Here is a 58,293-nt window from a genome sequence, read left to right on the forward strand (position 1 = left end):
TCTTTTCACGAGCTGTACTTTTTCCGAACATATGGTAGATTCAGTAATTTAAAAGAAATATTTATAGTGATGATTCAAAAGAACTTAATTTAAGCCTAATTGAAGTTTATTTGACTTCGCTTTGACTTTTTTTTTTCATAAGAACAATTGAGACAGTATTAAGTGATCCCACGAATTCCATTCCATTACTTAATATTATGCACACTTATCTTTAAGACACCCAATCCCAAAAGAGTCCCAAATTGGATTTTTTTTAAGTGGCTCGCGAAGTCGTGACAACCTGGAGAAACACTGTATTACGCAATATTAGATTTTTTTGTGATAATATCTTAAGAGCGTTAAGCACATTCAGGAGTGGAAAACATTCAATTTTGAAAAATAACTTCCAGCTTATATTAAGCTCACTGAAGTCGGTTCATTTTTGGCATCGAAAGTGTCTCGTATTGGAATTTAAATATTATGGCAGCCCTAATTATAGTAGGTAAAATACTCTATTTAAGAGCGTGGTAGGCAGACTGATATATCTAAGGAAAGAAACGTAAGTAGTGAAATTCCACCTGAACATAACATATTAAAAAGTTGTGGAAGTTGCCCGCACAACCAGGTTCATATTAGTAGAAAAACCAAATTAATAACGATTATGAAAATGTCATCTAGATAAGCTTTCTGTGTGTCACCAAAATGCAATTTGCTAATTTACCACAATGACATTCACCTTTTGACACCAACGCGCAACGCGATTAGGCAAAGGTTTAAGCCGAAACATCCCTTACTAAAGGCGGGAACGCGTAGAGCGCGCGGCATTTGTAACGCAAGGATGACACCGAGTACAGCAGGACTCGTCTTCGCGGTTCTACTCACTGGTAAGTTTAATAATTAATTAAATTTTTTGCGTGTGGTATTATTTCCAATATATCAGTGGCAAATATAGATTATATATATATTCAGTGCCAGAAAAAACCGCTTAAACAATTTCGTGTATTCTTTTATGGTATTTTTTTAACCCATACAGCCAGGTAATCATTTAAAATATATAATATACCTAATCAATGACTAGAAACCAAGGTGATTGAGGACATAATGATTGAAAGAGTAAAATAATTACAAGAAATATTATTAAATTAAATATGTTACTAAAATTTAATTTAATTAATGATCAACAATAAGCCAAAAATTACATCGTGTATTTAACAACCGATATTAGCTATACATAAATAACTTAATTATTATAAAATTTACTCACAAATAAAGATATTTCTAAAAATTAAGTAAAATTTTGAACACTTAATTTATATTTAGATATTATTATTTACCAATTATTAAATTAAAAAAACAATACCTACTAAAACTTATAAAATGATAATAGAAAAACTAACCGAAACTAATACATAACGATGGAAATACGAGAATATTGAAATGTTAAATTACAACTTTTATTTCACGAACAAAATAAATTTAATTTTCATAAGTAATGTTTTGTTTTCATTTTATGACCTGGTAACTAAATTCCTAATTAACATTCGCCATAACATTGTCTACTGTCTGATATAAAAAATTCTTTCACATATGAAAAGCTTCAATAACAGTAAATCGGGTTGTATTTTATTTTAAACTAGCTTTTACCCGCGACTTTGTCCGCGTGGAATAGTTACTTTGGAGAGAATTTTAGTTTTTTAGGATACTTTGCAAATAATACATATTATACAAACTGCTCTTTCCGCTACTTGTGATGCTCTTCTACAATACAGCGGATATTCCTTGTCATTGTGGACAGTCTCTTTAATAGTATTATGCGAACTTTAAATTATTTATGCGAACTTCTCGTATTTCTTACCTATGTAGGTTTCAAAAATGCTCGATCAAATATATTTGAATAACTTCTTATCAAATACCTAAATAAGGTTTCATTGTGTCATCTTCGATACTGACGTACTTCTATACAAACTTCCATCCCATTTCTCGACCCCACCATTTATTTTTTCGCAATAAAAATTAGTCTATGTCCTTTTACAAGCTAGTCTATCTCTGTACTATATTTATCAAAATCGGTTTAGTGGATTAGGCGAGAAAGCGTAACAAACAAACTTACATTCACATTATTTATATTACATTATATTAGTGAAATATATATGAAGACAATGTATAATCCAGCTATTAATTTTGTTAAGTTATTCAGGTTGAAATTTAAGCTAAGTTGAGAGCTTAATTAGACTTTGCTTAGACTTTACTTACGTAAAACTTAGCTGAGTATGAGCTTAGAGTAATCTTCTATTACGATTTGATTGTCAATTGACATCTAAAATTGTGCTGAGCATAAGCAAAGCCAAGTTCGCGTTATATTATACTTAGCTCTACTCCTCAGTCTAAGCACAAATCTGTTGAAACTTACAGTGGGGGGCTCATTTGCACCGGATGCCGGCTAGATTATGGGTAAGCAATTTCAATCATCTTGAGCGGCACTGCGTTGTAATGGGCAAGGCGTATCAATTACCATGAGATGAACGTACTGCCCGTCTCGTCTCTTATTTTCATAAAAAAAAACACTATTTTTATATTAAATGCGTTCAAATTCTAAATTTTAATTTGCAGTTAAACCCAATAATATAGTGAGAAAGGAATCACGGTCTTTGAACTTTCGCTTACACATTATCAATTTTGTTCATCGATATTTAGTTTTATCACGTTTTACTTTGTGGATATAAGTAAGAGATAAAATTCACAAGGAGATCGTACAACAGCAAATATTCTCGTATAGGTATTAGGTTCGAATCCCGGTAGGTGCAAGCATTTATATGATGAATATGGATGTTTGTTTCCGAGTCATGGATGTTTAAATGTATTTATGTATGTTTATATGAATTTATGTATGTTAAAGTAAGTATATTGTATTTAATATATCATTGGCTTGTAACCCATAACACAGGCTATACATGCTTAACTTGGGGCAAGATAATTTCTGGAAAAAGTGTGTCAATATTATATTATTATTATTATTATATTACTACGAATCAACTCCCGTAATCTACTTGAATGAATGAATGAATGAATCAATGAAGCCTTTATTGCAAGCAAACTTAAAAGATACATTTTTAACTTATACTACAACATAATATACTAAATGAATATAATTATATTTCACCTAATATATTATTGGTTAGTGACCCTGAGCTAGAGATTCCGGGTTCGAATCCCGGTAGGTGCAATCATTTATATGATGAATATGAATGTTTGTTTCCGAGTCATGGATGTTTATAAGTATATATGTATGTTTAAGTAAATCTTTTTCTTATTCGGACACTCTTTTCACGGTGGGGTGTTCGGTGGGTCGATATCCTTTCTGAGGGTAGCTCACCTGGCGATGTGCTTCCACTTCTGACGGTTAGAGGCGTTGTGAGTACACTGGACCATGGTGGACTCAGTAGCCTTAGTGATGGCGTCTATCCAAAAGGGTTGGCGATCAACCGCGTGCGCTCTTGCCTTCCACCTGGCCCTGAACTACCAGTCTCTCCATCGAGTTCTCATTTCTAGAGACGTGACCAAAGAGTTTAAGTAAATATATTCTATTAAATATATAGTTCTCCATAGTACAGGCTTTGCCTAGTTTGGGGCAAGATAATTTGTGTAAAAGTGTGTAAATATTATTATTATTAATATACACTACATCTAATGTCATTGCTCGCTTGTCCGCCGACGTAGGCCTCCTCCAGATAATTCCAATTTCCTGTCGTAAGTTGTTCTTCTCCATGTTGGTCCAGCAATCTTTTTGATCTACTCACAATCTACCATTAAATACCCTTTCGCAGAGAAAGCACTCGTATTACACACTAAATATCTTCATTGGGGGATGATGAGAATCGGTTTCGGTACATTTAGGAACCGGTTTATTCGATTCTAAGCACACGTCATACCCGCTATTTTTTAACTTCAGCTATAAATTTTATAGATATGCGAAAATATGAAAAAATAAATAAATATAGTTAAAAAAAAAGTAAAAAACACGCTTTGGTTGAAATTTAAAATTAACATTTAAATTAAATTAACCTTAGCGAAGGTAGATAAAAAAATTATATAAAATAACATAAATCTTATTTTGCAAATTGAAAAATGGAATAATTTTATCAAATTAATGTATTGTCATCGGTCTTCGATAAATCTACGAAGTTTAAATGAAATCTGGCCGTTTAAATTGGTTAAAATTGCGCCCAAATGAGTCGGCTACAAACAAACATACATACAGGTGAGGCTTATAAAAAAAATTAACAAAAAAACAACTGACTTCAAAAACAGTATTCCAAAACAAGAGATAAAATATGCACTTAAAAGTATGAAAATAGTTGCGTGTTTTTATACAATCTAATTAATTATTCTAATTACGATTATTGTGAATTTTGGAATTATTCTCCTTACGTCGTGTGTGCGACTCAAGAACATCTCACCTATAAGTATGTATGTGTAGACACCGACTCCGCAATTGCAATGGGACCACACGGGTAGCACCAGCTTTCAAATAAAAAAAGAATTATCAAAATCGGTTCATCCAGTCAAAAGTTCTGAGGTAACAAACATAAAAAAACATACCGACGAATTGAGAACCTCCTCCTTTTTTGAAGTCAGAAAAGCGTGTAATTAAACAGCTGCCTTCAAACGACAAGCTTGTGTTTATTTATATTTTCTTGTTTAAAACCAATATACTTTTAAAAACAGTAGATATATAATAAGCATAATAATATGTAATTAATGAAAACCCAGAAACTTACAGTATTTTTCTTTTTTATGATAATAAGCAAGGATTCCCGAAAAAGTCAAAAATTCTGCGACACTACAATTGCCCAGGGATTTCACTAGCTACGGCGCCCTTAAAAACAATTAAGGCGCCGTTGTGGTACCCGTAATCTAGCAGTCATTATGTGAAAAAATGCCGTCACTAGTTTATGAACTAAGTTTTACCACTATAACCCTATTAATGTTCGAGGATTTACATTTCAATTAATTTCTAAATTTTTCTTATCGTGAAATGGATAGTTTCTGTCAGGTACAATTATGCACCATTATCTCCTGATAGACATCCCAAATTCAAACTATCATGGTTTGAAATAATCTCATCAAATAAAATACCTGTTAATCTAAATATATTAAAATTACAAATTATAAGACCAGTTTAAACTATTCAATATTTTAACACCCAAGTAAGCTGCGCGGATGTAAGCAAATCCTTTATTTAATACCATTTATAATCTGAAGATATTCTAGGATTACTTAGCGTATATATATATTTGTATTATCTGAAGGAATTTGCGAGGATTGGACTTGGTTGAATAAGCCTCGTTTAAAATATAGATATGATAAGAAAACCCGTGTCAAATTCATAATTGTGGTATCTTACATTAGCAATCACTGCAATCACAACGTTTGTTATCTAATAGTATCTTCTTAATATATATAAATTACGTGACACGCTGTTTGTCCGCGATGGACTCCTAAACTAATGAACGGATTTTAACGGGATTACTTCATGGAGTGCAGTTCAGTCCAACTTGAGAGATAGGGATTTTTTTATTTCGATTTGGAACCCATAATTATTTTTATTTTCAATATTTGTTTTGTTTGGACATATTTTCTATGAGAGAATTTAGTGACGCACGTTTATACAGTTCCACTGTGAAACAATTTCATTATAACAACAGGGAGCATTTTTTACGAAATAATTATTGATGTTTTGAAATATTATTGGCAAATTCCTATAAAACAGTATTTTTATTTATTATCTACAGAACAACGTCTGTCGGGTCAGCTAGTATTACATGTATTAAAAAAAATATTTTAAACTTTTTCGAAACTAACTAATTTGAATTTTATTCTTTTCTTTCGTGTCTTGCATGCTATCCGGAGCTGTAATCAAAATTTCGAGTCTCTCATGCATTAGACATAGGCAAATTTCACATCAGACAAATTAATTTACTTACAAAGTTTAGTTTTTAATACTTGTGAAAATAATTATATAATCAAGAATGATGCTAAATTGCTCAGCGTATGCTGTAGCAAATGCTACAGCGCTGGTTTTCAGCGTAGCCCATTACGAAGCAAACTCGCGCTGTGGTTTAGAAACGTTTGAAATTATTTTATATACAAACAGCATAACACATACTTAAAACTGAAAACCTACCCAAATAACTTATACATAGAAAAAACATTGAAGAATAAAGAAAGAAAAATTTACCAATATAAAACACACAAAATAAGCAAAAGTTGAAAACAAAATATGATACACAACAATAAAATACAAACGTTGCGATAACAATATGAAATTAAAATAAAATAAAGCTGGTTCATAAAGAAGTATATGTATATATATTTTCAGTTAACCTAAGATAAGTGGGGACTATTTTGCCACCCATTTGTAAATTAGGAAATTAGCTAAACTTAAACGAGTTCGTAAGCTTTGACCAAAGCATATCATCGGAAAAGTAAATTCAGTTATTGGATTTAGAACTAATTCTACTTATAAAAGTTTATCTCAAATGTCATGTGTTGTAAATTGAATTGAGTTATTGCCACAGAACAGGTAAAAGACATTACCTGTTCTGTGGTTATTGCCGTAGAGCTACCAAACAGCTAGAAAGAGATCTTCAAGTCATAATATTCAGTCATTTGTCGTTCATTATCTTGAGAAAGTTACCAATAAATATTTTTTTAATGAAAATAAGGGACGAGACGAGCAGGACGTTCAGCCGATGGTAAATGATACGCCCTGCCCATTACAATGCAGTGCCGCTCAGGATTCTTGAAAAGCTCAAAAATTCTGAGCGGTACTTCAATTGCGCTCGTCACCTTGAGACATACGATGTTAAGTCTCATTTGCCCAGTAATTTCACGAGCTACGACGCTCTTCAGACCGAAACACAGTAATGTTACACATTACTGCTTCACGGCAGAAATAGTCGCCGTTGTGGTACCCATAATCTAGCCAGCAACTACCCTTTGCAAAGGAGCCTGGTTGGTTACATGATATATATATGTTATAGCTTCCCTTGAACTTTTCGCAGCTTCTTCAAAGACAAACTCAAATAACATTTTTTTCAAATTAGCGCTTAAATTTTAATCGTTACAACACTTTTCATTTTAATTAACTGAAACCACACAACGGTCGGATTAAAAACAGCCCGTGGGAAGAACTTACAAGGCACTCACTCGACATTCTTCGTAAACAAAAAGTATTTAACAATTGCTGTTAAAATTATAACTCAAACAGAAAACCAAAAAATATTTAGTAATTATTGCATTCAAAATATACCGTAATAGACGTGTCAATTACCATCAGCTGAACGTCCTGCTCGTCTCGTCGCTTACTGTCATAAAAGAAAATCTCTGATGGTCTATGCTTCAAGAACTCGATCGACATCAAGCGAGGTCTAGCCTACCGTGTAATCACCAGTGGGAGGCTCAATTGCACGGGATGCCGGCTAGATAATGGGTACCACAACGACGCCTATTTCTGCCGTGAAGCAGTAATGTGTAAGCATTGCTGTGTTTCGGTCTGAAGGGCGCCGTAGCTAGTGAAATTACTGGGCAAATGAGACTTAACATTGGACTTAACAAGGATTGATCTCTCCTGCGCTCCAACTAGATACCGCACTACCTAAGAACAATAGCTTTTTTATTACGGCAACTATTCGAGGCTTGTGTGCGTGGCATTTTGACACTTAATGGCATCTTTCAAATTTTGTAACACACGCTTCATGTTATTTTACATTGAAATTAATAAAATACAAAAAAAATACTGATTATATGTGATCCCGGTGTCTTTCTTATCTCTTGTAGTATTGTTTTTACAAAGTTTTATTACGCAACCCGGAATTAATTTCAATTATTAGCAAAGTTGACAAAACATGTGGCCACGTCAACGTCACAGTTTATTAGAGACTGGCTCAAGTACGCCCACTTGGGCGCAGTATTAGTTGCCGCACTTTGCGACTACGCCTGCGGTTTCTAGTTTTATCGCAGCGGAGACTAATCCTGAATCTAAGAATTATAGCTATATTTATGTAAATAAACCAAGTGTCATCCCGGTCGTTGACACCTGACTTTCTTAAGGACTGTCGAAAAATAACATGAGACAGGGTGTCGAGTGACGGGTTAACAGTTCAATCATGCAGCAACGTGACACCTTTCTTCATCATGCGAGACGTGTCACGGCGGGGTTCGTAGACCTACGGAGTGACACTCACACTTAAGAGTATTCATTTTTTTATAATTACTATTGAATTCGACTATGGATACCAGCTAAGTTAAATATTAGCGAATATTAAAACAAAAATAAAATTGGTAGGTATTCTCATAACGTTTATCAATCGATCTTAGATTTAATCGGTTTGTTGCGCCCGTTCTTCTCAGGCCTGAGGCATTCATTTTGGAATGGGTGGTAGGTTTTTAACTTTCAATAAGTGATGTCACATCCTATTTTGAATAAAAATATTTGAATTTGAATTTGAATAAATGTAAATAGTAAACAAAAGATTTTTAACATAACTTTCGGGGTGAAAACTGTCTTAAACGCTATTAGCCCATTATATTGGGGGTATTAAATGAGGCTGAGCTGTCACGGTCGGCTGAAATATAATACAGCACAATACAATTTATTTATTTCGTTTAAACGGAATTTACATATATTGATAATTATCATTCATAAATATTTCTCTTAATTTTATGCAAACATTTTTTTTTGTTTTGTGAAAAATCTTTACCCTTCATAAGGGCCCCCAAGCAAATTTTTATACTACGCCACTGCAAAAACTACTAAACCAATCGGAATAATACTTATATCATAAAATGCATCGTGTTTCGGAAAAGGTTTTAGTATATGTTTAGTGGTTATTACTTATCCGGACTTAAACCTAAACCTATATTTTTTGACTTAGAAATACCTGATATATTCACAATCACTGACCTGTATAAATACCACTGGACAGGCTGTTCCATGTGTTTGACAGCAAAATTATTGTGCCTAATTGAAGCGCCTCTCGCGAACATCCAGAGAACTAATTTTTACGTATAATACAAATGGCTGCGAAGGAACGTACGATACCCTGAAGTATTTTTGCATTTTGAATTAATTTTGTTCGTTTTCCGTGTAACTTAAGAATGTAACGTAATAAAGTACACATTTTTTTTGTAAATAGTTTCCCACCATCTATCGATGTGTGCTGAGGTTCCCATCAATTGTTTTAGTACCGCAGACTCTCGCTACATGGCAAACAGCGCCAAAATGGCGATTATCAAACAGGCACAAAAGCACTTTGACAGCCGCTAGTCCACTGGTATATAGTAGAGGTCAGTGATGACATTTCACTAGTAGATAATATATCGATATCTTAGCCAATATTAAACGGATTTTATCTACACCCGTGCTTTAAATCCTCTATTAAAGATTCTAAAATAGCTTATTGCCAACATGAAAACACTCAATGTCCTAATAACCATTACATCATCCAAACGAGTGTTGTAATGGAATTCAGTGCAACATTATATCATCCGTTTTCATAATTTCATCCTGAATGATATTATGGTTGCTAGGACTGGCTTTTTAAATGTTAGCTGTTTAACTGTTTCTTTTATAGATGATTCATATTATGGGTGTAGATAAAGTCTTGTATGCAACTGTTGATAATTAGGTATTAAAACACTCATGTGATACTATTATCACCCACATTCGTGTTTTAATACCCCTTATTACACAACAGTTGCATAAACAACTATTACCCAATTACACAACTACTTTATTGTTGCATTAAAATTTATCAGTCTTTTTTAGTGCAATTTCTTTATGTTATATCAAATCTAGAGACACAGAATGTTTCATATTCCTCTCATATTTTTGGACATAAACTATTCACGTTTATGCCGCCCTTATTGAGGTTTATTACATACACGATCAAGTATGCCGAGCTAAATTAAATTACAAAAATAAAATGGACCCAGAGGCGCGGAGGTTGTATAAAGTAATATCAAATCTTCTCAATGAGTTTGCCGCACTGACCTATACTTGTGCCTGGCTTTATCTGTCATTGTTTTCGATACTTCATAGACTATTGGCCGTTTTCAATAACCTATCTATCCTTAGTTTAACTTACGGATACATTGCTGTCACCGTTTAATGACAAGATGAGAGTCCAATGCTTTATGTCGATAGGTTATTGAAATGTAAGTGAGCGTAAAAGGATAGATTTGTCTACCTCTCGGAGAGGATTGATAGGTTAATTATTAAAACCGCCAATAGTAAATATACACTGGTTACAGCTATTTACACTCGTAATATATCCAACTGCACCTTCTAAATACTTTAAAAGGTGCCATTTTCATTCAGCGCTGTGTTTATTGTATTTGTTGGACGCCATTAATCACGACCATCATGTTCACGAAGCACCCTTACACAAACAATGAATTCAAACTCTAAAGCACAGTAGACAACATGTATACTGTCTCTAAAGGTTGATGCAACCAATATTGTATTTTCTTTGATTAACTCGTGTATTACACATTTAAATAAAACACTTTTAAAGGATTAAAACGCGTGTAAAAACAGTTACAATTACACGCGTTTTAATCCTTTAAAAGCGACCAATATTTTTAGTAATATTACATGATGGTATTATAATTTATAATATGATATCACAAAAATGCTGCATATATAAAGCAAAACACATCGATACGACATGAATATTTTCAGAAAAAGCGTGTTAGAAACACTTCTGTGATCTCTCTGGTTTTGTTACAAAAACTAAAGCCCCATAAAAATATAGAGCAAGTGTTGATCACTAAATTTTTGCTGGTAATCCAAAAATTGAGTCTGAAATCGAGACTATGCTTTGCAAAGTCTCGGGCCGACAAAATTTAGTCCAATAATATACACAAGTTTGTGCGTTCGCCACTTAAAAGTCTCCCTTTGTCGTATCCCCTCGATTCGAGATCACTCCTCTAACTGCCACAGCCTGTATTGGCATACTTGGCGTCGATATATCGAGCGACTTTTAGTTCCGTGGTCACTTGGAAGAGAAGGCCAAACTGGCCTCTAAAAAGCTTGGTGTACTCAGTAAGGCGAGACAGTACTTCACTATAAGCCACCGCCTGCAACTCTATAAGGCGCAAATTTGACCTCAGGTGGAGTATTGTTCTCACCTCTGGGCGGGTGCTCCCCCGTAGCAGCTTCTTCCATTTGACCGCATACAACGAAAAGCGGCTCGAATCATCGACGATCAAGTCATCTCCGATCGGCTTGATATTTTGGGATTGCGTAGAGATCTGGGTTCTCTCTACATTTATCACGGGGAGTGCTCAGAGGAGGTACTCAGATAGGCCGGCATCGCATTTTTTGACACCTGTTGCTGCGGATGTCCATGGGCGGTTGCCTCACCTCTCGCCATGCCGTGAGCCTCTTGCCCGTTTCTTTTATAAAAAAAAAATCTTGAAACCATTTCCATTTTTATTGCATAATAATCAATATTTATTATAATAACTATACCTACAATGCGTATTTATGCATGCTGCTACAGATAAGGGAGAAAGTACGTATGTGGTAGCCATTTTTCCCTCATCAAGAAGATTTTAATTTTTACTCAAAACCACAGAATAAAAGAGTAATCCAAAGGCGTGTTTTTGAAAATATAGAGACTGAGAAGTTCGCTCCCATATAAATTCTAGAACCATTCAAAAAAGTCAATAAAGTTCCACAATATTTCCGAGGATTCCTAATAAACTATCCCCTCCTTTGAGAGTGGAGCGACGACTTAAGAAAAATCCCACTGAGCTAACAAATATGTCTCACGGTGACGAGCGCAGTTGTAGTGCCGCTCAGAATGTTTGGGGTTTTTCAAGAATCCTGAGCGGCACTGCATTGTAATGGGCAGGGCGTATCAATTACCATCAGCTGAACTTCCTACTCGTATCGTCCCTTATTTTCATAAAAAAAAAAGTTTCTTTCGCCCGTTCTTCTCAGGTCTGAGGGATATATTTTTGGAACAGTTGGTAGATTTTGACGTTCAATAAGTGATTGAAATCGTACTTTAAACAAAGATAAATATTTATTATAGGGTCATCTGTTTAATTTATCGTAATTATTAAAAAAAAAATCTCTCAACTCAGCACTCGGGTGCACCGTAGATACTGAAAATGAGCGCCGCCTGACGCTATTGGTCTTAAAAGGTTAAATAATAACAAACTTGATTACTTAGATAATTTATACATCTAGATAGAGCCTCTTGCTGTTAGACAACCGATAAAAACAGGCCAGCTTTAATACTTCAGTGTGCGTGACAAGCTACGTCTCACACTCGCGATTTGTATGACACTTTGTGTTAGTGTGCGTGAATTGCTCAAAATATTTCGACGTTTTCAAAGCTGTCACAGTTCATCTAGACGTATAAATGATCTTAGAAAAAACTATAGAATTTCAATGAAGTAAAAAAGTTTCTATAAAAAAATCGTTTGAGCGATACCTAAGGTAGGTATCGCTCAAACGATTCTACACCAAAACACAATAAAATTGTGAATATTATTATTCTTCCATTTAGCTTGTATCATAAGCCCCTATTTCGTAATGGATTGAATTCGTGGCCAATTTAATAGAAACGCCTACAGGGAAATGGCTGCGGGAATTCGCCGAAATATCACCATAGTAACATGTCAACAATATTGATGTAATTGGAAAATGCATTGACTTTCAATAGGAAAAAGGTATTGTTTTACAATTTAGTTATGCAACTTACACTTGACGGTGATCTATGAGTGTCAGGGGGGATATTTTTTGCATAAAGTTTGTTTGCAAGTAGTAGATGTTAAACTTAGATTAAGTATTGGTTTCCGCTGCTAACATGATACCGCACTACCTAAGAACTATAGCTTTTTTATCACGGTATCTTGACACTCAATGGCATTTTTTTAATTTTGTAGCATACGCTTCGTGTTATTTTACATTGAAATTAATTAAATACAAAATACTTACTGTTGATATGTGATCCCAGTATCTTTCTTATTTCTCGTAGAATTATTTTTACAAAGTTTTACTACGCAACCACGGACGAGTAAAAAAAGAAGGACTCCGCGCCGTGATATTAGCAAGTGAAGCACCTTTATGCTAGTGTGTTTGCGGTTACGGGGGATACTAGTTACACAATTTTTTCTCCCTTTAATAATCATTTATGGCCACAAATACTTATATAGTGTCGTTTTTACACTTTTTCACATCGCACGACGGCATTTTTAAAATATTTTATTGAGACGCAATCTGATCTGTCACAGACGATGACATTTCTCATAATGGCCGCCTATCGGCCTGTATTAGTGTGAGTGGGACTATGTATTTACACGTTAATCGGCTTGTTTTGGTGCTACACTGTTATGTAAGGCACGGAGTCCTTATTTTTTTACTAGTCCGTGTACGCAACCCGGCATTTTAGTTAGAACAACAACGTCAACGTCACACATTGTTCGAGACTGGCTCGAATACGTCCACTCTGTCGTAGTATTAGTTGCCGCACTTTGCAACTAAGCCTACGGTATCTAGTTGTAGCGCAGCGGAGACCAATCCTTAATTTCAGGTGTTAAAGTATGAAATTGCCGTTTAGTACGCCATTTTTTATAGGTTAACTTTTTTGCACATTGTTGTGGCTTGTGACCTGTGACTCAGCCATTGCAATTTGCCTTGTAACTTCAAACCATGCTGCTGCCTTGGTAGTTCGATGCGAATCATCTTCTACCGTCATTTAAATCAATATTTATCTTTCAGGCGTTTCAGAAGCGCACTGCGTTTATATAAGCTGTATCCTCTTCAAGCACAGCATTGATATTGGAAACTGTGTGCTATTATTGCCAATTCGCTGTCTGGTGGTAAATTGAAATATGGCTAATTAAAGGACAATAGGAAATTTTTTATTATTTGCATTACTACCTTTAGAGAAAAAAAAATTGTAAAAAATTTTTTATGAAAGATGTGGGACTCGAACCCACGACCTCCGTTCCGTGCCGGTGCTCTAACCAACTGAGCTAACCGTTCGAGTGACGTATCGCTATAAAATCTTGTATGCTTTGTTCAACTCTCAGGTTGTGGCTACATCTAGAGGATCTTCTTTACTGTATGATACTGATACATATCTACATATCAAATGATATCTACATATCAAATTGTTTAGATTTACAAGAGCGACATCTCAATTCAATTTTCTATTATGCAAATATTGGGGTTGAGCAGCTTAACGACTTTAAAAACATAACAAATTGTCCACTTCCTTTTTTATATAAGCACTTGGGGCTGTTAAATCATTGGGTATAATATAATAATAATAGTAATGGTACACTTTCATGTATCCAAAGTAGTTGCATTTATTCATCTTTGGAAATGGAATCATGGAATTAAAGCTCATGCACAGCTGCAGATTTAGTTTTTCTTGAATCACGTTGTTGAGGCTCTTCTATCTCCCTTACTTTGATCCTGAACACTTTTAAGTGGGGTATATTCTCGTCTTACTTTCTTTCTTCATATCGTCACATTTTTTAAGGAAGTGTTTAGAATTCTTCAGTGGAATCACGGCAGAATCTGCGGAACTTTGATCAACTAACTCAAATTATGGCTAAAGGCATGTTAAGCTTACAAAGTACAATTTTTTAATACAGACACACTCTTACACAAATTATCTTGGCCCAAACTAGGCATAGCCTGTACTATAGGTGCAACACAACGATATATTTAGTATAATATACTTACTTAAACATACATAAATACATATTTAAACATCCATGACTCGGAAACAAATATTCATATTCATCATATAAATGATTGCACCTACCGGTATTCGAACCCGGGAACTCTAGCTCAATAGGCAGGGTCACTAACCACTGCACTATAGGGGTCAAAGAGAACACCCTATGAGGGTTGAAAATACTGACATGCATATGTACACAGCTTACACTAATGAATAGAATAGAATAATATTTATTTACCATAAGGGAGTGACAATAACATAACATATTGGAACAACACTAGGTAAACGTAGTGAAGCTACAACAGTTAGTAAAGGGGTTTTGACTTGGGGTAAAGAACTGATAATTAAAACTCCCAGCCCAGTTTTAAATCATATAAGAACGAAGCGTTTTTAATCCAATATTAGTTAATATTCTAGTAGTTGCCCGTTGCATTCGCAACTAAAGGTTTTATCTCAATTAAATGTTTAAGTAGGGATAACAGAGAGAGTTGTCATACTGAAACATGCAGGGCAAGCCTGTCAGCCATTAAGTTGGCATAGCGACATCCCATTCTGCACGGACACACGCCAAGAAAGGGCAGATATTAGTAGGATTTAAGCTGGTGGCCTGCGCAGAACCAGACAAGGACCATGCATCATTAGTCTCAATGCTATGGTTACCGAAGAAGAGATGATAGAGACAGATCTCATGCAAAAATCTCTAAGCTGCGAATTATAATAGAAGAATTATAAGACGGAGTGTTTCAACGACAATCAACTGTTAGAAAGCTCCTTCATTGTCTGTATGCACCCATTCATAACTGGGTTACCTTCCTTATCCTTGATAGATAATCTTATTTCATCTTTAGCTCCCACGCCAAGCGTCAGGTTACTGTTTGCGATGCTAATAGCCTCAGCGCCGTCTGGCTGTCTGATATTTTTGCAATGATCTTTGTCCGGTGATTCATTTCGTACGTTCGCATCTATCAATGACAGCTTTAGGCTTAGGTCCTTACAACGCAGCAGTGATGACAGCCACTATTGGTTTTTTCAAGATATTTTTCTTAAAACCCGACCTGGTTTCATCATTGTTGTTGACAGTTCATACACTGTATCATTGATACATAGAATGTAAAAAGAATACTTATTTTCAATGTTTACATTTTTGACTGCAACTTAATTGGACATTTTGCAGCCATCATACGATTCGCATCTCTGCTCGCTCGGGTCCGCGGCAGCGCCAACACTATCCTGAGTGTTTTTGCAGATCGGTTTCCCCCAATATGAAATCATTTTGATTTAGGTACCTACGAAAATTAGTTTTTAAGTAAAACATTACTAACAGAGATATGGCAGATCCATATCCGAAATAAATGTAATGTTATTATTATTATTGATAGATTTAAAATGCATTTCAGTATAAATTTTTATATTTTTCATAATAGTTCATGTCAAAAATCTAGTTAGTATCGTTAATCTCAAACCTCTAGAAAAGTATATGATTTAAATGCGTGATACTCGTTTAAACCTTTCAAAAACATTATTAATTATAATATTCTCAGGTAAGGCAGAGGAAACAATAGAATCTGAGTGAATATTCTCAGATTTCCACCTTCCTTGATCCTTGCGTTTTTATCAAGATTAATGTATGAATAATAAAAGAAGTAAAAGAATAAATTCGGATGTCCCAGGAGTCAGACACCGTGTAGTGAAATGAGCAATCCAATTTGTGGCTTAATAATGTTGGTATACGAGGAGTTTTAATTTACTTCTTATTTGAGTTCATTTCGAAATTTTATACTATCTTATACCAATTTATTAAAAATAAAATAATAATTATAATATCGACAGAATTTTACACAAATTATTTTGTCCCAAACTAGGCAAAACCAGTACTATGGGTACCAACACACTTAAGCATACATAAATTCATGACTGATTATTAGTTTATTATCCATATATCCATATATCAAAACATCCATATTGATCATTTAAATGTTTGCACCTACCGGGATTCGAACCCGGGACCAATAGCTCAGTAGGTAGGGTCACTAACCACTGGGCTATTCGGGTCGTTACAATAAGACCATCTAATTTGATCTTTAATTCTAGATTTGTAGTCCTATTGTGTCTGTAGATATGTCTTTCTTTCTTTCTTTCTATTGTGTCTGTAGGTATATCAAACATCTTGAACCTAAGGGCATGATAAGGTGTTCAAGGTCAACGGTCTCTATTAGCTGTTTGAATTATCTCAAAAGTGAAAACTTCTTTAGCGGCGTTGAGCACTTTTCTTGTGACAGGTATAAAATGTTAAATTTGAGTCAGGACACGTGACCTGATCAAAAATTCGTAAGACAGTCGCTGAAATTATATGGATGAAAGTTGTTTTTCTGAGAGATAAACTATTTAATCTAAAACAATTGTAATAGTTCTGCAGTGTTAAATTTTTTATGTAACGTAAATTGTCATTTTTGTGTCATTAAAAATCTGAGGTATTGTAGAGATGGTGTTCTTTCTGGCACACTTAGTTCGTCTATAATCTATACGTTAGTATATGGTAAGTTTATTGCTAGTAGGTATATTGAAGCCAATAATCTTAGTTCGTTTGTTCAAACCTCGAATAACAGTACAGTAACAGACTCTACAGTATCTACAGTTGATAACCTAATCAACCCCAATATTTGCATATTAGGAAATTTACTTGAGATTTCGCACTTTCAATTCTAATTATTTTTAATCTCACTAATGTGAGAAACAAATTATAGTAGATCTAATCCTAAAAAGGATTTGTTTATGAAAATAAGGGACTCAGCTGAGTGTGATAAAACGCAAACTTGACTTAGCTTATGCTCAGAATAGTTGCAGCTTTCTTTTATTATAATAAGGGACGAGACGAGCAGGACGTTTAGCTGATGGTAATTGAAACGCCCTGCCCATAACAATGCAGTGCCGCTCAGGATTCTTGAAAAACCCAAAAATTCTGAGTGGCACTACAATAGCGCTCGTCACCTAGAGACATAAGATGTTAAGTCTCATTTGCCCAGTGATTTCACTAGATACGGCGCCCTTCAGACCGAAACATAGTAATGCTTACACATTACTGCTTCACGGCAGAAATAGGCGCCGTTGTGGTACCTATAATCTAGCCGGCATCCTGTGCAAAGGAGCCTCCCACTGGTAATTAGATCTACTTCAATTTGTATCAAAATATATAGACGATGTGGTATTAAAGGGTATTTAATTAACAAAAGTAGGCCATATTATTAATAATATTGCGTTTTCACGATATACAACGAGTAGAAATAATATTCTAGTTTACGTTTATCGCTTCGTTCAACAAACACGTGCTCAATCCCATCCACTTCGAACAATAGAAGGATCATTTGTCTTATACAACCGCAGCGCCGTGTGACATAAACAAACAAACAAATTGTACAGGAGAATGTACTCACACAATAACTATAATATCATAGACAATAATATAATTTTTTATAACAGTAAGGGACAAGACTAGCAGGTCATTCAGCTGATGGTAATTGATACGGCCTGCCCATTACAATGCAGTGCCGCTCAGGATTCTTGAAAAAGCCAAAAATTCTGAGCGGCACTACAATAGCGCTCGTCATCTTGCGACATATGATGTTAAGTCTCATTTGCCCCGTAATTTCACTAGCTACGGCTCCTTTCAGACCGAAACAGAATAATGCTTACCCAATATTCCTTCACGCCAGAAATAGGCGCCGTTGTGGTTCCCATAATCTAGCCGACATCCGGTGCAAAGGGGTCTCCCACTGGTGAATGTTTTTGAAATGTTAAAACGAGTATCATGCAATTAAATAATATACTTTTCAAGAGGTTTTAAATTACCTGTAGTTACTAGTTTTTTAACATGGTACCACAACGCATTTTTCTGCCGTGAAGCAGTAATGTGTAAGTATTTTTGTGTTTTGGTCTGAAGGGCGCCGTAGCTAGTGAAATTATTGTTCAAATGAGAGTTAAACTTATGTCTTAAGGCGACGAGCGCAATTGTATTGCCGCTCAGAATTTTTGGGGTTTTTCAAGAATATTAAGTGGCGGTGCCTGCATTGTAATGGGGAGGACGTATCTATTACCCTCAGCTGCGTATCAGTTCGTCCCTAAATAATAATAATAATAAACCTTTTATTAATTCCAACAACCTTCAAATACATAATATAATCTAAAGACTACGCGAATAATATAAAAATATAAAAGTTATGTTATTGGAACCCCACCCGGGAATAGGCCTCCTCCAGCTTACTTCATGTATCACTTTCCATTCTTTTCCTGCCATTTTTATTATATCATCTACCCATCTGTTTCTTAGGCGGCCTCTTTTTCTTTTGCCATATGGTCCTTCCCAACTTGTCGTTTCTACTGTCCATCTTTTGTCCATGAATCTCGCCACATGACCTGCCCAGCGCCACTTTTGTGTTACAGTGCATCTATCAGCTCTCCCCTATTTTCATAAAAAAGACATCAGAATGCCAAAAAACGTCTCATAATGAACGCCAACTAACATCCACTTGACACAGAGTATAGTTTAATAGTAAATGCTCAATATCCAACGGGGTAATCCTGCCAGTATTCTTGGTACGCTTCCACGTAATGATAGTTTTAATTTTATGTAGTCGTAGTATTGTAAATATAGTTATAAGATTTGTTTTGTTTAATTAACTAAAATAAAAAATGCTCAATTATTAAGATCAACTTATGAACTCTAGGCGATCATTTTAGATATCCATTATTCTGAAACTTTTGAAGATTGTCAAGAGGCTTCGGTTGTTTTTAATCAATTCCCAATCGCGCCACGTACAAGAACAACTTATAAGAGCACCGAAACGGTTCGCTTTTTAACCCACTTTGAAGATAATCTGAGGTTCATTATTTAGGGACCTGGGATCTAAGGATATTTGGAAGTATTTTTTTGTGTTATTGAATTGGCCACACTTTTTATCAATATTATAGACATATTTTTGATGAAGAGTAGGTTCATCAGGGAAAAATATTAATTAAAACATTTCTTCAAGTCCATTGAGATTGCTAGAAAAATTTCTTGTAGAATTATTTTTAACAAAGTTTTACTACGCAACAATTATTAGCATAGTTTAACAGAACATGTTGTTGGCGTGCCAACGTCACACATTGTTCGAGTCTGGCTCGAGTACACCCACTTGGGCGTAGTATTAGTTGCCGGACTTTGGGACTACGCCTGCGGTATCTAGTTGGAGCGTAGCGGAGACCAATCCTTAACCTAAGATTTAGAATTACAAAATACCATTTTAAAAAACAACTAAAACTCTGTTTCCCTCTGTTTTTTCATCTGTCTGTCAGAAGTTGTACAGCTGCAATTAGGGTTTGTAAGTACTATTATCATTTCCGCTAAAAAAATAACCCTGCAATAAGAATTACCAGTGGTAGGCTTCTTTGCAGAGGATTCCGGCTAGATTTTGGGTACCACAACGGCACCTTTTTAAGAAATTACTGGGAAAATGAGACTTAACATCTTATGTCTCAAGGTGACGAGCGCAGTTGTAGTGCCGCTCATAATTTTTTGGGTTTTTCAAAAATCCTGAGCGGCACTGCTTTGTAATGCGCAGGGCGTATAAACTACCCTCAGCTGAACGTCCTGCTCCACTCATCCCAAAAAAAAAAGAATAGATTAATAGATATAAATAACTTTTTATCAATATACATAAAACATCAAATTAAAACAGAAAAAGAAATAATTAAAAAAAAACTATATTATTGAACATAAGTAAAAAAACAGTGAGGGGCTTTCATTGCTAAGAGGAGTTGGTTTAGTACTTAGTTATGTTAGTGCTTGATACAACAACATCTGAAGGTTCTTAACCAGTGTGTGGTGCCAGTGATGACATACGGAACGCAGACGTGGTCGCTAACTATGGACCTTTAAGGAAGCTCATTGTCGCTCAGAGGGCAATGGAGAAGGCTATACTCGAAGTTTCCTTGCGAGATCGAATCAGAAATGAGGAGATCCGTAGGAGAACCAAAGTCACCGATGTAGCCCAAATGATTGCGAAACTGAAGTAGTAGTGGGCAGGGCACATAGTTCGACGGACAGATGGCCGTTGGGGCAGTAAAGTACTTCACTTGCGGCCACGTAACGGAAGACGAAGTGTTAGTAGGCCGCCTAAGATGGATCGAAGATCTGGTCAAGATCGCCGGAACACGTTGGATGAGGGAAGCCCAGGACCGATCGTCGTGGAGATCTTTAGAAGAAGCCTCTGTCCAGCAGTGGACGTCTTCCGTCTGAAAAAAAAATTGACATTAAAGGCCACTGGTTCTCAGCAGCCCTTCGTGACATTCGGAGTAAACAGCATTGAAATCAAATGAAATATATTTATTGCTTCGAATACAGTATACATTATAGATCTTAACTTTATTGTAGTGTCTTCTATTCGGCTTATTTAAATAAGCATGCAAAAGGTTTACTTAAAATTTAAAAAATCCTTAACACTATATATATTTTTTTTGATTAACCATTTAAACAGGAGTCCAATAAATCGTTTCTGTGGTAAGTTTTTTTTATTTCTAGAGGTAGATGATTAAATAATTTTATACACATTGCGTAGCTACTATTTAGGTATAGTGTTGTTCTGGGACAGTGGGCATAAACCAGTCTATCCGGTAATCTAGTGGAATGAGGATAAAATTTCAATAAACTTTTTGAATAGGTCTTTAACATAACAAAATATACTTCCATGGGTTAGTCAGTACAAGCCGCACTTGATCTGTTTTATAATATTATTATAATAATATAATATTAATATTCTCACAGGTGCGACAATCATTGTTGCACAAAACAATGGGAGAGTTCACGGCTTGGACCTACTGCGACTCCTGGCAGAGAAACCCTGGGAACCGCACAAGTGGGATCCACGAAGCGAGGACTTAACTTATGACGTACAAGGCAACAATCTTCCCCGGGATTTTGACGATGATCAACTAAGGTAAGATGGTGGCTTTCCTCCCGTAAATGGACGAATCACATTAAAATGTATTATGGTAGCGGACCCGACAGATGTTGTCCTGTACTTACAAGTTAAATTTGAAAAATCTTTCTAGACGTTAGGAGGAGATCACTTACATACGTAGGAGAATTATATGTCGACTATATTGAGTCGATTTATTTAAAAAGATCATTAAAATCGGTCCAGGCATTTAGGAGGTAGTTCAATTGTGAATCTAAACCATCCTCGAATCCACTTGAACACACACAGTAAATTTCATTCAAATCGGTCCACATGTTTAGGAGGAGTTCACTGTCAACACACGTACAGAAGAATTATATATACAAAGACTAACTGACCCAGCAAACGTTGTATTGCCGATATTAAAATCGCGATAGAAAAGTAACTGTTGATCGTAGATGGGTGAAAATTTGAAGTTGTATGTAATTTTAATGCTCACTCGTAATCAAACAAATTAAAAAAAAAATTTCAACAAAATTTGGCGTGAACCACCCTTAACATTTAGGGGGATGAACCATAGATGTTGTCCGATTCTCAGACCTACCCAATATGCACTCAAAATTTCATGAGAATCGGTCAAGCCGTTTTGAAGGAGTTTAACTACAAACACCGCGACATGAGAATTTTATATATTAGACTAGCTGACCCGACAGACGTTGTTCTGTATATAATAAATAAAATAATGTTTTTATATGAATTCGTCAATAATAATAAATCAAAAATTACTTCGTAAAATATGCACTCTGCTGTGCGTCAATAAATTCTCTCATAGAAATTATGTATGGACACATCAAAGGAAAAACAAATTTGTTGTTTTTTCCTATTTATAGCAGCATTTTCCTATTTATTCACCTTTTAAACCTTCTCTGGACTACCACAAATAATTCAAGACCAAAATTTGCCAAATCGGTCCAGCCGTTCTCGAGTTTTAACGAGACTAACGAACAGCAATTCATTTTTATATATATAGATTAAAGAATGCTACGATATTGCTAGCATTCCGTTAAACATAAATTTATGACAGATTATGAAATGAACACATTTTAACTTGACATACGGCTGGCTTTTGGTCCTATACGGCAGTACAGTGCAGATACGGCCACATTTACGGCCGTTCCCAATATTCAGTCTATCTCTTACTTGAGATAAAAATCGTAACTATCGTTGACTTCTGTGTCCCAATAAACATATCGACGGTAACTCACCTTATCCGTACACGCTGTCTGTCAATGGGACGACGTATAGCTTACCAGCGATAAAAAGTTTGTATGGAAATTGCAATTCACGCGTCCCAATATAAGGCGATAAGAATGACTTATCGGATATATTGAGACATCTTTAGATTATTGACAGCTAATTAATGACAGTAGAAGGTAGAAATTTATCTTGGTTAGAGTGAGAGAGGAAGAGCCTGCCTATCGGTGCTATATTCGTGAGAGAAAGGGAAGCAAGACAGACTGGCGCCGTAAGGCGTTACGTTACGAAGTGGTTGATCATCTCATAAGAAGTCAGTCTGTGCTGTGTGGCGGTCCTCCACAGTGCGGTTTTGAAGGAGCTGTCTTCCACGTACTACAAAGCTGTGGAATGAGCTTCCTTGTGCGGTGTTTCCGGGACGATACGACATGGGTACCTTAAAAGAAAGCGTGTACACCTTCCTAAAGGCCTGCAACGAACTGTGATTCCTCTGGTGCTGCAAGAGAATGTGGGCGGCGGTGATCACTTAACACCAGGTGACTTGTAAGCTCGTTTTTCCTCCGTTTCCATAAAAAAAGTGATCCCTTCAAGAATGATAATTTAAATATTTGTTTTTCCCCGGCAGGTCAGGGTCGGAGAAGCGGTCGGCGGTGGCCACGGTGCTGAATGGTCGCCGTCGACGGCAACCGGCGCCTGCGCTCGGTAAGGCCGTCACGCCGTATGTCGGCGTCGGTAAGCAACGTCGATACGGCTTACTATACTTTAACACTAGATGTAAGCGTGACAAGTGGGAGGCTCCATTGCACGGGATGCTAGATCATGGCTACCACAACGGCCTATTTCTGCCGTGAAGCAGTAATGTGTAAGCATTATTGTGTTTCGGTCTGAAGGGTGTTGAAGGGCTAGTGAAATTACTGGGCGAATGAGCGCAATTGTTGTGCCGCTCAGAATTTTTGGGTTTTTCAAGAATCCTGAGCGGCACTGCATTGCAATGGGCAGGGCGTATCAGTTATCATCAGTTGAACGTCCTGCTCATCTCGTCCGTTATTATCATAAAAACTTAGCTCATCGGCCTTTTAATACAGTTGATTCCTAATATCCGTATATTCGAAATATACACAAATCATTCAACACACTGAGGTGAGCGGGCGCGGATACTGAACGCTCATTGGTCAGGTAATAATCACAACTTATCGCAAATAATCTGTACCGGTTATTGTAGATTTATGTGGGATCTGTATTTTATTTGTTATAAGACTGTAAAATATATAAGGAATTAAAGTGTAACTAGTCAGTAAGTATTATCAATCGGACTACATAATGTGCGAGTTATTTTACCTTTAATTAGGAGCGGACATAGTATTAGGTTTGCGCGGAAATCTGATTGTGTCATATTTTGAATATGACATCTAGTCAGTAGCTAAAACGCCCAGACGGAATACTAAACCTGTACGTGCGTCCCAATTCTGAGAAACCCCTGATCTTGTGTATTGTTCGCAACTCGGCACTATAACTGTAATATACAGGTTGTAATTTTTATATAGTAACTATACAGCATGTAATTTTTAAGGGTGACCAGGCAATTATTTTTTAACTATTACAGATGTAAAAAAAACTGATATTTTATATAAAATATGTTTTATTAATAGTTAAAATTCTTGAAAATGTACACAAGCTTCGACTCGTGTTTAAATATAAGGAATGTCTAAAGAATAAAACTAAGAACAGAAAGACACATATTTGTAATAGAATTTTTTTAACACATGTTTAGCTTCTTTGTAATAATACAGTAATAGTTTTAAATATAAATAATACATATTTTTTACAATATGGCCACGGCATTATAAAACTCTGTAGTACTCTGTCGTAAATTAATGGAGGTCAAAGTAGGATCCACAATTATAAAGTTTAAGCTTCCAGACTAAACACATCTAATGTTACGTAAACAACTTAAACGCGACTCATCAGTTGCGTTATTAGACACTTTGATTTCTTTAAAAGAAAAAGATAATTGTGTGCTGTAAAAAGTTCAATAATTTGTTGTACCTATATGTAAAACAAGTGTACCGGCAACCGTTGTTTTGGTACATAAATTAAGTATCCCGCGCGCGCTCATTGCATATGAAATGAAATATCATTGACTGAATTACTTGTGTGGGCTTACACTAATAAAAATGGGCGAAGTATTTAATTCAATGACGACCAGCTGATATATAAATAAAACACGAGCCACGAGGAATATCTTGTAAAAAAAACCTATAACACGTTGATTGTTAAGCTCAAGTCATACTATCAAAACGCGACACCACTCCACGCCATCCAACGCGTGTCAGTACTAATCAACCCATATATTTAATACGTTCAGAAACATATATGCAACAGGCCATGTGATCACACCCCCCACACGCGGTAAAATCCAGTCGAGCTAGATCGACGTGTTGCCAGGAGTGGGGGAACACACGCTACCCGATGCGTGTTAAGCAGTGTGTTTCTACTTAACACCCGGTTACAGTTGTACGAGAACTTTCGTGGTGTATGGACGCTATTTTTAAAAATGACTGATGAACAATTAATAGAACTAGTCAAAAGATACTCGGTGTTATATGACATGAGTTCGGTCCAATATCAGGATCATAATATTCGAATACGACGGGGAAGTCTTAATTTTTTTAGGGTTTTGCACGAAAATAGTAAAAATGAAACACTTGGTGCGACTTTCTCTATCCGTCTATCTGTCTGTTCCAGTCAGAAATAAGGTGTTAATTTGAATGATTGTTTTATTAATTTTATCTGTATTACTTATGTATGCGTATACAACGCAGCTCGGACATTTATTGACGACTTTTTAAGCTTTATAGGTGATTAGGAGTCTAGATGTTAATGGTACGTCAATGAGTATAGTAAACTAATTTACATTTACTCTGATTTTCGATGTTGACGAAATGGACCATAAGAAAGCTTATTTCACGGTTTACAATTGAATTTCCGAATCCCGTAGACCCCGAATCAAACAAATAGCTTTACTTAATATCGAGTTACGTTTGTATCAAAGAAATCTTATATTTTTACGCCCACTTCGCTGTGCGAATTTTAAGAGGAAGGAATTATGGGTTTCTTAAAATAAGTACTTATAAACCATCTAGGATAAATTTCGCATCGAATGGTGGTAGTTTCATGTCGATACGATCAGTGGTTTAGGCGTGATTGAGCGTCAAACAAAGACCATTTTCATAATATATAATTGCATAAAAGTGAGAGTTTCTCGCGTTTTTTATTTTTACGAGCGCCATTAATTCTTATGCGGTGGTATAACATTTGAAAATGTAGTAAATGAAGATTTAATGGAATCATGGAATTTGGTTTTCTTAAATGCGGAAAAACGAGATTTCGTGGCGAGACCATTGCACCATCGTGGTGGCCGTAAGCTACCAAACTAGACATCATACAGAAACCAAAGTCATGACGCGTCCGAGCTGGTCGTACCATCAAATTGGTTGCGCAACCAAAAGTACACCAGTGAGTTACTCTCTTTAAGACTGTATATATTTTGTTGGTAGCGGCGACTGGTTGCGCCACCGTGGTGTCCCAGTGTAATATAGCCCTTATTATTGCGATAGATTTTCTATTCTTCAATTTTCAATTGATACTTAACAATTTTCCACAGGTGTGCTCAACGACGTGGGCTCATTCTTCGATACCCTGCGTGACAATCTGGAAACTCTCGCGTCCCTGTCTCCAGAACAAAGGTCATCCCTGTTCCAGCAACCGCCCACGGTCGTACAAGCCCAGGCTGCAGGTAAGTTCAAACTGGGGCTACAAAAATAAATACATTGATATTATATTATAATTTTACTTTTTACCAGTGGGGGGCTAATTTGCACAGGGTGCCGGCTAGATTATGGGTACCACAACGGCGCCTATTTCTGCCGTAAAGCAGTAATGTGTAAACATTTCTGTGTTTCGCTCTGAAGGGCGCAGTAGTTAGTGAAATTACTAGGCAAATGAGCCTTAACATCTTATGTTTCAAGATAACGAGCGTAATTGTAATGCCGCTCAGAATTTTTGTGTTTTTCAAGTATCAATCAATTTATCAAGAAAAGTAAAGAAGAAGTGGCAAGGAGCTCATTGCCACTCTTTTAAATCAACATTTACAACTTCATCATTTTACAAATCATTTCAAATGCATATAATATATGTAAAGTGATGCTACAAAAATACTTAATAACGCCTTACACGCTAGATAAATTTATTTTTTCGTGCTCATAGCGTTCACACGAACGACTTCGCTGACAGAAGTTAGTTATTTAATATTTATACAAGAATATATACTTAACAGGGCGTATATTTGCGAAAGATAATTCTCTATAAACACTCTATAACGTTCGCAAGAGATGGCCAAACACAAATATTTAAACTGATAATAAATGAATTTATCGAAAGATTGCAAAATAAGTTAAGACTTCTACGCCTTTTGGTCAAGAGATATTTTGTTTATCTTTTATTAAATTACCCCTCCTAGTGTTTATTTTTTTTTGTGACAGTAAGTGCGCTCGTCACCTTGAGACATAATATGTTGATGATAAAAAGTGTGAGATGCAATTGGTACAAATCTTTTATAGACATATATTGGCTAAAGGCGAATCATTTTGAAAATATCATATCAGAAAATATTACAATAAAACATTTTATTTATTAATCACACTAACACATTTGAACTAATTGAAAATTATTTCTTACTTTTTTTAACTAAGTATTAATTCCTTTTAGTATTAAAGCAATGATAATATTTTCATAGCAACGAAAAATCGACATTTTGGTGTGCGCATGCATTAGCGCGCCTCTTTTTCAAAAGATACTAGCGGGTTTCAGATATAAAAAAATCGCTAATCCTGAATGTCAGTGGTCCTCTGAACACACTGCGAGTCCTTATGGAACTATCGTGTTCTTTGCCCAACCATACGATGTGGAACAATTAGTAATTTAGGAAGGATTAGGAATTAGGAAGGGGTTATACTTCCAGAAAGAATAGGTACGTCTCACAACAATCTTAAGGCGACACTAATGCCAGCGACCTTGAGCGATATGAGTTCACGGCTGCCGGCCCGCCATCTATGTAACAAAGCCAATATTTTCAAAATTCTTGCGTGGAAAACAGTTTATATGCTTACAATCCTCGTTATTCACTACGAATCTGAATAAATGAACCTACACAAATAAAGTACAAGCTATAAGAACTTTTCTGAGAGAAGTACCAAAAAAATGCATCACGCCATGTGTTCCAAAAGTGGTAGTTCGAAAAGGCTCGGCAGTGTTAACTTTAACCAACAGCAAGCATTAGCAACCTACAAATAAGACTTAAGGATATGTGTTACAGGATTAAGAGGTGTTCCTAGCACCAAATGCTATACTTTCACCACAAAACATGTCTAAAAACACCATGTTTGCGTGTTTTCTGCTTACTCTTCGCCTTAATACGCATAAACACGGCTGCGGTTGTGTGACCTCAGGCTTTTTCTATTCTAAATCCATATAAAAATACTTATCGATCCAGCAAATAATCAAAAGTGGAAACAACTTATATTGCACGAATCTTCATGAAACAATTTTAACTAACATTTGCTGAAACAAACTACAGAGTCCCCAGCACACAGAACGCTTCTAGTTACAGACAGATAGACGAGTAACTAATTAAACTTATGTATCGGATGCAGCCAACACGAACGGTTGAAACAACCTTCATTGCACTTTTCGAATGACACATGTTAAATAAAGGTTTTGTAATAATATACCATTGGTACTAATTTAGATCGGTTACAACTTTGTGAATACATAATGAAAGGTATATTTTTTAATTTTAAAAGATTTATTGTTAGTATTGACATATAGTAGGGATTTATACTAGCGCTATTAATTCGCTGCCAAAGAACAGAAAGATTCCCTAAGTCATTCTTATCATATATTGGGACATGTGAATTGCAATTACCATACAAACTTCTATATCTGGTAAGCTATACGTCCTCCCATTGACAGACAGCGTGTACGGATAAGGTTAGTTACCGTCGATAAGTTTATTGGGACAGAAAAGTCAACGATAGTTACGATTTTAATCTCACGTGGGCCACAACCGGAGATGACTGAATATTGGGAACGGCCGTAAGTCGACTTCATAAAGTCACAAATTCATTCAGGACCTCTGCATTGTTTGTATATGTTTTTACAATAAGGTCCCTGTTCACATACACAACTTACCTTTAAACGAATATAAATCAGTTCTGAAGAAAAACTTGTATACAAAAGGGTACCACAAAATATCAGAATATTTGGATATAGATACCCCTTGGGACTGAGTTGCTGGGGTGTTACATGTCTGTCTCAGATTGATAAATGTAAATATAGTTAGATTATCAACTATAAGTTATTTATTCTAAATTTAAACAAAATGTCAAATTGTAAGTAAAGGCATTTAGTGAGTATCGCATAATATAATTATGTAGATGAACATTATTTTTTGTTATATGAAAGAGTTCTCGTGACAGGCATCGTCATGCTCGCTGAATGCCACTGCTTGTGGCGGCGACGTGGGGCGAGTCGTTCCCTTCCCTAAAATATGGACGAGGGAGGCGATGGCTGGTCCATGAACTTGTGGCTTCATGTTTTTTTTTATTTCGTTTATTTTCTAAAAAATAAAGTTATTATTTATTTTGTTATTTAAAATAAATAATAAAATGCTCGCATAATGCCTTTATTTATGGTATGTGTGGATTGAGGCATCTACTGTATACTATATGTATTTACTCAACAACTATAACTATGCTTTTACTTATTAATTTTTTTTTTGACATACTCGTGTAAGGCATTTAGTAATTGACGTTTGAGAATTTTGTAGCATCACTTTGCATATATTGTAATTGAAATTATTTGTAAATTTAGTTGAAAATAAGAACTTATGATTTCATTATGTTTTGAAAAGAGCAACCTTAGAGTTCCTTCCTCGTTCTTCTCTAAGGGAGATTTCCTTTCGAATGAGCTGTATGAAAAAATTACATATTTCGAGTGTAATGCAATTTACCTGCGAAATAAAATATTTTTGATTTGATTTGAATCGATACAGAACTGAAGGAATATTGGATCGAATTGTGACATGCGATGAAAAGTTCATTCTTTACGATAACCGTAAACGAACAATGCAATGGCTGAACCCAGGTCAAACACCGCAACAGGTCCTAAAGCAAAGCTTACCAATGGAAAGGTAGTGGTAACTCTTTGGTGGTCTCAGCATGGTGTTATTCACTATAGCTTTCTCCAATCTGGTCAAGGAAAAACGGCAGATGTCTACTGTGCTAAACTCCGAACAATGATAGCAAAACTAGCAGTGAAACAGCCCCGATTCATGAATCGATCATCACCATTATTGCTCCATGATTACGCGAGACCTCATACAGCACGAGAAACTGTTTTAACTCTACAGGGACTGGTAGAATTAGAAACCATTCGTCACCATCCGTATTCGCCAGACCTTGCTCGTACGGACAACCATTTTTTTCGTGATTTGAAAATCTTTCTACGTGATAAAAAGATTTCTTCTCAGGAGGCAGTACAAAATACTCTCACACAGTATGTCGAATCTAGACCACCACAGTTCTATCGCAAAGGCATAAATGGCCTTCCTTTTTAATGGCAGCAAGGTATAGATAGTAATGGTAATTAGTTTGATTCTCGTAATTGCATTAATTTTGTGAATATTCGCCCCATATACATACTACATCTGCTTTGCTCTTTCATTTGCTTCAACCGTCACTACCTACTGCCGAAGGTCCTGTTTTATAGTACAGGTATTAATTCAGAATTCATTACACCCTTTTATTACAATAAAATTTTCAGCTCTGAGTAGTGAATTCGCTATTTCTTCATTCTCTTTTCACAACATGTTGAACTTAAGTCTTGACTTCAAGTTTACCTTTTGCCTCAGGCTCTTATTGGTTTTTATATTACGAGGCTCCTCGATATTTAATATCAATAACATTTTTATTGGACATAAACGAAGTTTCATCTACGTAAGTGATATAAAATTTATGTACTGAGTAGTTTAGGAGTAATGAAGTGTTATTAAAAAATAAGAAGTTTCCTGTTGCGCCAATTCGTAATTTGTATGACTTGGATTGAGTGTAGCGACCTTAAGGCAGGTACACATTTGCATTTACTGATTTTTACCATGGTATATTTAATTTTTATTTTCAACACAAATTTTATCATCCACATTTACTTCTATAACTTTATATTGATCCCTAATTATATTATTCATCGATATGTCTCTCAATCTAACGCTACATACTATGCAAAGCTCTCATCTTGTTTCGATCGACTGTGTTTTTTGAAGTTAAAGAAGTGTAAGAAGTTCTTTTAAAAAAAATGCTGAGAGTGAAATTTTAAGATGCGCACGCATCACTGTAACAGAAAAGTGACAGGTCGAAGTTGGTTCCTAAAATTTTCTGACGTTTGTGTCATTCTTTATTATTTTTTGTTTCTTCGTCCATTATTATGACAGGCAAAGGGTTCAAGCCCATCCGTATTCATTATTTAATAATTAATAATTGTCAATGCCATCTTTGCAAGAAACTGTTATTTTCACTGATGTGGCGGACAAACAAGCACACATATGGGTCACATTTATGGGAACCCCAGAGAAATCACAAGAGCGTTCCAGACCTTATAAAGCGTCAAATTAACGCATAGACAATTCACCTTACCTAAGCCTATTACGCCACCTACGCGTCATAATCAAATATAATGTACATGCATATTGTGTGTCGTTGTAGGTGAAATAACTATTTTTTTATGAATAAAAAAAGGGACGAGACGAGCTCGACGTTAAGCTGATGTTTATCGATGCGACATGCCCATAACAATGCAGAGCCGCTCAGGATTTTTGAATAACCCAATAATTCTGAGCGGCACTACAATTGCGCTCACCACTTTGAGACATAAGATGTTAAGTCTCATTTGTCCAGTAATTTCACTAGCTGCATCGCCCTTCTGACCGAAACACAGTAATGTTTAGACATTACTCCTTCAGGGCAGAAATAGGAGCCGTTTTAGTACCTATAATCTAGCCGGCATCCTGTGCAAAGGAGCCTCCCACTGGGATGATGAGACTTAAAATCCTATGTCTCAGCGTGACGAGCGCTAACTTTGGGTTCAATCAAGAATCCTCACAGATATTGCATTGTAATTCGTAGGTCGTATCACTTACAGTCAGTTGACAGAAACATCACTGAACGTCTTGCTCGTCCAGTTTCTTTTGCTCATAAAAATTTATATATTTATGAATTCAGTAAGGTCATTCAGAACGTATGGTGCATTAGTATTAGAATAGAATCATTCCACATAATATCACGACAAAAGTTTTATATTTTCAAATAAAGATTCTCCTATAATGTATACCCTGCCTTAGGCCACTATAAAAGACGCGACGCGCGTGTCAAATACATCATGAGGCAACGCTTAAGGTCGTCTATAGCGTCCGGAAGTGGGAAAACACGTGGTGTTTGCCAGGGTATTGTTTTAGGTCCGGTTTTCCTGATACCTTAGGAAAAGCGTATAAGACGTGTCAATCAATAATTTATGTGCTTCTCTTTGTATTGTAATATTTAGATTGAATAACAACTCTTTGGAACTCTCAAGGACCCCCTTTGGGTAAGCAAGAAGCAATACAAAGCTTGAATTTACTAAATAATAGTGTATGCATATACATATATAATTAAATATATAATTCTACTATATTATTTTAAGATGGCTAAGTTGTTTTTAAAAGATAGGCTAGTAGTATTTTTATCAACTTCATGACGTTTACCTAGTGTTGTTGCAATGTGTTACATAATTGTCACTCTCCTTGTGTAAATAAAAATACTTCTTGTCTATTCCATATATGTAGATATGGAATATTAAAACAGTTATTATAATTATGCTGGGGGCACCAAGGAACGAAACTGTAGTATCGAAATTGTAGAACCTATAGACTCATAGAAATTAATTTGTTTCTGTTTCAAGGTGGTGGTGGCGGCGGTATGAGAAGGATTCACGCTCTCCGACCTTTGAGACCTACTGGCAACATCAGGTGAGCATTACCCTGTAATAATTCGCGTTCATATCGTTATAAGTTTAAAGGTAAATAGCACTTCCTAATATCGAAATTAGGCTCGAAATCGACTGAGGTCGTCATGCCTCAGATCGACTCATTCGTATCACCGTGCGTATTTCGAAATGCTTCAGATTGACTTACTCGGTACGCCACGGGGTACCCCTCGCACTGTTAGTCTATTTTTAAGAGTAACCATGTCATGTGGAGATTTAACATTTAAATGCAACCTTTAGTCAAAATATGAAATTGCCGTTTTATTGAAAGAGGTATTTCGAATTGACATAGAACCTTCAGGGTTTGAGATTCTTGAGTGAAACTTTTTTCACGTGGTACCTATTGTTGCGTAGCAACGCTTCGAAGTATATGACGAGAGTTGTCCAACTTCAAGACATTGTTAATTTCAACAGCTCCATCAGCAATATTCAAAATATATAGCTCAGCGGAAAAGTGTTTACTTTAGACGCTGAAGACCCGGGTTCGATACACCTACCAGTGTATGGAATTTTTTGGGTTGTGTAAAGTTAATGGAAATTTCTAGTAAGTTCAGGATCAAATCGAACAGAAAAAAAGGGATGGAAAATGTGTAAGCAGGATAAAAATAGTTAAAAGAATTTTCTAGTACAATTTAAATTTAAAGATGGAATGGGGGAATCATTTTGAAAATGGAACAGATCCGGGGGTATATAAGCCGTACTAAGCGTGGCCTACGGCAGTTCTAGTTCTGACTTTAAAGTGTAAAGAAGAAGAAGAAAAGAAGAAGTAGTGAAAAGTGGAAGTGTTCCAAGAAGAAGAAGATAGAAGAGACCTAGTGTTCGGTGCAGTGTGACGCGTTGAAGGTACTGCCGCCCACAAAAGGAACAGCGGCAGACCGGCAAGTGCAAGTTCAGAAAAAGTGAACGCAAATAAAGACTCGTTCCTATAAGCGGAGTATTATTTCCAATCCCGGACCCACTCCCGTGTCGCTATGTAGGTTATCTTTTAAAAAATGTGCAACATTCCATTTTCAGACATTCAGCTGTTTTTTTTATTCAGCTTATACAAGAAAGATTTATACATCGCAAATTCGAGTGATTTTGAATACGAGTTCCGACGCGGAACTAACGTGGCTGTAACAGCTCGCAATATCAATGTTGCGTTTGGAGAAATGCAATGCTAATGAACGCACCGTGCAATTTTGGTATAAACGGTCTCATGATGTAAACTTTGATTTGAAGAACGAACCACGTGGAAGACGTCCACCACCCGTATTTGCCAGACCTTGCTCCATTTTTTTGGTAATTTGGACAATTTTCTACGTGATAAAAAGTTTTCTTCTCTCCTCCTGGCAGTACAAAATGCTTCTACACAGTTTTCCAAATCTAGATCACCACAGTTCTATCGCCAAGGCATAAATTATTGTGATTAAATAAATATGTTAAATTAAAAACATAAAACGGCAATTTCATACTGGTACCCCTTATATTTAAATATAATTATGAGTCGTAGCTATAACAAAGTAAATAGCTTTGTAAGTAAGTAATATAACACACAATGATGTGGTCGTTGTTGACCAAAGCTAGCGTATCAAATTACTTCATACGAACGGTTTTATTGTCCATAGTACAACTAATAGTAATAAGTTTTTTTTTTTTTTTATTTATTTACTCATATTAAAAAAAAGAGTACAATGAAAACTTAAAACTAAGATGCGCCACAGAAACCTGTGTAGGTTTATGTGTGGTGCAAATGCATCACTTCGCTCGCAACTACTGTACTTAAGAAGTATTTATATCAATATTTTATTATTATACATAAGAAGGTATATTGTTAAATAACAAAAGATGAAATAGAAATATAAAAAAAAAAATAACTTATAAACATAAATATTAAGAACTGTTAACACCAGCCATTACATCCCCTTTTCCTCTTAGTGTATACTGCATATTGTTAAATGCGTATTTACACGAATTTTTATTTTTGAGGATGATTGTGTATGTACTTCAGGTAAGTTATTTAATATGTTAGGTAGCATGTATTATAATACAACTAGCAGTTGCTAGTTTCGCAACTAAAGGTTTTATCTCAATAAAATGTTTAAGTAGGGCTAACAGAGAGAGTTGTCATACTAAAACATGTAGGGCTGGCGTGTCAGCAATTAAGTTGGCATAGCGACATCCCATTCTGCACGGACACACGCCAAGAAAAGGCAGATATTAGTTGGATGGTTTTGTCCAGGTTTATTTTATAGAAACTCTCTATAATTCCGGGTCTCTCGATTGTTTCTTAACAGTTGACAGTAGTATCTGAATGGTTTGGACTTTTCTTATTATTTAAGTCAAAATCTGAGGATTTCGCCATACAGATGTCATATTCACATAAATCGAATGAAGATGGTTGTTCATGTATTTTGCTTAGTTTTTTTTATTAGAAAGGTGCATTGTTCACCAAGGGAAGAGCGTTAACGATTCCTACTACTACACAGATACACAAGAGTAGGAGAACCTTATGAAATCTTAATATATATATTTCTTGTGTGCGTGTGTATGTCACTCAACCTAGACGGCTGGACCGATTTTGATGAAACTTTCTGTGTATCTTCAGGTGGATTCGAGGATGGTTTAGATTCACAATTGAACTACCTCCTAAACGGCTGGACCGATTTTGATTATATTTTTGTGTGTTCCAGTGAATTTGAGATTGGTGTGTGCCGTCAGGTGGATTCGAGAATGGTTTAGATTCACAATTAAACTACCTCCTAAACGGCTGGACCGATTTTGATGATTTTTTTGTTTGTTTCAGTGAATTTGAAATTGGTTTAGATTCTCAATTCCGTCCATATTATATAATTCTCCTGCTCATGTGTATGTTGGTGAACTCCTCATAACGGCTGGACCGATTTTTCAAATTTAAGACGTGTGTACAGGACAACGTCTGTCGGGTCCACTAGTAACTATATAAATTACATTAATAATTTTTATGTCAAAGTACCTACTCAATAGTCAAACAAAATATAAATTAAGACAACATTGGTTAAATCAATGACGTATGTATAGAACGTCATTGGGATAAATATATTTATCCCGTTCTCAAACTACGTTACAAATTTATTTTCGAAAAATTCGTTCTAAATTTCATATTCGTTACAAACTGGACACGGTTACTATATTATGGTTATTTTGTTATCTTGATGCTTTTGTGTTGTTATCTTCTTATTTATTATATTTTGTGCTTTTTTTCGTCATTTTATTAGGCTTTGTTGCATAGATGATAATTGTCATTTACAAACTTGATTATGGTTTGCCATAATTGGCATTCTTACTCATTACAAAATACTTCAAGTGCCTCAATTGTTTGATATTCTATTCGTATTTTTATTAATTATTATACGATCTATTACTTTTTAATAACAATTTTATTGAAAGGAACATGGGGGAACAATAGGGCGAGAGAATCTTCAATCTGATCTACATTCTATCTCACTCTCACATGTCCGGAAACTTCATCTCTTGTTCGATGTACCCCAATATCAGCTCGAACTCTAAGGCTGATCTATAGAGCGTATTATTCTTTGCTCAGATTTTTCTTACTACATAAAACTTAGCTGAGTATAAGCTAAGTATAATCTATGATTTCGTTTTTATAGTCATTTGACCGATAAACCGAACCGCGTGCAACGCTGAGCAGCACGGTGATCATTATAAGTGATCTTATAGATACTGTGGCTCGATCGCTTGGCATTGTGTATTTTCTACCGTATTTATCACGAAGAAATGCCACGATGAATAGATCATCGTTTTCGAGAGAGACTACGATATTCCTACGTCATTTTCCACCATCACAACACTCACACAACACGTCTTATAATACGAAATATAAACAATTTTTGTTATGTTTTAAAGTGATTACCCTTATAGGATTAATACACAAATTAAATTTGAAAACAAAATTTTATGAAGAAGTTTAGATTTACAAGAGCGACATCTCATGTCAATTTTCTAATATGTAAATATTGGGATTGAACAGGTTATCAACTGTAAAGTAGATCCTGTAGATGAAGCCACAACCTGAGAATTGAACAAAGCATACAAGATGTTATGACGATACGTCACTCGAACAGTTAGCTCAGTTGGGAGAGCACTCGCACGGAACGCGAGAGGTCATGGGTTCGAGTCCCGCATCGTTCATAAAATTTTGTTTTCATATTTTATTTGTGTATGAAATATAAATGAAGTGTTTGTATTCGTTGTAGATCGTATAACAGAAGATCAGACCTGGAGGCGTTCAGCGGCTACCCAGCAGCAAACCATCATGACCCTGGGTTGCTGTGGACTGGTCTGGGCCGGTAGACGATTCACCAGGATATTGCTCAAGCTGTTTGAGCCGTCTGCCATTTGTTACGAATCTTCTGTGATCTATCAATCTCTAACTCTTCAAAACTACCATTTATGTATTGTTTTTTAATTATGCTTAGGATTCGTTTATTTTATGTTTTTGTTTCCCTAACACAGTTTCTGTGAACTTAAAAGGGAAATCCTTTAAATTATGATGTGTGTGCGTTTAGACTTTTGATTTCAGTCCGTCATAATTTTCGGGTTTTTTTCTAAATTTCAAAATGTTTATCTCGTTTCCGAGAGGTTGCTTATATTTCAAATCAGTAAATAGATACTCGCCCATTCTCTTACATACCTACTAGGTCGTCTGTTACATCGATATAATTAAGTTATTTTGATAATTATATAATATTGGCACACATTTATACAAATTATTAAGACCCAAGCTAGGCACAGCTTTCCTGCATAACATACTTAAGCACATAATATACCTAAACACATCCATGACTCGTAAACACCAGTGGAAGGCTCCTTTCCGCATGATGCCGGCTAGTTTATGGTTACCGCAACGGCGTGTTTTTCTGCCGTGAAGCAGTAATGTGTAAGCATTATTATGTATCGGTCTGAAGGACGCCGTAGCTAGTGAAATTACTGGGCAAATGAGACTTAACATCTCATGTCTCAAAGAGACGAGTGCAATTGGAGTGCCGTAGTAATTGTTGTTGGTATTTCAAGAACTTTCATCGGCACTGCAGTGTAATGGAAAGGGCGTATCAATTACCATAAGCTAAACGTCCTGTTTGTCTCGTCCCTTATTGTCATAAAAAAAAAACATTCATACTCTGTATGATATAAATATTTGAACCGGGGTTTTAACGCAGCAAAGTACTCCGCTTTTCCCCGTCCTCGAAGGCTGTACTGACGTCGGGGCGGATCCTAGGCGGACTGTGAAATATTTCGTCAGTACAAACGGCTTTCGTCACTTTGTAATACGCCTGATGTGAAGGAGAGATGTTATCCAAATTCAAATATTTCTTTTCTTTTTCAAATTCAAATAACTTTGTTCAAAACAGAATTCAAAATCACTTATTGAACGTCAAAAACTACGATCCATTCAAAATAGACTGCCTCAGACCTGAGAAGAACGGGCGCAAGATACTCAGCGGTCTTTTTTTTATAAAAATATGGGTTACAATGTAATATCCTACAATAAACATTAATAATTACAGAGCCTGCCAGAGATGTCCGCTTCATTACCAGTCTGTGGTATTATTCCTTAGTAATTTTTTCCTTAGTCGTGTGTTCACTGTCCGAATCAAATCTGAACCGAATACGTGTTTTACATTGCTGCTGATTGACCAAGAATATCTTAAGCAACTAGAGTAAATTCCGCAATGTATAGATATAGCAGTCGAAGCTTATTATTGTGCATTTTGTGATATTATGTTCCATATTTCAGCTTTCTTTTTGACGACGTGATTTGTCTTTATGTATAGAACGTCACTGGATGAGAGAATGGATAAAATTCATTATTATGTTCTTATGTCACCGAAGTTTAACTGTTAGAACACTGTTACCACTAATACTGCTAAAACAAATTCCTTTATGGTACCCAACCATTATTGCAACCTTTCGGAAACGCGCGACACATATTGATTTTATTCAATAATGAATTTTTATAGTACCTAAGGTTTAAACTTATAGCTTAAACACATGGTCGGACTTGGTACGGAAAGACCATCGGACAGTCTGGTAGGCGCCGCGCACCAATTGGTCCGGCATCGTACTCGGTACGGTCCGGACAGTATTATTAAACATTTTCTGCGATTGACCATCGAATATTATCCACTACCAGACCATGTCCGATGGGTTGGCCCAGTGTTGCCGTTCCATAAGATTCGAAGTGTCTAGACAGTCTCTAAATTTCCTACAGATTATGAAAATAACACACGTATGGAATCCGCTAGATGTCGCTAAACTATCATCATGTTTAGCTGAGTAGTACCTTGAAAAGAAAAATCTGTATTTCTTGTTTATAAATTTATATTTACATATTTTACAATTATTATTAGGTAATAACAGACAAAATAAATAAAAATCGACTTGAAATCAAATCTTTATTTTAATTTCTGGAGTTGGAAGCAAATTGGATGGGATTTTTATACATTTAACAGAATATTAATTGAGATGATATCCTATTGTTACAATGTAAATTGTAATAAGGCCGAACTTCGGCCGTACCAAATCCGATCATGTGTTTAGGGTATAAATTTTTAAAATTAATTTAACATGTTATAGTATTCACAAGTATCTTATTTCATATTATATTACAAATATATTTATAACATTAAATAATACGTAAGTTATTAAATAAATTACAAGTAATATATTATAATCTATTGTTATATTGCTCCTTACATTATATTATTAATATCTATCTAATAATAAACAGATAATTCAAGACAAGTTGGTTTTATTATTTTTGTCAATTTCCTATTCTAGATTATATATGAAAACTTTGTGAAGGTAATAGTTAGCATTTGTCTTAAGTTCATGATCGACATGGCATATACACAGCCTTGGCACAGGCTTAGGTCTAATTGGGCTGCCAGTTGCAATCACCAGCCTTAAGTTTTAGTCTAATGCTTTGGTCTATAAATTATAGTGTAAATGGTGTTCACTTTTCTAAGTCTCTAAATAAATACCTCTCACTTAGATTAATGATTACTATTATTATTAACCATTATATTATTCGATTAAGTAGATACCGCACTACCTAAGAATAATAGCTTTTTTATTAAAACTATTAGATGCTTGTGTGCGTGCCATCTTGACACTCAATGGCATTTTTCAAATTATGTAACATGCTCTTCATGTTATTTTACATTGAAATTATTAAAATAGTAAATACTTACTGATGTATATGTGATCCCAGTATCTTTCTTGTTTCTTGTAGTATTATTTTTACAAAGTTTTACTACGCAACCTGGCATTTTAGTTTCAATTATTAGCAAAGTTTAACAGAACATGTGGCACGTCAATGTCACACATTGTTAGAGATTGGCTCGAGTGTGCCCACTTGGGCGCAGTATTACTTGCCGCACTTTGCGACTACGCCTGCGGTATCTAGTTGGAGCGCAGCGGAGACCAATCCTTAATCTAAGCTGTGTACTTTTAAAATACATTTAGGAATCCTCAGCAATAGTTGTTATTACATATCGACACCGTCAAAATTTCTGCTGTCAAAGTATTTCGGTTTTGATACTCACGGTAATTCAAACAGACAGACAGAACGACCGACACTGGAGTCTGACTATAGTTCAAAAAACTTTGAATTTATTTATTTACATATTTACTTATTACTCCAACAGTATGAGTACCAATACATTTTCTTAATAAATAACACAGATACCTTTTGTGTTTATCATTACAACATAAAAGATCATCAGCCGGAAGACGTCCGCTGCTGGACAAAAGCCTCCCCCAAAGATTTCCACGACGATCGGTCCTGCGCTGCCCTCATCCAACGGCCATCTTGACCAGATCGTCGGTTCATCTTGTGGGGGCCTACCATCTGCATCTTCCGGTACGTGGTCGCCATTCAAGGACTCTTCTGACCCACCGGCCATAAAAAATAAAAAACATATAAAACATATCACACTTAATTAGTCTTAAAGTGATGTTATATAGTAATTCAGTAATTATAACCTTCTACTTAATAAAAAAATTGTGAGATTTAATATTTAATTTTATTCGATTAAACGGTTGATTAGCTCATAAATAAACTTCTAATCTTAGTACCTACTAGCAAATTTTATTTTACTTTCATTAATAATATATTCTAATGGCAAATTATCTCTTGACTGCTAGTATTTCTGCTTTCACGGATGGTTTTTCACTTTCCATCAGATGAGACCGTTTTCCCCTAAATAATATGAAACACTAGTCATACATAGAAATCTTTAAGTGAAAAAAATCTCGGGGTTACTTGAAATTCCATGCACCAAAAACCAACGGATCTTCCGAATTTTCGTAATGATATCTCTTTTCTAAGAAAGTATTTCAAATTGAAAATGAAAAATATTTATTTCAATATCAAAAATACTAGTGGATGTGACCTTCTATTAAGTGAGGAACACCTGTGACAGAAGGCCACGCTCTTCCATATCAATTAATATTAATAGTACCAAAAACTAGGGATCACAAGTCTATAAAAATATAATGTAACAAAAGTAATATATTATATTTATATTTTATATAGCTAACATCGTAAAAAAGTCAAATTATTAGTCTATGGTTACGATGTTGTTACGATAAACGATATGGAATACGAACATTTGTTAGAGTAGGGTAGGTGCGATATATTTATAATATCGTATCGTTGCGAACATATACTTGTCGATTTTGCGAGTAGACCTCCTGGATGTCTGTTTGTTTGTGTGTGTACATGCATGTGTGTGTCATTGTTACTTTTCGTAAGGCACTTATTAAGATAATTAAAAATATTATATACTTAAGGAAGCGTTTACGAATCCGACAAAAATAAGATATTTTTCGGTAGAGTTTGTGATGAAATTAAACTAAGTCTAACAAAACTAAAAATTGCCACAAATAGATTACTTCTTTATCTCCAATTAGCGGGAAATGTTTGCTTTGAAATTTTGATATTTTATGTCGTAAAAACGATTATCCGTTACAACTTCACACAAAATTGACAAAATGGGGCTTCATTCAGGATCAGTTTTCTGCTACCACTTACACAATTTTGGCTCTTAAAAATAATGTAAGGAAAGCAGATATAATATTTTCAAAAACACGGGAAATAAATTAATTAATATCTAATAAATAATCTCAGAAAAAAATAAAAATGAATCGTCTAAAATTCATATATATTTCTGATAAGCATGAGCTTTAAAGTGTGGTATTAAGGGTTATTTTATGTTGTCACTCCGTACGCATTGCACAGAAAGATCTATCGAATTTATATAATCGAAATAACCTCAGTCCGCGCTCGGCCGCCGTCGTGGGTAGACACTGTGTCGGTAGTAAGCAGCAGCTCGTACTCGGAAAGATCGCTGTACGAACATGAATATTTTTTATAAGCTATACAATACTGTCTTTGATACTTTACATATTTTGTACGCAGTCAGATTTTCAATAAATTATGTTTCTGTATTTTTTTTGAAGAATTAGTGATTTATAAGTTCATCTCTAGATATTATAAGGTCTAATCGAAATCCAAGATGGCGCTTATAAAATTGGTAACTTTTCTTCATGGGTGTCATTTTCATGGTTTTCGGGGTCAACAATAACGAATATCGGGTCAAAATCGAAATCCAAGATGGCGCCTATGAATTTTACCAAGTTCTCTTCATGGGTGTCATTTTCATGGTTTTCGGGGTCAACAATAACGAATATCGGGTCAAAATCGAAATCCAAGATGGCGCCGATGAAATTTACCAACTTCTCTTCATGGGTGTCATTTTCATGGTTTTCGGGGTCAACAATAACGAATATCGGGTCAAAATCGAAATCCAAGATGGTGCCGATGAAATTTACCAACTTCTCTTCATGGTTCATTTTCATGGTTTTTTAATAATATTAATTAATAATTAAAAACTTTATTTGGTTCAAAAATACAGAAATATTATTACCAATAACAATATTATGGACATTACTGAACCAAAATGGTGTCTAGTCAGCATTATGTTGGGAATTTTACTTCTCAACGATGGTATTCTCTAGAAACCGAGACACATACTTTGAGAATTAAATATTTATATATTTATAATCCCCCAAGTCTACTGCTACCATAAACATTGGCAATAAATTTATATAAGTATATATATATAAGTATATATATATATATATATATATATATATATATATATATATATATATATATATATATATATATATATATATATATATATATATATATATATATATATATATATATATATACAAAAAATAATAAATAAAATTAAATCTGTTAGTAACTAATACACTTCTCAATTTAAGGAAAATATTAATAACATAACATTAAATCATAATATCATAACATTGGTAAGTAATCGGCAAAATTTTTCTTATAAGTAAAATAACAATAGGTTTGAATAAATATTAGATAAGTCATAACTTTGACACTTTGACCGTTTAAACAAAATAAAATATATCCATAAGACATCAATAAATCACCTATAAAACCCAATGATGTTCTATACACATGTACATAAATAAATTTAAATGTTTTATAAAAAAATGGCTCTGTCGTAAATCCTATTACTCCACTGCAGAATATCTAAATGATCGGACAGCCTGGGACTAGATTGTGATTATTTTATAGCGATAGAAATGACTGTACAATATTCTATATTTTTATTGAAAAGAGCGCAAAAAAGCGGGCCTAAATCGAAATCCATGATGTCGCCTATGAAATCTACAAAATTTTCTTCATAGGTGTCATTTACATCGTCAAAATTAGAATTCATTCATAAACTTAAATTATCTTATAAAAGGCCTGTCTAACAATAATGCACAAACATGCTAAATTAATTCTTCATTCCCTAAATATAGAAATATTTACGTTTCGACTTTTCACTCACAATATGTACAAAACACATTCCGTTACCAATCTAATTAAAAAATCTCAAAATTTTATTTTGAAAGACCTATCTAATTACCGGAATATCTCGGATACGATACCCATATTGTTGAAATAATAATTTTTCGCGGCGGCCATCTTGGATTAAAAAACAACTGCGTTTACTGCCATCTGAAATTCTAATATTTAACTACTAAACGAATACATCAACCAATTATCAAAAATACAAAGGTATTAAAAAAAAAAATTCAAACTTGCTAAAGTATCAAATTCATTTGATTACCGCAATTAAGTTTAAGTACGTGTATATGTTTGAGCGGTGTCAGTGTAGTGGTGCTATTCGATACCTCTCTGTTTTGAGAACGCGTCCTTAAATATTTACTCCATGTTCAATTTTAACATAATTCATAGATTTCAACCAAGTGGTTATACTCCGTCTACATTCCACTTTGTTAAGCGTATGGGTCTCGAGTTTATCATTTATAAGGTTATAGACATGTTCTGATTGTTTCGTAAACTGTCGCTTTGCAAAACTGGTGTTAAAACTTAGTATCCCTTAGTACGAATCTGGATGTAAAAAATATTGTAGTTGATAGAGGTTTAGTCCACGATTACAATGATACCACTCTTATTACAAGGTAATGCACCGTTTTCGAGAAAATAACGAAAAAAATTCTAACCTACAACAGATAAATCACGTAAAAAACACTACTGACATCGCGGCGGGAGGCTAGAAACTGTCATAATAATAATAATAATAATAATAATAATAATCATTTATTTCAGGCATAACCCATAGAAAATACAAATTAAAATCAAAATTACAGTTAAATTACAACTAAATCGAATTAACCAACCATGCAAAAAAAATTAAATTAAATAAATTACAAATTACTTACTTATATTAAATATCTTATTTTCTATTTTTATTAAGATGGATGTCCATCCATCTTTTGAAAATATCGTTATTATATACATTGTTAGAGACAGTCATCAGAATTCCGTTGGTGGAGCGTCTCATTCGATCCCAAAAAGAAGCAATTCGTGTGCGAGTTATTGCGAAGAAGTCGGGCACTCTCGCTCTCGCAAACATACTTGCAGCACTGCAATATCTTGGAAGTTTCATAAGAGCTCGATAGGAATCATTATATTGCACTCTTAGTGAACTTAAGGTCTTGTTTGAATAATTACACCACAGTTGGCAGGTGTACATACACAGGCAATAAGTTTTAAATAGTGTTGTTTTCACCTCATTGCTGCACTTTGCAAACCTTCGTGCTATCATGTTGCTACGTACCGAGAGCGCCCTTCGCTCCCTCTCAATATCGCAGTCGTCTTTCAGATCTTCCGTTAAGATATGACCTAAATATTTGAATTGATTTACAATTTTTACACTATTCTCATTCAGATATACCCCAGGAATATTTTCTGGACCCTTTCCAGATTTAAATACCATAAACACGGTTTTATTAACATTATACTTCAATCCATGACTGTTAGCATAATTTTCGCATATTGATATTAATTTACGTAACCCTTTGATGTTATTAAAATTTTTGTTGTTTTTGATGTAATGATTTTGGTTTCTTCCTAAAATATTTGGACAGGCAAAGGGTTTAAGCCCATACAGCCATAAATTGTATGAAAAACAGTGAAATGAAATGTAAAAAATAGTCTATGACAGATTAGACGGCTTCATCAATAATTATTTTTAGATAAAAGGAAAACATTTATAAAAGGGTTTATTGTTCATGTTCATCAATCCCCAAACATCTATCGCCGCTGCCGCGGCACGCTACGCTCGGCCCGTGCGTTGTTTTAACTGTTCTAACATAACTTAACCTAACCAATTTTAATCAATTGTAGTTGATAGAGCTTTGGTCCACGATTATAGTGCTACCATTCTTATTACAACGTAATACACAGGTTTCAAGAAAAACCAAAATAAAGGTCTACCCTCCCCCCTCCCTAATTTGTTAATGGGGGGAAACGCCTACTATTTGGTTCTGGCACTCGTCGGCCGCTACCGCGGCACGCTACGCTCGGCTCGTGCGTTGTTTTAACTGTTCTAACATAACCTAACCTAACCAATTTAAATTGTAGTTGATAGAGCTTTGGTCCACGATTATAGTGCTACCACTCTTATTACAACGTAATACACAGTTTTTATGAAAACCCAAAATAAAAGTCGACCCTCCCCCCTCCCTAATTTGTTAATGGGGGGAAACGCCTACTATTTGGTTCTGGCACTCGCCGGCCGCTACCGCGGCACGCTACGCTCGGCTCGTGCGTTGTTTTAACTGTTCTAACATAACCTAACCTAACCAATTTTAATGAATTGTATATGATAGAGCTTTGGGGATTTATTACTATTACTAATTTATGGCTGTATGAGCTTGAACCCTTTGCCTGTACTTATATTTTAAGAAACCAACATCATTTTGTGACAGTTTGATTTATCTGTTTTAGGTTAGAATATTTTTCGTTATTTTTTTGGAAACGGTGCATTACCTTGTAATAAGAGTGGTATCATTATAATTGTGGACTAAAGCTTTATCAACTACAATATTTTTTACAACCAAATTCGTGCTATGGGATATTTATTTACGTGATTTACCTGTTTTAGGTAAGATTTTTTTTGAGATTTTCTTGTAAACGGTGCATTACCTTTTAATAAGAGTGGTATCATTGTAATCGTGGACTAAAGCTCTATCAACTACAATATTTTTTACATCCAAATTCGTGCTAAGGGATACTTAGTCCAACCCAAAACTGGTCTTAACACTAGTTGTCTTAAGTTAAGAGGGATCAGAGGGCCTACCATCAACTTTTAATAAGCGATGCGAATCCGATGCAGTTCAGTTTAGGTACCTAAACTGAATCACTAAAATTCGTACCATTAAGTGCCTTTTACTGAATGGCGTTTGGATCGCTTTTGAAGAATAAACGAAATAAAACTGCGTTTCGAAACCTAAAATGAAATGATTTCAGCGTATTTTTTTGCGTAGAAAATACTAAAAATACATTTTAAAATTGCGCTTTTTATACTTATTAAATAATAGTAATATAAATAAATATAGTTCTTTGAATTACAAATTAAATGTTTGCTTATGTGTTTTCGTAAAAAAAACGAGTTATGAACGCACCTCCATTGATGTTTGATTTGACAGGACCACAGAGTACATTTTTTTAATTCTTTCTTGCGAACAGGCTATAGCCCGGGCCCTTACTGCATCGTCTTTTCGTTATTTTCATTTTTGATATTTATTTTCAGTATTTTGTTTTAGAAAAAAGCCCAATAAACTATTCTCATCCCATCTTTAATCAATAAAAATCTTTTCTATGTTTTCACTATTTTTTAAAAGTTGTCAACAACACGATTCACTTTCCTCTAAGGAAGTAGCAACTTTTTTCAAATCGGTCACTTTACACTAATCACGTCGTGGTACGAAATAGCAATGCAGTTCATTTTAGGTTGTCAATTGAATCGCAATAAGAGTTCATGGTAGGCCCGCTGGGATTAATAATTATTGCCTTTCATATTATGTTTCCTTTTCATCTACAATAGTTAATAATAATTAACAATGACGCAAATTTATCATAATTAATTGAATATTGCTTGAATAATTGTCCTTCATCACACAAAATATTGTCAAGGTATTTGTATTTCATTTCATTTCAGTAATGGGTTAGCTTGGTGTTTGTTCAAAGGGTTACTCAATGATAAACAATATTAACTATTTCATGTGGGGCTCACAACATTATTTTGTGAAATTATTATTATTTTTTTAATCATATGGTCATATTATAACTTGTACACTATAGTAAAAATAATACAAAGAATTGAATTGCAATATTTTTATTTTGATATTCGCGTTTAGCAAAATAGTCACAATTTCCCGTTCAACTCTAAAAGAGCGGCGATATTACAGTACGAATCTATCATAAACCACAACGTCATTGATAAACCACGTTTTTTGTTTACATTAACCAAGCTTGTTTATCTAGCAACCCGTAACATAAGCCGCATAATGATACCTCAACTATTGTAAACACAAGTGGATATAGCGTCTCAAGTGGCCGGCGTTGGGTTTGCCGCCAAAACAGCTCAGTAGTGGCTTCTGCCGGCGCGAGGAAAGTTTTGAAAATGCATATGCGAAATGGCATATCAGAGGTATACGTTCAAAATAGATTGAAACTGTACGCGCGTGGTTTATCTTTCTCTTTTTCAACCTAATAGAATAGACCATAAATCAGTTCAAAATACGTAAAAGAAGTCAGAAACCATTAATTATTGAATTAGTGAAAATATTTTCTTGCAAGATTTTATTTAAGAATAGGTACCTATCAAATTCATAGTGAACAGAACATCTTTTCTACTAGCGTTGATTCACGCAGGTTTATCGAGAGACGCGTGTAGCAATGTCGACACGCATCTATGAACAAATCTTTGATCTATCATCAAATCTATTTAAGACACACGTAAACTTCTGCCTTCTGAAAAAACTCCATATAAGTCAGTAACATAATATTATAACATGAACACAACTATACAACAGAAATATTGTTTTCTTCACGAAGATCGGGAAGGCCATCCATGCAACTTCCCACTAATTCCATACCTAAACGCTTCAAATTGTATTTATAACGATTTTGAGCTCTTCGAGCTTGTTGTTCTATGTTTTTGGGCTCTTCGGGCTCAAAAGTCTGATAAATTTTGAAACCCTATTTAATAAATTTTTAAGCCGCAATTACTTTTGAATGAATTAACCAAATTTCATACAGTTTTCAGGCGACCGTTACAGCCGTTTGAAAATTATGCCAAAAATACTTTAGAATTTTTTTTTATAGCTGTTTTGAGATTTCTCAAAATCTACCGGTCCGTATTGGTCCGAATTGTATGCAAAATCTATGTTTGGTCAAACCCTTTGTAATGTCGCCAACAGCGATGAAATGCTTCCTAAGTTACCTTGAAACGTCGAGATCTGATGAAAACTCGATTTTCGAAAAACGAGATAAAACCAATATCTTCCCGTTTTTTGAAAATTTTTTAAACGTTAAGTTAAAAAGTTCATTTTTTTGTTGTTGATGGTAAAAAGTTTCTTGGCTTCTTTAAGTAGCATTAGCTCTTTTCATGAAAGCTCTATAAGCCTTTACTGAGCTTTTAGTATGGACTAGGCCAAAACATTTTATCCTTAGGTGTACTTGTTCATATTTGGCTCAACTAGTTCAGCTTAGGCTAAGCGGATTTGTTTAAAACTGTTGAACTGATTTGTCCTAGGTAAAACTAGTTTGTCCTAAAATCGGGTTTGGCCGGTAACATGTGGTTATTCATTCGTTATTTTACCGAATTTTTGCTGTACTCATAATTTCACAGATGGACGATTAGTAGGAACTGGTAGTAATGATATTTAAATTGTTAAAAATCAACTTGCGTTCAGACAAGCTCATTAAAAATACATTTTGAATGTGCAAAAAATGTCAAAATATATATTATTATAATATAACTAGCCCGTAGCGGCATTGATATAAATTATAGTTTTTATTACTATCTCACTACATAAGGCACTTAAGGTAGAGTTTTATATACTAGATTAGTGGTACCTTTTCGGAAAGAACTTTCGTATTTTGTGACAACTGGCCGCAAGTGATAGGTAGGTATTAGGTCCAAATATGCGGGCGAAATAGTTGCATGGTCTATTTCGTCATACTCAGCGAATATTTACAAAACGGTGGTGTCCTATAAAATAAGATTGAAACACTTTAACATAAACTTTTAAATTTAACAACAAATAAGATAATTTTTGACCTTAACGTTTTCATATAAATTACTAAGAAACAATTTAGACTGCCCCAGTTTACTACGCAAAATTAATTTCCGAGTACCACGCAGATATCTCCGTACTGCAATTACTCCGGTCGTGCTTCCACGCACTAGAACAGTCTTTGGCGCCAACTGCACTATCCCTCGCTTGTGTAAAGTATATAATAAATTCAGTTCGATACTTAATATAAATATTGATTCCCCTAACTATTAGTGAATTAGTTATCAGCAATCTAGTCAGCCAGTCATGAGTGTGATAGATTACTTTGCTCTGTTAGTTATAACATAGGTAATATATTTAAATTTTAGATTAGTTTATTTTATTTTAGTAGATTTTCGTTATATTTAGTTGTAATTAATACACTTATTATTTATTTCCCTAACTATCCTAAAACAAATCTCAATTGGTTATTGCAGACTTTCAAATTATTTTTGTATATTTTATTTTCTCTTGTTTTAGTTTTTAACTCACTTTTAGATTTATAAAGTAATTATAGGCGAAATTAGCATGCACTTTTCAATGATTTTGCATGCCCTGTGCATTTTTTTTTTAATATTTTTATGAAAATCGTCCATAAGACGTTTGTAAGACGGATAAATAAATAAATGTATTTCTAATGTTGTGTTCTTCATTTGTTTTTTGTTTGAAGATTGAATATTTTTATGGACTTCTACCTATATTGGCTACTTACAATTTACGTTTTTTTTATGTAAGAGATGGCAATCGGACAAGATAACGTGTGGGTAGTTATGAAGTAATAATGGACATCCTTAGTACCAGAGCTCAAGAGATGCTTTACCGATCTGTAAGGTGGTATTATGCCAGTGCCCTGTGCTTCCCCGGGGCATAAAAGAATAGGGAAGTTCGAGGCTGAAGAGTATCGTAAGGGGACACGGGCATTTACCAGTGGGAAGATTCTTTGCACAGAATGCCGGCTAAATTATGGTTACCATAAAGTTGCCCTTTTCTGCCGTGAAGCAGTAATGTGTAAGCATTATTGTGTTTCGGTCTGAGGGGCACCATCGCGCTTCCACCGTAGTTCTACGCGGGTCACCTAAACTTGTATAATATTTTATTAATTAAGCCTAGTTCTTACATGTTTTAAAAGATGGGCTGGGAGTTTCTTATCAGTTCTTCTCCCCATGTCAAAGCCCCTTTACGAACTGATGTAGTTTCATTTACATTATATTTTGATAAATATCGTGAGTATAGATTTATCGACTAGCTTCATGGTATCTGAAAATCATGGTGAAGTTTAACTGCACGTGCGTATCATAACAAATTCACTCACATCGCATTTCACAAATGTAGATGTAAAAAGTATAAAAAAAATTCAATGATATTCTTGGTGTAAATTGAGTTACATCTTTAGTCTATAAATACAAAACAGCCAAACGAATGCATCATTTAGGAATCATCAAGTAATTCCCCCTTCCTGTGAGAACGACGTCCCGAAATAGTAAATGGCTCATAAGCAGAATGAGGAAACTATCTAATTCTTATTGAAGGACAATTGAATGTAATTGGTGAGACATCTTGATCTATGACTTAGATGTTTTGTCACAGCTGATATTATGATACATTGTATATTTTGGGTGCAATTACTAATTATGACAGTAATCACGAACATCATGTTCAAGAAGCATCCTGACACAAACAATGAATTCAAGCTCTTAAGGTTGAGGCATATTTTTTTACTTTTTATTAAATATTTGGTATTTATTTAACTTTAAACACGATTCATATATTGGATGCAGTAATTTACAAAAAAAATTGTTTTGTATTCTACAGTCATTGTAAAATAGAGTAGTATTTTACAATAGATTGAATAGAGTGACCGTTGAGATTCTTGTGTGTTCTTCTCACGAACTCTTCTTTTTCCGGAATCCGAACATAATATAAGTAATGTTAGATTCAGTAATTTAAAAGAAATATTTAAAGTGACGATTCAAAAGCGCTTCGAAAAGTCACCTGATAATACCTACCTGTAAGTGATCACTGCCGTCAATGCTCTGTTTGAACACAAGAGTGTTGAAACAGACAACTGAACGAAAGAACGAACTGTTGTGTTGTCCTCTTTACGCTTACAAAAATAAAATCTGATGGATCTTCGTTAAACCTTGTATTTGTAATTCCCTTTTTTTCTCTTCTCTAGGTAACCGTCAAACTAACTGAGGCAAAAACCGTAGTTAGGTCGTTAAAAGTTATTAAGAGAAATTCACTCCTTAAAAATAGTGCTGATGATGATGAAACAGTATGGAAAGAAGGAACAAAAATTCTCTATTGAATTACGTCAAAATGACACTTATGAATGATAACTATATAACAGTCTTGCAAAATGCTATTTATAAAACATAATCTGCTAAATCTACCATGAATGTACATCTTCGAGGCTTACAAATTTGTTCGTAACCATAGATATCTTTTCACGTCAGCTGTTAAGGTGAATTCTAGAGTAAAAAATCAGCCGCATGTGTAAAAAATAAGTTTTTGCATGCTTTTAATTTTAGCTGGATAGAGGACAAATTGTAATATTTAAGATATGGACATATCCTATTGCATAGCAAAACACATAATTTCATTTCCTTTCAAAGATTCTACCTCCACTTCGGTAGCTTTATTAAGAAGTCTTTCCACTCTTTTTAATCTATATTTACAGTTGCGCGATTACACAATTATATGTTAAACAATGTATGTAACGAGTGTAGTAGATCCCAGTGGGAGGGTCCTTTGCACAGGATGCCGGCTATATTATGGGTACCACAACGGCGCCTATTTGTACCGTGAAGCAGTTATGTCTAAGCATTATTGAAGTATAGCTAGTCAATTTTGCTAGTCAAATTTGCCCAGTAATTTAGCTAGGTACTACACCTAGCTAAATTACTGGGCAAATGAGACATCATTTTATGTCTCAAGGCGACGAGCGCAATTGTAGTGCTGCTCAAATTTTTGGGGTTTTTCGAGAATCCTGAGCAGCACTGCATTGTAATGGGCAGGGCGTATCAATGACCATAAGCTGAACTCACTGCAAAATGCAGAACTGCTCGTCTCATCCCTTATTTTGATTTAAAAAAAAACATTTAAACTGGCATATACATAGGGTAAATGTGCACTTTCTATTACATTGTATAATATTCCTAACTTCTATATTATGTTACGGAACCCTAGCTACGCTCATCCAACTTACTCTTGACGGACTTAAAATTTCTTATACATAGTTAATTATTTTGAGTTTATTTCGGGTTACATATTTCATATCATCTTTATTAGGTATACAAAGAGATAAAATCTATAAAAGTGTGTTTAATCCTAACTAAACAAAGCCAGCTTATTACAGGGTCAGCAGGACACGAGGGTAAGTTAACGTTGGCTAGGGTGACTATGAATTACAACTTATGTGTCCTTTTTGACATTGAGTTTCCTTTACCGTAAAATTTGAATTTAACGAAACTCTGTGTTGTGGCCTTATAGTGGTAACACATGATATCGAATTGGTTCATGTGTGTAGCTGTACCTAAAACAAATAACATCAATTAATATAAATATCTAATACCTAACCTTTAAAGTAATACCTTCGTAGAATTATAGATCGCAGTAATATAAATCGTGCATATTAGCCGTAATAGCGTATGCAGACAGATCCGTTCTTAAAAGAACATATTTTTAATACCGTAACATCAGCTCTGATAAGAATCGTTTAATAATGCTGTACATCAAGTCATAGAATCATGCAGTTTCACCAGCAGTCATCTCATCGTAGTACAAGCAACGTCGCGTTCTCTCGAAGACCGCAGATAAACTCAGGTGACCAGTTGTATGCTCCGCCTTACGCAACCTCAAAGAGCGTAGCTTCTATCCATTCAGCTCTAACGAATGAGGCACGCTATTGGCTTGCGTCGATGCTCGATACACGCGACAGCTGGGCAGTTAGCATGACATGTTTTCCTGTAACAATAGTGTTAGACCGAGATAAAACACATTATTCTTAATGCTAATTAAATGAAACATTTAAATATTGGTCAAAATGTAAGCTTTGGTATTGGTGAGTAATTTCTAAATTAGTAAAAAAAATTTATAATAACAACTGTAATTGGTTAATTAGTTTTAAGGATTTTGTATAAATATCGTGTACCTGAATTGAAATATATATTCCTCATACTACTTAAGCAGTTATTTTATATAACCTCCAAACGTCTCTAAATGTGCAAATATGTTACAGTAGAATACATTCAGCATACCATTGTCCATTTTAACCATGGTTTCAGCCAGAATTAGCTGAGCCTGAATTAATTAGATGACCCATATTTCACAAAATAGCCAACACAGTTGAGTGGCAATTGTAGACTACGATAGCTACAATACAAATATTTTGCTGACTATTAATGTATTTATCTGTAAGTTTTCCAATAATAATAAAATAAAATAAAAAATAACTTATTTATATACCACAAGTTAACTAAGCGCGTGTTTACACAACAAATTGAGAAGCCATTTTAATTGCTTAGCACAATGACAATGACGGTTTTTTATTGTATGGAACCTGGAATCCTATGTTCGATTAAATAGGATCCAAAAATCACTCGTATCGTGTACCGCCCAGTTGCGTGAGAAAAGTAATCCGGTCGTGTGATAGAGTTTGAGAGTGATATATCTAAGAAATTAAAATTGAAATTTAAACCTACCTATTACTTGCTAATGACTTTCGTCGCTCTGTGATGAAAAACAACACCAAAATATCAACAAACTGAAATAAAGTCTATTTCATTTGCTAATAAGGTAGATATGTTAAATAATGAGTTGTTTTCCGTATTCAGTATCATTAAAAGGCTCCTGATCAAATATTACAGAGACACTCTTGAGGCCTTTAATTTTGTGCGCTCATTCTAATGTTAAAATTATCTCTGCATGACTAATCCACTCCAATATATTCTTATGAACAACTATTGGAGTAACATCCTTCATTCCCACATACTTTAACTCTCCTATAAATGTATCTGTCTCACTTACCATCTTCTTTAACAAACCGACCAAACAGCGTCAAAGCATCATAGTATGTCATATCAAATTAATTGCTAATGATTTCCGTCGTCCTGTGGTCATGATAAGAAACAACACCAAAATATCAACAAATTGAAGTAGACTTCGTATGCTAATAAGTTAAATATGTTTTAAGTAATGAGTTGTTTTGACCGTATTGAGTATCATTAAAGTGCTCTTGAACAAATATTATTGAGGCACTCTTCAAAATACATCAACACCCAGTTATAGACTGAAACACTATTCTTATATAATACTAGCTGACCCGGCAAACGTTGTTTTGCCATATAAAAAATTATTCACGCGATAGTTTTATAAGTAATAAAATATTGCATATATTATAGCCTGTACATCATTTTGTTCTATTGTCAATAGTATTTGCAGCGCACGCAAAAATAGGTTTTCGATTTTACACCTTGTGTTACAAAATAGCAATTTTATCACGGATCCCTAATTTTGAAAAAAAACATAGCCTATAGCCTTCCTCGATAAATGGACTACCCAACACTGAAAGAATCATTCAAATCGGACCAGTAGTACCAGAGATTAGCGCGTTCAAACAAACAAACAAACACTGCAGCTTTATAATATTAGTATAGATATAGTTAAAAAACTTGGCCCCTTTTTCACCCTTTTCTATTTTACATAGTCAAAGACATAGCCCAAATGATTGCAAAACTGAAGTGGCAGTAGGCAGGGCATATAGTTCAACGGACAGATGGCCATTGGGGCAGTAAAGTCCTCGAATAGCGACCATGTACCGGAAGACGCAGTGTTGAAGATAGACCGACGATCTGGTCAAGATCGCCGGAATACGTTCAATGGGGGCAGCGCAGGACCGATCGTCGTGGAAATCTTTGGGGGAGGCCTTTGTCCAGCAGTGGTCGTCTTCCGGCTGATGATGATGATGATGAAGTTAACAAAAGGTATCGTAATATATCTCTTACTCGTCCAGGTTAAAATATTAAGCTGTATTACGAAATTAATCATTAAAAGGATTTGGAGTATAAATATGTGTATCACAAACTAAAATAAATTGGATATCCTTACAAAAAGTAAAATAAATTGGATACCTTAACTCTTCACCAAAAGCAGCACATGATATGCTTAAATTACACATACCAGTATCTTCCACTGATTTGAAATTTAAGTATGTTACAGGTAGCGATATAGTAAAAATCTTCAAATTAATTTACCTAAAAAGTACAAAACACCTATGGGGCCATTCGAATAATATTGTAAAATACATACTTGACATTATAGCACCTGAATTAGCAATAATATTTAATGAATGCATAGATGAGGGTGTGTTCCCGTTGAAATACAGCAAAGTTATACCTTTGTTTAAATCGGGCAGTTCTTTTGACCCTAATTTCAGACCTATTTCAGTGCAGCCTGTTTTTAGTAAAATTTTTGAAAACTTTTTCCTTCAACAGCTACAAATGCATTTTTGTAAATTAATGAACAAAAATCAATTCGGTTTCACTAGGGGCTTATCAACAATTAATGCGGGTACTAGACTCATTGAGCACATCTTTAACGCCTGGGAAGAGTCACAGGATGCATTGGCATTTTTTGTGATATTTCCAATGCATTTGACTGCGTCCACCATGAAACTTTACTCCTAAAACTAAAGCGTTATGGAGTGAAAAATAGAGCCCTAAATCTGATAAAATCATATTTAAGCGAAAGAGTTCAGATAGTCGATGTAAATGGCAAACGGTCTTCTGGTAAACCTGTGGGAATAGGTGTTCCACAGGGTTCTATTCTCGGTCCTTTCTTGTTTCTTATATATATTAACGATCAACGTTTGTGGTAGATGATAGCCATGAGATTTTATTGTTTGCTGATGATACTTCGCTTATTTTTAAAGTGAAACGAAGTGCAGATATTGATGACGAGGTAAACAATGCACTCTCAAAGATAGTGCGTTGTTTTGAGACGAATAATCTGCACTTAGACAGTAAAAAAACCAAGTGTTTACGGTTCATTTCACCAAACACAGCGGATGTACAAACCAACGTACTTATAAATGACCAGAAATTGGAACTTGTGGACACTACGGTCTTTTTGGGTATCATGTTTAGATAAAAAGCTTCAGTGAGGTCCACATATTGCCCAACTAGCAGATAGACTCAGTTCTGCGGAATATGCTGTTAGAAAGATTAGAGAGTACACGAATGTTGCGACCGCTAGATTAGTGTACTTCAGTTATTTTCACAGCATCATGACGTACGGTATTTTACTATGGGGTCATGCTGACATTGATATAGTATAGATATATGAAAATTTAATATACGTTCACAAAAATCGGCACCTTTTTGCTCTTAATAGTGATTTTCATTATTATAACACTAGAAATAAGGGATTTCTTGTAACTAATTCTAGTAGGCTTCATAAGATACATAATAGCTATTGTTTGGGTAAATGTTCAGGCATTATCTATAAATAAATTTAATGTTTTATAAAAAAAATGGCTCTGTTGTAAATCCTATTACTCCACAGCTGAATATCTAAATGATCGGACAGCCTGGGACTAGATTGTGATCTTTTTATAGCGATAGAAATGACTGTACAATATTGTATATTTTTATTGAAAAGAGCACAGAAAAAGAATGCTGGGAGAGTTTCTTGCGCCGCTTCTTCTCTCTCAGAGCGCCATTTGTTTCCGAAGCTGTGGTAGTATCTAGTCGTTATTAGAAATGACATCAAAAAGAATTCTCAAGGAATCACTTTTGATGCCTTTTACCATAATATGACTCATGAAAGATTTAACTTTAAAAGTACAAAAATATGTGTTCTTAATTACTAAATAAAATTATAGATTCTAATTTGTAACGAGTTCTAGCATACTTTAAGAATAAAAGCACCATTTTTTTTAAATAGGCAACACAGCCTTGCCTCGCCTGTGGGTGTCATTTTATTTTTTCAAACACACATTATAAGTGCATAAATAATTCTGGTAAATTTTGTGCTGCCTGATCGCGTAACCTTAACCGACTGGAACCGACTTTACCCGAACGTGCGTTAAATAGACCAGCGTGACGGCTAAGGCCCATTTGATACCAACAATATGAAGTGCTCAGCGCAAGTCTTCACTTCGATAGTCAGCAATTGTTTCCCAATAGTTTTTTCGGTCAATATAATCCACATTCACGGTTACCCTATGATTTTCTATACTGTGTCAGTATATTAACGTAGAGTTTACTGCCGGATTACCCTGAAACTCAGGGCGCGATGCTATAACTATCTACTAAGACACTGCGGTACATACTTAAACATTTATACATCAGGTATTCTAAACACGGTATCCCTATATCCGAAAATAAAAGCCTATAAGTAGTAGGCAGTTAAAGTATGGATTGCGAATCGTCTTTTTCAGTGTTGTGTGCCTTATTTCGATTAGCTAAGGTGTCGTGATAGAATACTGAACCTGTTAAACA

The 58,293-nt window shown here is 34.9% G+C and overlaps 1 protein-coding gene across 1 annotated transcript; it reads left to right on the forward strand.

The window, feature by feature from the left end:
- The first annotated feature begins 793 nt into the window (after window positions 1–793).
- Window positions 794–39,796, forward strand: LOC126964730 (uncharacterized). Its single transcript, XM_050808006.1, has 6 exons — window positions 794–863; window positions 21,550–21,721; window positions 23,562–23,668; window positions 26,601–26,732; window positions 32,984–33,050; window positions 37,331–39,796. The coding sequence occupies exons 1-6, from the start codon at window positions 818–820 to the stop codon at window positions 37,512–37,514; spliced, it is 708 nt and encodes a 235-aa protein (XP_050663963.1). The 5' UTR covers window positions 794–817; the 3' UTR covers window positions 37,515–39,796.
- Window positions 39,797–58,293: the final 18,497 nt, after the last annotated feature.

This window comes from Leptidea sinapis, chromosome 5 (assembly GCF_905404315.1).
Source record: "Leptidea sinapis chromosome 5, ilLepSina1.1, whole genome shotgun sequence".
NCBI lineage: Eukaryota > Metazoa > Arthropoda > Insecta > Lepidoptera > Pieridae > Leptidea > Leptidea sinapis.

What these genes read in the sequence shown, in the direction of transcription:
- LOC126964730 (XM_050808006.1), top strand. Translation starts at nt 818, where the DNA reads ATGACACCGAGTACAGCAGGACTCGTCTTCGCGGTTCTACTCACTG. An exon ending in CACGCCGTATGTCGGCGTCG is followed by an intron (nt 23,669 to 26,600) that starts GTAAGCAACGTC and finishes AATTTTCCACAG; the next exon opens with GTGTGCTCAACGACGTGGGC. An exon ending in AGACCTACTGGCAACATCAG is followed by an intron (nt 33,051 to 37,330) that starts GTGAGCATTACC and finishes TCAGACCTGGAG; the next exon opens with GCGTTCAGCGGCTACCCAGC.